Here is a 72,089-nt window from a genome sequence, read left to right as displayed (position 1 = left end):
CACACACACACACACACACACACACACACACACACACACACCTACCTTTTTTCACAAATAGATTTACAACCATAAGAAAAATCAGTGAGATAGAACCTTCCAACAATGAAAATTTAAGGCTTTCCTGTCTTAAATGTAGCCATCAGTATATGGCTATTCATTATTTTCATTAATTCAGGACAATACCAAGTGTCATCTTTGTAAGGAAACAGATTCCCAAGGTTAGCTGTGTTGAAACTTTAGTGAAGACCACAAAGTTCTTAAAATTAACATTTAAGGCCTTACTTTTTGGGTTGAGCTTATAGTATTTATAAAAGACTTGTTTCTCTATTCAAGATCACAAAGGCAAAAAGGAAAACCAAACATTAAGCCAGGAAAATATTATGCTAATATTTTTATCTATAAAATATATCTAACTTTCCTCTGAAGCCCCACTCTTGTTCGGTATTGAGGAGGTAGCAAACATAAAATCCCAGTTAACTTAGTCCAGTGCATTCAGCATTAAACACCATCTTCTGGTTCTTCCTCTTTGGGAATGTCTCTGTTTCATCAGATTTCCTGTTTTCTGGAATGTTCCTGTACACATCCTCAGACCACTCTAGAGATGTCTTGGTTTTCTGTTTTCCCTACTGTGAAGTCAGCAGTGTTGAACACAAATGTTTTTAAGTAAACATCTTCTCTAGGACATAACATATCAAGAAAAATGCCAGCAGACATCCTTGAATACCAAAGTTCTTAGAAGACATTTTTAGACATTGACATTGCTGGTACAAATAAGCCACAGTGGTGAGATTATACATGCTTACCATCCTGTTTGTATTTTACATGAGTGAAAGCAAGAGTGATTATGGCTATGGCTCTTGGCTATATAAGTTACCCCTTACTGTGCTTTTGTAGCAAAGACTTTACCCAATAGGGAATCTCACCATTATCTCCACTTCAGTCTTTCACTTTAAAAAAGGCCTGTTCTATTTATCCCATTGAAACTGCTTTTATGTTTTATAAACCTATATGATCTTTAGTCTGAATCCTAAGTAAAAGTAAAGACAATTGAGATTATTAAACTGAAAACTAATAACATATGTTAATCTCAAGTATAGCACAGCTATTTATAAGTCCATGTGACACAAATAAATGGTACGATTTACATTTTAATTAATAGGTAGATAAATTTAAAAAAAGGAAAACACTGATGAAAAGGGATGCTAATTACTTATAGTAGATGCTATACTATACTGAATAGTGAAACATTATGTAAGACTCCATAGCAGGAAATGTTTAGGATAGCTATCTTTTAAAATATAAGGTATATAAAGAAGGAAAAAAATTCACAAAGGATATTCAGACAAAAACTATCTTAGTTAATTGATCAGTGTCAACATAAATGTTAAGAAATCATGCTGAAAACAATTTCCCTTAAGAAAACGATAATAACACTTTAATCCTCTAGACCTCCTATCACAAAAGTCTTCCCCAGTTTGGCTGTAGAAATGGCTCATTGGGTAAGAGCACTTGCTGTGTATGCATGGGGACCTGAACTCAGATTCATAGCCCCTTATTAAAAATGAGGCATGATTATTTGCCTATAACCATTCTTGGAGGCTGAAAAGACCAGAGGAGTGCTAGAACTTACTGGACATAAGTGAAGTCTAGCCAAGAAATCACAAGTATCCATATCAGAGAATGACCTTGTCTCAAAGGAATAATGCATACACATATATACAAATAAAACTTATCTCAACTTAACCATGAGTGAAATAATCAAAGATATCAGATAATGGTATTCTACAAAGATGATTCAATTCTATGAAATATAGTCAGATTTCATCAAGAAATCAAAAGAAGTCAACTCTGAAGATTGATCACAGCCTTGATGAGATATGATCACTAAGTATAAAATCCTCTCTGAGATCCTAGAAGTGAAAGGGAACCAGATATGATGAAGGGTGTCTGAATAAACTACTGCCTTTGTTAACAACAATGTATCAATATGGCTTGACCAATAGAGATAAAAACCACTGGTCAAATTTTAATATAAGAGGGACTGTGTGCTGTCATAGAAAACATTAACATAGGAATTTCTTCTGTAAGTCTGAAGCTGTCTTTCTAAATCTAAAAGGTGGCATACCCTTTTCTCTGATATCTACCTACACATATTCCCTCTACTATTTCTTACTCTTATACCACAAAACAAAGCACACAAAACACACTCAATTTTCATTCTCAATATTAGTTTCCATTAGTAATCTGGAGATAAGTCTTCTACCAAAAACCACAAATGGATTTTTCTCTTGAATAATCTGAATAGAAAACTTAGACTAATGGCCATCTTGCTCCCTTTCCAGACAGAAAAATACCCACCCTTACCAATCACTAAGCCCAGTGGAAGTTCTGAACAAAAAGGGAAGAGTCTGTTTTGAAGATTTATTTACAGATCAGTTGTTTCTAACTGTCCCAGCTTCAGCGATTTTCCATAAAGGCTTAATCCCCTAACAGTCTAATCAATTGCAAATGACAACTTCATTAGATTCTAAAAGATTAGCATTTAGCAATTATACTTCCTTCATCCTTTCTACAAAGATTTACAGTATATTTTATCACTGTCAAGTCATTTAACTAATTAATTCATGTAGGGTCAGGACAAATGGCTCAAGGGTTAAGAGAACTTCTGTTCTTCCAGAGGACCACTGCCTGATTCTCAGTAGTGATGTCATAATGCCTATAACCACCTGTAACTCTGGCTCCAAAGAATCTGATAGCTTCTTAGGGCTTGCATTGGTACCTACATGTGTCATAGTTTCATACAAGTGAATAAAACTATAATTGTGTTAATGGACTAGGAAACTCAAATGGAATATATTTTTTGCTTTAGAGCAAGCTCTAGGTACACATAACAATTTACCAAGTAGATGAATTTCAACATTGGAGAGTATCATACTCTTTTAACATTGGTATTCATGATAAACACACAAACTCACAACAACATAATAAATTAGCAGCATAGTCTATACATGTAAAACAGAAAGAAAGAGATTTTAAAATTGAAAAAATTACTCGAGCTTTCTCATGGCAATGGGTATTAGATCTTTCAGCTTAGGAAAAGCAAGGAATTTACGTGAGTACAGAGACAAAGCTGTCACAATAAGAAGGACTAGCTAAGTATGGTGCAGAAGGTTGCATGAAGAGTGTGTACAGACTCAGTATAATTCTGTATGACGCGGTCTAGCTAAATGTTATTTTGTATCTCTACATAAACTTTCTCCAAGTTGAAATAGAAACATTAGTGATATGGTGAGTTTCTCTCCAAAACTATTGAGAATTTTGAAATCAACACACTTCTCTCAAAAAGTATTGTTTTGTTTTTTGAGATTATAAAATAATTACATCATTTCTACTATTTTCTTTTATCTTTCCTTTTCTGTTTCTTTTATTGAAGAGATATTCCTTATAGATATTCTCATACTATATCTTGATTATAATTTTTCCTCCCTCTACTCCTCCAAGGCTGTTCTTATCTCCCCACCACTTTGGGTCCCCTTCTATCTCAGAGGCATAATAACGAAACATGGTCAAAAGGAATATGCTAGGTAAATAACATAAAGATAAAACTATCCTGTGGAAGTTTAGCACAGAAACTCCACAGGAGGAAATGAGTCCCAATAACAGGCACAAGAGTCAAAGACTCACTTGATCTCATAGTAATGCATCCTATACATACAGTATGTTAAAATCTATAATATATGCATAAGAACTGTTGCAGACCCCTGAGGGCACTATGCTTGTTGCTGTAGTCACTGCGAGCATGTATGTACCTGGTTTATTTAATTCAGAGGTACTTGTTCTCCTATTGTCCCCTGTACCCTCTTGCTTTTACAATCTTTGCACCTCCTCTTCCATGGGACCCTCTATCCTCAGAGGAGAGTGAGTTGATGGAGACCTCCAATTTAGACTCTTTGTCGGCATGATGACTGATTCTGTTGCCATCTGCTGGTTGAGGAAACATCTATGATGGTGGCAGAATAAGGCACTGATACATAAATGTAGCAGAATATAATTAGGAATCATTCTATTAATTTTCTTCCTAGAACAGCAGTGTTTTATTTCACAGTAGACCTCTGAGCTATCTAATCTCTGGTTCTTTGTTACACAACCAGCGTTATTTATGAGTTCCTTCTTGTGGAGTGGGCCTTAATTAAAATCAGACATTGATCTCCTACTACCACAAATTTTATGCCACTAGTATCCTAGAATATATTATAGGTAAGATAGATTGTAGGTCAAAGATTTTGTGGCTACATTGGTCTTCATGTTTTATTTTGGTAGCCTGCAAAGTAACTTACATTATAAAAGACATTAGGATATAGGCAAAAGGGGTCTATGGAAGTACTAACTCAATTTATCTATGTTCAATGAGTTGTGTGGGCATTTTCCTCAGCAATGGCAGTTCTGCTCTCAGTTTGAGGAGAGAAACCTTTGTCTGAGCAATGGTCTGCATTTTCCTGGGACTTCTTTGGCCAACAACACAATAGTGCAAAACTGAGTCCTGTTACTGGAAGCTTCACCTGGCTAAAAGAGATGAACATTAGAGACTCCATAACCCCCTTTACTAGGAGTCCTCACTAGGATCAACTTTATAGATTGTAGAAAGTTTCCACTGAACTAGGTTTCCATACTACCTCCCAAATGCCCTTGACCAATTCTAGGTCTTTTCCCATTCACAATACCTGCAACTCATCTCTGCCCCCTTGATTACTCTCTCCAATACATACCCACCTAGAGTAACATAAAATCTATTTTGCCCTCAAGACAGAATCTCTGTGTCGTCCTTAGACTCACTTCTCCTGACCTAACCTATCTGAGTCTATAGATTATAGCTTGGTTATTAGTTACTCAATGGCTAATATACCTTTTTAAGTAAATACATACCATATCTACCTTTCTGGTTTTGCATTATCTCAACCAAAATAATAGTTTTCTAATTGTCTGCTCTTTTATGTAAATTTCATGATGCCATTTGTTTTTATAGCCGAATAATATTTAATTGTGTAAATGTATGACATTTTCTTCATCTATACTTCAGTTGAGGCAAATTTAGATTATTTCCAGTTTTTGGATATTATGAATAATGCCAGAGTGAGCAAGGGCAAGCACGTGTTCTTGTGGTAGGATGAAGTGTCACTTGGGTATATTCCTAACACTAGTGGAGCTGAGTCTTGGGAGAAATTGACTCCAATCTTTATGAGGACCTTACTTATTGGCTTCCATAGTAATTGCACAAATTTGCATTCCCACCGACAGTGAAGGTATCTTCCCCTTTGTCCTCATTCTTGCTAACATGAGCTGTACCTTATCCTAGTTTATCTTACCCATTTTGATACAATCTCAAAGTAGTTTTGATTTGCATTTTGTGATAAGTAAGGATGTTGTAATTTTTGTGTCTTAGCTCTTTAAGATTTGTCTCTAGAGAAATTGTTCTTTTTATCTGTTCTACATTTTTAACTGGATAATTTGTTTTTTGTGTTTTTTAAAATAAAAAGTTTCTTGGGTTATTTGTATATTTTTGATATTAGTTCTCTATCAGATAGGAGAATGATTAAAAAAAATAAAAGAAAGACAGTATCTTCAACAAATGGTGCTGGTCAAATTGGATGCTGCAAGGCAAAGAATGAAAATAAATACACATTTTTTTTCACCCTGCACAATACTCAGCTCTAAGTGGATCAAAGATATCAACATAAAATCAGATATACTGAATTTCATAGAATGCAAATTGGGAAATAGCATTGAATGAATTGGCCCAGAAAATGATTTTTGGAACATAAAGCTTATATTGGTGGTACTAAAATCAACTATTAATAAATGAGAACTCTTGAAACTGAAGAGCTTCTGTTAGGCAAAGAGCAATGTCAATAGGACAAAATGGCAGCCCATAGAGTGGGAAAAGACTTTCCCACTGTTCTCAAAACACACCTTAGAGCAGAACAAATAGGTTTAACTTTTAATCATGTACATTTGTTTGCTGTTGCAGAAGTTTGCATATAAAGTTAATTTCCTTGCTACAAAATAATACAATTTTTTTAATACAAAATGACCTTATCAAATCTGTTCCAATGAACCAACCTTTGGGACTCTACTAAGAAAGATAAAAGTATTTATCTTCATAATATTAAATGTAAGAATAAATTTAATATATAGAATTATACTTCACTTCAATACATAATACAAGCATGGGGTTTAATACATTATGGTATTCCCTATATAATTGTCAATCAAAAAATAATTTTAAAGGCCTATAAAATTACCTTCTAAACTGAAAATATTAGTAAAAAGAATATATCAATGTTATATATTAAGTTATATACATGTAAATTAACATAGTTAAAAGACCAACAACATATTCATAAACAGGGGTATCTAGAACAGTAGTTCTTTACCTGTGGGTCATAAAAACTTCAGGGTGACATATCAGATATTCTGCATATTAGATATTTATATTATGATTCACAGTGGTCTTGTTAATAATAGCAAACTACAATTGTAAGTAGGAATGATATAATTGTATGGTTGGGAGTCATTACAGTATGAGGAACTGTATTAAAGTGTCACAGCATTGGAAAGGTTAAGACCTACTGGTCTAAAGGGACAGATTCTATTTTGATAGAATCTATATGTTGTAAAAGAAAGTATGTAAGACTGGCTTTCACAATAGGGTCCAGGTAGCTCAAACGTATCTGGATATGTGCTGGAAATGCTGAAGAAATAGTTGAGCCCAAGTAGTTAAATGCCTCAGCATTATCAGCTTCAAAGTCAAGTCTGAACGTTCCCTGGAGACTCCATGATATTGAATCCATTTTGGAAGACCAAAAAAACCCTAGGAGTCTGATGTCACTGGAGTCCAACAACAGAAACAATAAAAGGTTACATTGCCTCAGAAAAATAAAACAAAGATGAAATGTACACAACATTTTCTCTTGGATGTCTTTATGTCTGTGCTGTCCTTTGGGCATTCCTATTCAATGTTACCATACATATCTCCTTAAGTAGTGTTTTTTGGAAATTCGCTAAAGACATGCCCTGAATGGTGTCTCCTATGTGACTCTAACTCTGGTCTAACAGAAACTAAGAGCAATATAGCAACATAAAAAGATTTTTATGAGAAGAACAGTAAGTTTCTGCCACTAAGTAGTTCTATTACATTGTTTAATTATAGCCTAGAAGTTTATTAAACAAAATAGGTTCTTAGCCATCAGTATTTCTCCTTTCTTGTTTCTTTCAGAGTTGAAGTGTAATTAATTTGTGTATTACACTACTTTACTTGGTTTAAGGGAAGATATTACTGTTCAACACTTGTTCAATATTTTTAGTCAAAACAAAATTAATTGAACTCTGAGCAACCAGAATGAGCCCGTGATGTAGTTCAGTTTGCTGCTATTTGTCTAGTAGGCTGATAAAGAAGGAAGGTATCATCTGTTCCCTTTTCAATGCCTACAATTTTTAGTGACTCTGTGCAATTTGGTTTGGTTATTTTTGGAGCTGGACAAAATCCATAATATATTTGAATCCAAATATATTTGAATTTTTGGACATGGGGACATATGTCACTAAACTCTCAGGAAACGATCCATTTCCCAAATGTGTAACAGGCGGGCAGCTACTAATCTGAAGTTAGAAGACAGACCTTTAATGTTTCTATACAAGTTCTACCGAGGCCTAAGACAGCCCTCCTTCTGATCCCATTAACTCTGACCCAGGAATTAGATTCATGAAGAGTGCTTCTCCCATATCCTAAAGCTAACTTTAATGTTTAATTCCACATCATGTAGGAATGAAATCATTTACAAAAATAGCTCCTAGTCAAAAGGTTTATAAAATACAAAACTAGGGAAAGAGGGAAGAAGAGGAAAAGAGAGACAGGAAGAGGGAGAAGGAGGGAAGAAGGAGAGGGGGAGGGAGAAGGAAGAGGGAGAGGTGAGGGTTGGGGATCTCCACCATTGAGAGAGAACACAATAACATGACTCACAGAATGGAATAACCAGGCCTCATAAGGGCTCACAGAGACTGAAGTGACAATTAGGGAGCCTGTATGGGTCTGACCTATGCTCTTTGCCCGTACTTTATGGTTTTAAGATTGGTAATCTTGTGGGACTGCCAACAGTGAAAGCAGGACTGTTTCGGACTCATTTGTTTACTTTTAAGACCTGTCCTGTAGATTGTTGTCTTTACACAGGTGAAGACAGGCACAAGATAAGGCAGGTAATCCTATCTTGACTGTGATTGGGCAGTAAAAAAGTAAGGTGGGGACAGAGATTCTGTAGGCGGGAGGAAAAAAAGGAGAGGAACCAAGATGGAGGCAGAGAAAGACAACCCAGATCTGTGTGGCCTTAAATGGCCACAGGTAGTTATGAATATGTCATAAGGGATGGATTTTTATAAAATAATTTGTCTTATCTAGGTGGACAATTTATATCATTATCAATTGGATGTCAGTTTATTGTGCAGACATTCTGTGGAGTTTGAGTTTACTGATATAAATCTGATTGCTGAATTATAAGCTTATTGAGTTTAGATTTTAACAGATTACTGCAAGTTTGACTATAACCATAGGGAGCAGATGCTGGGAATGTGAGCGGAATCTGCAGGAACAGAGTCATGAGATAGACAGTCTCTGTACGGAACTGGTTTGGGGACAATCTGCCTTGGGGACTAGATGATAGAGTTGCAAGGGGGTGGATGCTGCCTGGCTCTGAGAGTAGCTGGTAGCAGTGTGGAATGGAGACTAGCTTAGTGGGTGAGATGGTTTGCTGACTGAGATGAAAATACCCACAGATTCCTTGTGGCCAACCGGTGCCAGCACTAGCAAGGGATGGTGAATTCTTTTATTAATATTTACCTCAACAGTTTCCTCCTCCTGGGTTACCTCATCCAGCCTTGATACATAGACTATTTTAACTTGTTATTCCATGTTTGTTAGATATTCCTGGAAGGCTTGCCTTTTTCTGAAGGGAAATGGAGAAATGGATCTGAGGGAGAGGGAAGGTAGGAGGGGAGAGTTGGGAATAGAGGAGGGAGGGGAAATTGCTTTCAGGATGCATTATATGAGAGAAGGATAAATAAATAATAAATAAATAAATAATAAAATAAAATAAAAAAGTTAATAGACTCTCATTAGATACCCAGATGTCAAGTTAACCAGAAGGGAGATTTGGGTCTCTTGTGTTTGTTTACAAAATCAGTTTCACTAAATGATTATTTGTTGATTATCTTCCATATGTTCCATGATGTCTTAGATACTCTTAAGAAATAGAGGAAATAGAGGTAGAAGATAAGAACTACTCTTAACTATCCTGAAGGAGCTTGTAATCTTATTGAAGAGCTGTCTCTGGGAACACCTGGTAGTCAGAAAATCTCTTCACTTGCCATCCATTGTCATTTTCACTGAAACATAACCAGTGTGATTTTAATTTACTAAATGAACCAAGTGGGAGAACCCACATGCAGTTAGTCTTGCCCATAGTTCGAAGGGAGTATCTCAAGCAAGCAAACACACTTTAAAACTGAAGATGCTACTTCAGATGTGTGAAAAGGCTGTCTTAATTTGCTCCTTGACCTTGTCTGTCAACAAGGATAGCATTTTTTCATGGTGATGCATTATCCTCATGTCCCATTCTGATGATGTATTATACTTACACATCATTGAAGAAGCAATTTGCTTTGATGATGTACAGACACACAATATATCATGCCTGTGAAAGAGCAAGAGGGGGATCACCCTGGAGGTCTATTACTCAACATTCAAGTACTGATGCCATCCCCAGGAAAAAAATAAAACAATTAATTTAAATTATCAAGACATAAACCAGGCTAGAAGAAGAACTCCTGACCCTTCCCAAATGTAAAAGAAAAAAAGAACAAAATGCTTTAGCACTGTTGTAAAAGGGATGATGGGTGCAGCGGCTCAGAGCCTTCACTACGGTAGCTGACATACAAAGCTACAGTTAGCAACACGTACAGAAATCATACCCACACATGAGCCTACTCTCAGCACATATGCACAAAGGCATCCAGGCCAAATTCTAGACAACTAAGTAAAAGGAAATGGTTTTATCAATCAGTCTCAATATGCTTGTTAGAATGTGCACTGGCTGGTTCTGTGTCAATTTGCACAGGCTAGACTCATCAAAGAGGAAGATGCCTTAGTTAAAATGCTTCCAGCTATAAGGCATTTTCTCAATTACTAATCGATGGAGGAGTGCCCAGACCACTATGGGTGATACCTTATCGGGGCTGGTGCTCATGGGTTCTATAAGAAAACAGGATGAGTAAGCAATGGAAGGCAAGCCAGTCAGCAGAGCATTTCCATAAATTCTGCCTCAGCTCCTGCCTTCATGATCTTTCCTTTTTTGGGTCTCCATCCTGATTTCCTTCAGTGATAAACAGAAAAATGTAGTTGTAAGCAAAATAAACCTTTTCCTCACCAACTTGCTTTTCTTCATTCATGGTGCTTCATCACAACAATAGAAATCCTAAGTTAGACAGATTGTTGTGCTATAGTTTTAAAAATGAAGTGTTAGCCTTGAAGGGAAATGAATCTCACTGTGATTCCATCATTATCAAAATACATCTCAAGTATAATATCATTTAACAGCTTTTCAAAGTACATTATTATAAAAATAAGCCTGAAAAGTAAATGATTAAAATTCTTCCAAAATGAGATATATAAATAAAACACCCAGATGTTCTATAGTTCTTATTTTTAAAGGAAAATATGGCTAACATTAGTATTAACATGTAGTAATTTCAGATTAATAACCAACTATTGTTCAACACAAAAAAATGCAAGTTAACGAAATAAAATATCACAATTTGAAAGAAAAAAGGAATATTGAAAATTAATAAGGAGTTAAAGGTAGGATAGTTCTCTATTGATACATAGATAAATAGATAAGTAGATAGACACATAGATACACAGAGACATAGATACATAGATAGATAGATAGATAGATAGATAGATAGATAGATAGATGGTAGAGTGTTAGATATTCTTACATGGTCATTTCTTTGATTTCATTCCAACAAATTTTGGAAACAATCTATGAAAAGGAATACAGATGCTTTTGAATTAGGCCTGTGGGTAAAATGAACATGTTTTCTTGAGAAAACGTTTCTCATGACAGAACTATACTAAAATGGCATATTTAATAAGAATATCGAAGTCTAAATTGATAAACACATATAAATACATTCAATAACACCTTAAATTTTTTTCACTATGATAGAGGGGACTTGATTCTAACAATGGAAGGAAGAATCAATATAGACAAACCAATACATTTAATATATAATATTAATAGCCTCAATGACATTAGTTGACTGACCATCCTAAAGGCCTTTGACACGTCCAACAATATTTCATGAATTAAACACTAAATAAATTAGGAAAATATGAAATTAGTCACAACATAAACAATCTCATATATATGTATATGCATACACACACACACACACACAAACACAATATAGCAAATAGAGGAAAATTCAGAATATTACCAGTAAATTAGAAAAGATAATGTATTTATTTTCTCTCTATATTTTTTTATATAATTCCTAAAGTCTTAGCTATAACAGTAAAATCAAAGAAAGGTTTCAAATATAAAATAAAAAGGAATCACATTGTTTTGGTTTTATTTTTTGCTAATGATCTTATGCATAAGAAATTAACAACACTCCATTACAAAAACCTTAGCCTTGAAAAACATTTTCAACAAAGTGGCAGGTTAGGAAACTAAAGCACAAAAATCAATATGATTTATTATATTCCAGTAGTGGAAAATCAGAAACAACATCATTTATAATATTTACAAAAGTAACATCCTAGAATAAAATGAACTAAAATTTCTGAAAAAATACAATAATGAAAAATTTTAAACGTATAAAACAGAAACTGAAGAAAACAGAAAAACAGACTTCTAATCCTCAGGGATAGGTAGATTTAAATTTGTGAAATGATTAAATTTTCCAACTTTTCTAGGTTCCAATGAAATCAACAAGAAAACCCAAATAATTCTGTTCATAGAAATATATATAAAATTCTAAAATTCTTATGGAAACATAAAGCATCTTCAAATATCTCAACAGCTCTTAGCAAGATAACTAAGCTAATAGCATTATTATAATACTTGATGTGTCCTTATACTGCAAAGTTACAAAAAGAACATGGTTTTCAGGAGATGTCTAGGAAAGATTAAAGGCATGCAGTTAAATGTTTTAGAGGTGGCACAAACTTTACATAGCTGAGACAGGCAAACTCTGAATTGCAATGCCTTTGGAGACCTTATCCCACAATTCTGTCTTGTTACTGATATGCCTTTCCTTTCACTACTAATTACACAGTCTAATGATTCCTGGTCATTAATTAGTCCACATTGTTCGGCAAAATTTTGAGGATGCATGGTCCTGTAGCAATGCTGTGTTGACAAAGTGATTCTTTCATAATTTTGGATAATTTTATAAAATTCTTACCTTTTCAAGGAATTTTCTGCTCTCTGCAAAGCTGCAGACAGGACTCTGTAAATCTTATGTATCGTGTACTTATTTCAGTAGAATAAGAATGCAGGCTTCAGAAAGATTTATGATAAAGGAAAATATTATTTCTAGGTTAGCTGTGAGACCAGTATCTGATAACTAAAAGTCATACACTGGGAACGGACAATTTATTGTAGCACAGAGACAAATATATAAAATATAGACTAGTTTAATTATACAAAACTTCAAAACTAATGAGACACAAGGCAGATGATTTGCCTCTTGACAAAATCCTGCTAACATTTAACATAAGAATTGTTATTTTTAAGCTTTTCATGAACTTATGCAGCTAGCAATAGATAATAAATGTTTAGTTAGGTACTAGTCTCAATAGTAACACATGTAAAGATTTCTGCTGTGACTTCTTATCAGTTTGTCTTGAATTAGTGCCTTAAATTTGCTATGAGCTTAGGGGTGAAAAGAAGCTTGGAAGCCATGTGATAACTCTCCTAAGAAAGTATAAGAACTAAGAACAACAATGAAGGGAAGGGCCTTTTTTCTTCTTTCAGCAATAAAAGGGGTGAGGGCTTTTTCTTACTTGCAATAATAAAGATGTGGACCCAGCTCCGAAAAAAAGAAAAAAAATAGAGATGTGGAAGCTATTCTATGTAAAAATGTGATCAATTCTAATAAAGTATAAGAAGTAAGACTGACAATAAGTGGGAGGGCTTTTTCTTACTTTTAGAAATACAATGGAAGAAGCAAAAAGTGAGACAAGGGCTGCCTAAGAAGAAAAAAACTTCCAAGTCAATGTGTTGACAGGAAATATACAAAAACTGCCTGAATGACTTAATATTGTATTAAAATATCAAATGATCAATTAATTCTTTCTCTAGGACATTGGAGTGGCTCAGTAACTACACACTTATAAATTTAATACCGGTCCATAAAATACTGATGGAAGGGCAAGAATTTTGTAACCAGGTAAATATATGTTTGACATATTCTAATGAACTTTCTGAATGCAGAAAATTTTAAACATTTAATAAATATTAGATCTTACTTCAAATAATGCATTTTGTATACTACTAGTCCATAGCTCCATCATATGGTATTTAATTTTTAAAGGCTAAGGATTTTTATTTCAAGGGAAACAGGATCCCTCATCTCTTCATTGCTGTTTAGATAAGATTGGAAGGTTGACCAAAGTCACTGAAAAGAAACATAAATAATTGAAAGCAAAATCAGAAAATGAGAATTTAGATCATTTTTGTTCATGGACTTCATGAGTTTACCAAATAGAAATCCACCAAATATCTATGAAAAATATAGAATATGAAAATTTACTAAAGTATAAAATAAATTGTTATAGGTTTCACTCCTTGTCACTAATAAAGAACTATATTGCAGAAAATAAAATTTAAATTCTATTTTTAAATAATTAATAACTTAAAATGCTGTTGAATCCATGTAACCGAGTTTTAAAACTTTGTGCACTGTAAATATTTTGAAAGTAAGTCAAAACCACATTGAGATGAAAATTCAGATCTATTTATATGAGTATTAAAGACGGTTGATAAATATTTGTTAGCCTCATATGGAGAAAAGAAAACATTTTTCACTGTTTGAACTGATATAAAGCTATAAATCCAGCACAGAGAACAGTGTAAATTCTCCTAAAACCATAAAAGCAGAACAAGCTAATGACTCGCTAATTCTGTTCCTTGTTGTAGAACCAAGCAAAATAAAAATTTCTTAAAAATAGGAAAACAACAACAAAGACTCAATTTCTGTGCTCATTGAATTATTATCTACAAATCCAAGACATAAATACACCCTAAAGATATATCACATATAGGATAAATAAAATCCTAAACCTATATGCTGACATAGAATTATTTTTTGAATATTAATCTAAAATGTATACGTACATTATTTTATACACTTAATCTTATAAATGAGAGAAAAATTGAATCCTTTACAATACCACAGACAACATGGAGGGCATTAAAGACTAAGTGAGCTGAAATAATGCAGACAGGAAAAGAATATTATACAGTCTCAGACCGTGTGTATAGCTAGATGACAAAGTACTTGTACACCAAAATAAGGTCCTAGATTTGATATCAGAAATAGCAGAACAAGAATTACATAATCTCACTTATGCATGATACTTAGGACAGACCTCTTCATTCCAGTTCACTGAAATCAGGTAGTTAAGAAAGTAGAGATAATTGGAAGACGTTAATCAAAGCCCACAGTGTCAGTCACAGAAAATAAGAAAATAAGAGATATAAGGCATATCATGATTACTGTAGATTACAGCATTATTCTGCTCACAGATTAATCTTAATTGTTTTTATCATTGATTCCAAAACTCCTTTTAAAAATCTAACAAATAGCAATAAAACAAATAAGGAGAGGATACGAAAATGTAATATTTGAAATGCTTTTTTGGGAGAATCAATTTTGCTTCAGGAAAGAGAAAATATTTAGAGTTGTTTACCACAAACACACACAATTCATATCTGTTTATTATATTCTCAAAAGCTTGATAAGACTAAGCAAAAACTGTAACAATGAAAGAACTACTCTTCATGGTAGTATATACATGTTAGAACTTGCAATCTTTTGTTACTTAACAGAAACAGCTCATAGATGAGATGGGAAAGAGACAACTGTTTGGGAATTATCCAATATATGTTATTAATACAGAGAAGACAGAAATCAATTCAAACCCAAAAACATAAAAAAGGATTGGATGAAAGCTCAAGGGAAGTAGACTATAAATAATCCGTTTCAAAAGAAATTGTGTTCTCAGATGTGATGGTCTTTCTTGTCATTGAGATTCTTTCCAACAGTACTTCAATGTTTTATTGACTCTATATTTTCATATAAATCAGAGACAGTATAATTTAATCCCATGTGATGTTATTTAGAAGAGACGTTTTTTAAGAAACAGATAAAAGAATGACTTTTTTCTCTTTTTTTAAACTTAATTTAATTTTTTATTGGAAACACATTCTTATCTCATACAATAAATACCAAGCACAGTTTTCTGTCTCTTGACTTCTCCTTGCTCACCCATGCCTCCCCTCTCCCAAGATTAACTTCTCCTCTGATTCCTTTTCAGAAAACAACAGGCCTCCAAGAGATGACAGGCAAACAAGACAAAACAAGATAGAGTGAGACAAGGCTAGAGCCTTAATATGGAGACCAGACAAGGCAACCCAATGGGAGGAAAAGTGTCTTAGGGCAGGCAACTGAGTCATAGAAACACATACTTCTATAGTTAGGAGTTCAACAACAACAACAAAATTTCAATCTTAGAACCACAGCATATATGCAGAGGATGTGGTGCAAATTCATGCAGGCGCCTTGCACTTGCCATTTCAATTTTAATAAGCCCATAGGAGTCTTACTTAGTTGCTTCAGTGGAACATGTTTTCCTGGTGTCCTCAAGCCCTACCGTCTTTTCTCGTCCTCTTCTGTAGACTTCCCCAGTTTCCCCAGGGAGGGAACCTATTGAGACCTACACTGAGACTCTCTCTCTCTCTCTCTCTCTCTCTCTCTCTCTCTCTCTCTCTCTCTGCATGAAATCTGGCTTGGATCTCCGCATTCACTACCATCTGCCACTGGAGAAGGCTTCTCTGATGCTGACTGGATAAATGGATAAGGTACTGGTCTACGAGCATAACAGAATATATTAGGAATTATTTCATTTTGTTCTGTTTGTTTTGTTGGTTTGTTTTGATTTGCCAGTTGTGTTTACTTCTACACTAGGTCTCTAAGCTATGCAGTCTCCAGTTCCTGTCCATACAATCAATATTTGACATAATTGTCTTTTGTGTCAGGTCCTCAAGTTAAACCCAACATTGGTGAGCCACTCCCAAGGCTTTCACTGGTGGAACAGGCTTATATACAGTTAAGCTGTTGACAAATGAGTTCCTGCAAACCAGGCTGATGCTAGGATAGAACATTGCTCTCTGAAGGGGCCCCATTGCAGAGGACAACTTCCAGACAGCTTGTTGAATGTAGAGAGATTGAACTTGTGAAGGCTTGTAGCCTTCACCCCTACCCTCTAGTTTCTTTGGTATGAGAAGATACTCTGCAGAAAGAGAAAACTGGACACCAACCCAGTCCCAAAAACCTCTGCCTACTATCTGTCCAACCTACAAGATATGCTGGGGCAATTGTTGCAAAGAATTTTTCTAAGCTGATAATCATTACTCAAAAGCTTTGGTGGAAGTCCAAGCATCTTCAATGATTGTGATGAAGTCAAAAGAATCATAGCTCAGGATGAATCCATCTGAACATGATGTTTGATGCTAAATGGAAAATGAACATACTAGTCCTTCTTGAGCCAAGGAGAAAAGGAATCATTGGAGAAAGTATGGAATAAACATAGCTGTACCTGGAGTAAAGTAGTAGCTCAGGGTTTCCTGAAATCACCAAGTAAACGTTGCCTATCCTACTGCCCTGTAATTCTACTCTATCTTAAATTCCCCTCCTTACTTTTGTAGAATTAGGAAAAAAGGTTTATATATAATTGGGATTCTCTGATTTCCCTGTTGACAATTCAAGACCAACCAACTCAACTCATTACCTGGCAATGAAATAAGTCAGTTTGATCATTCAACTTGCAATAAAAAGAGGACCTTCTCTTTGTATATCAATATGATCATGCTGAGTGAAAATGTTCAAAGCTATTCATGCACACACCCTGCCTTCTGGAGACATAAACATAGAATGTATACAAGCCGATAAAACAAGATTTTTTTATCAGATTTGAAACTGTTTTTCAAAACAGTCCTGTATTAGAAGTTCAATGTTACGAGGATCGTTTGTATTCTGAAGATGTTCAGCACACAGCGTCTTCATTTAGCATTGTTATAATAAAATGCACTTTTATTCTATTTCATCAACAATTGTTGTTGCTCATCCAAAAGTCTCTATTCTTACTTGGGTATAACTTTTACATATGATAACATAGGATGCATCATAAAGTCAATCGCCAGTGTTTTGTCAATGATTGCAATTTTTCCTACTTGAAAAAATAAATGATTATAAAGAACTGAATTAAATGATCACATTTTTTCACATATTTATTAATGTTTAACAATTGGCATATGAATTCATTCTTAAATTTAATTCAATATTATGTCTAATAATTGAAACACTGAAATATTTTTTAATCTATGGAAATTTTAATAGTTTGCTTATCCCCCTAATAGGGAAACATTTACATGAAGTTAGCATATATATATATATGTATATATATTACAGTCAGTATTTTTAAAAAATATCATTGGCAATTGAGTCAATTATCAAAAAGATGTCTGCTTCAGTTTAGTTGTCAGAAAAAAAAACACATGCCAGATGACTTAGAGTTTGTTGTTGTCATTTCATTGTTTTTGAAGGTTACTAATTCATTGGAATTCAAGCCTCTTGTAAAACAGAAATAATACATGTAGAAATAATAGAATTACACATACCTAGATTACTTAAATTGATTTTAGCCATGACAATGTTAAAAGGATAAAGACAAATGGAAAACATTATATTCTCTAAGAAATGTGATGATAGAGAATTCAGAACCTGTGTACTGACTGCTGAAGAAGCATAGACTACACCCAGCATGCAAATAACTCTGGTATACACACTGATATAGTATATGACACCAGGGAATGTAAGTGACCTAAGAAAAGAGGAGATTAAAGTTCTGAATTAAAATATAGACACTACTCATCAATGTCATATATTTTAATAAACATTAGGGACTTTGACTTGCTGTTTTCAATTCAGGATGGGCTTTTGGGGACAGAACCACACCATAAGTCAAAGCACACATAGATACATTTTCCCAGCTTTTAGAATTCCTATGATTGGTAGCATTTCATGAAAGTTCATGGTGGACTCAGTATAGTATATGACATAGTCAAACAGTGTTAGTGGATGCATAATATTAAGTTTGTTTGTAACACTGAGAATATAAACTTTTTAAAAATATTATAATGGAAAAGCCCCATGTTTGTTCAACATTTTTTCCAATAAATCATTTACTTGTGAGATTTGAGCTTCATCAAAGTTAGATATATGTTTTAAGTCCTATACTAAATTGTGGAATGAAAATACAAGTTTCATTTCTTCTCTGAAACATATGGGATATTCCCTAATGGCATAACTTTAGTGGTGCCTATCCAGTTTCTTCATTTGTTTCTCCTAAGTAGTTTCTAACATCATTTTTGGTCTAGTCTTCCAGATTTATCCAGTAATTTTCTCAGAAACATATGTACCTATATATAAATGAATAGTCTGTGAAAAGTGATACAATGCACATAAAATATACCTGGAATGCAAAGACTATAAGAAAATCATTTGATAACATATTTATATAAATATGTAATTATTTCAAAAGAAAATTAACAAATGATAAAATAGACATTATTTAGTATTTTTCAAACCACTGAGAACGTGAACTGAGAACAGGACTCCCTTGGGGGAAATTAGAGGAAGGATTGAAAGAGCTGAAGGAGCTTGCAACCCATAAGAACAATACAACCAACCAGAGCTTCCAGGGACTAAACTGCCCAGGGCTCCAACTGCATATGTAGCAGAGAATAGCCTTGTTGGGGCACCAAAGGAAGGGTAAGCCCTTGGTCCTGCCAAGGTTGGATCCCCAGTGCAAGGGAATGTTGGGGGGGCGGGGTAAGGGGGATGTATGGGGGGAATAGCCATATGGGGGAGAGGGAGGGGAGAGAATGGGGGTTTATGAACAGGAAACCAGGAAAGGGAATTACATTTGAAATGTAAGTAAAGAAATACATGAAATAAATAAAATAAAAATAATTTTTAAAAAGACTACAAAAATACCCTGCATTTTTCTTCATTTCTATTTGAATCAGGGACTTCTGAGTCATGGATATTTTGACAAAGCCTATAATGCTTCAAGCAGATTGATGAATGAGTCTTTTGAAGTTAGAAGGCAGCAGTCTCAACTTCAGCCCCAGGAAAGCTGTGACCCTGCTAGTTTCTAACTTCTCTAAAAATCAAGTTTATTCTTGAGATCCTTGACCTCAGATACATTTATTGTTTTGCTTCACCCCCAGGACTTCTCTGAGGCAGAAAACTGCAACCCTTTTCAGAAATAAATAAATTATTACCCATAATAGTTCCATCTATGTGTTACTTTGCTGATATAACATAATGACACCCTGTTCTCTTTTGAACAGTATCTCCATGCATTAATTAAAGGAGATGGTTAACACAGGAATCCTGGAAACTCAGGCAAAAGCCAGTTTTTGTAGCCATTAGCGTTCTATGGGTTATCAAGATTTATTTCAAAGCTGATTAGAAGATCAGTTACTTTTGAATCATATAGTCATGGTTTGCTTTTTTGATTCTCAGTGTGGTAGATGATGCTAGCAACATTTTGACACAATTGGGCAGAATAACAAGAAAATGAAAAGCACAGAACAATGTCCATTTGGTTAAAATAATGTAGAAAGTCATAGAAAAATCTATACAAAATAACTTCAAAAATAAAAGAAAGTGATGCTAAGAAAATAAAAAGAAAAGAACCTGTATATACTGCTTGTAGCAATTCAAACAAGTGTGCCCACTAGAGAAGTCACAACAGAATTCCCTCTCCCCCAAAAGCTGAAACTATAACTACTTTATGGTACAGTTATGCCAGGCATGGGCACATGCTCACAGAACACTATGCCAACAAACTACTGAGGTACTTATATAATTGGGGTGGGTTTTGGATATAAATGCATATACATTTATATGATTCATAATAGTTAAGATATGGAGTCAAGCCCAATGTTCTTCAAAGGCATGAGGATAAAGAAAATGCAATACAATTTCGCAATAGAATTTTATTTTGCCATAAGTAAAAGAAATCACAATATTTCCAGGAAAGTAGTGCTATACATCATCCTGTTGAGCAAGGCAAGACAGACATATAAAGACAAATCCCCAAGCAAATCACCCTCCTGGGTTCATGCCTCTGTGTTTGTGTGACCCACTTAATGTAATTGGATTTGCTTCCACGAGAATAGGTAACAATTATTTTCTGGACTATGTATACTTAACTTATGCAGTGGCTACATTACTAAGGAAAATGTGAAAGAGTAAGAAAAGAAAGCAATGAGGTTGAAAAATTTTAGTCAATTACATAATTGTCTTAAACTGTTAGAGAAAAATAAGTAATGGAAATAAATAATAAAAGCAACATATTAAATTGACCAAATAACTTAATAAAATAACAAATATATTTTCTATTTCAGGAAGAATCTATAGGTAAATCTATTATATAGCCACAAATGTATATGGATACGCACACACACACACACACACACACACATGCGCGCACACACACACACACACGTGCGCGCACACACACACACACACACACACACACACACACACACAGGTACATGCATGTTTGTGTGAATGTGTATGTATTGTAGAACACAAAACAAGACATGCGAGGCCAGAAAGAGATAAAGGAAAGGAAAGGCTTATACAGATAGGATGAGGTGTTAGAATTATGTGACAAACCTTCAGAACAGGAAACTCACAGAGAATGAGAAACAGATGGGGGAGTGAATTAGGGGAGGGGGAAATGAGAAGATCATATAAAGCAGTGTATATGTGGAAATTTGCCCATAATTTTCTACTCTAGCTTAAAACTCAAAAAACAATGTGATATGCTTCAAAGAGAAACTAACTCAAGCACAGAGATGATATATCTTTAGAGCTGATTAGAATTAGGGCAAAAGTCTTCCTATGGGTTGAGATTCCCTAGGTATCATAACTCACTGATATGGTACCCATGGAGACAGAATGCATCTGTTGGTTCCACACTTTCAGACTTCTCATGCCTGAGGTCAACAGTAAACAGTAATTAGAGTAGTTTGGGAAATATGCACCTGGAGAGGTGAAAACACAGGAGTTGCCCTGGTGAAGAATGCCCATTAAGTCATCCCTCCCCTGGCTCCATGTTCAGAATCTTAATCACCTGAGCACATAGCCCTTGTGGAAACATTTCATCCATACTAAACGGATTCTTGCTGATTCTCAAAATCTATAACGTTGGATACAAATGATTTCAGAATTTAGGAATACTTCAGCTATGATGTCTCCACATGTATTGATTTTCATTGCTTACGCACTTGTTTTGAGTTCACCAGCCTTACCTAAATCTATGAAGACTGAGGGAAAAGATTATTAGTTTACTTTTTTATATATAGTAGGCAGGTTGGAGACCCTGAGATTTGACAGCTGGTAGTTTCTACCACACCTCTATGTAATCTTTGCTTTATTTGAGGGCACTAAAACAGTTCAGTAGTTAAAAATGCTTACTCTACAAAAATAAGAAGTATAGCTCAAATTCTATTACGCACATTAAAACTTAATGGAGAACTAGAGAAATGATTAATCTTTAAAAGCACTGGCTGATATAAACAGAGGTACCGTACCACCATGATGGTCCATAATCAACTGTAACTCATAATCATCTAAGCATCTGTGTGTGTGTGTGTGTGTGTGTGTGTGTGTGCATGTGCGTGTGTCTCAGTGTGTGTGTGTGTCTGTGTGTCTATGTGTGTGTATAGTTATTTTATGTGTATATGATTGCAGGATATATATCTAGCAAACACACAGAGCTAAGATAAATATTAAGAAGAAAACCTAGTGGTATCTTGCAGAAATTTGGAGGCAGATGTGTGATCACTGGTGTTTGAAGGGACAATCCAGCCAAAATTACAAGTTCTATGTTTAGCATGAAATCCACTCCAAAATAATACTTGAAGAAAGAGATGGTGAGAAACTCAGTGTGTAACTCTGACCTCTGCACTCACACAGAGTATATAGCACATGGAAACACACAACACACACACACACACACACACACACACAAAAACACACACACTTAGAGAGAGAGAGAGAGAGAGAGAGAGAGAGAGAGAGAGGAGACAGAGACAGAGAGAGACAGAGAGACAGAGACAGGGATAAAGACAGAGAAGTAGAAAGAGAAAAAAAAGATTAAAACCCACAGAAGCACACCGTGATTTTTGCATTGTTTATAATTAATCTTGTAAAATAAAAATCCTGCTCACTGCTGGCTCCAGGCTCTCATCAGCCACCATACTCTGGAGAGCTGGCCCCACCCTTCATCTGGGCAGCATAAGTAGAACTGTCCCTGATGTCAGGGGATCAGGTTCTTGTACATCTAGGACATGAGTCTGCGAAAGCTGGCCCTACACCTAGTCTATGTCCTGAGTGAAGGCTTGCCCCTCCTTACCTGTGGGGGTTTGGAGATCTTGCTCTAGGGTCAGAGGTATACAAGAGCTGTCCCTTCTCCTCCCATCTGCAGCACTCTCCTGCTGTGCATCCACTCTTTTCTGTCTTCAAGGATAATTGATTATTCTGATTAAAAGCTAGCAACTTGAGCTAGTAAGCAGGACAATATTTGTCTTCATTTTAATATACCACAAATATCCCTATGGCAAAATGCTTTCCTGCAGTCAATTCTAACAGTATTTGAATTCTTAAATAAAATTTCTTTCATCTTTGATGGATGGTTTTGTGTTACTCTTAAGTAAAGGCATGCTGCAGACATAGAATCAATGTATCTTTATCTCCATGTATCTGTCTAGCTTCTTCTTTATCTACATGGAATGCATGCACTGTCACATGTTCATGTTTTACATTATCACTGAAATTCCTTTGAGTTTTTTGGACTGTTGTTTCTTATGTTTTGTTTATTCATCACAATATTCTACCTGAGAAAAGAGAATATGTTGGAAGAACAATAATAACCATTTTTTTTCAGGCCCACATTGAAAACACTTGGGTGTACAAAAGAGGGGGGAGGAATTTTTTTAAACTTTTGGGCATTTCCTGCCGAGGATGGCATAGTATTTTTTGACTGACTCAAGCTGCTGATATGTTCATGTTAAACATTTCAACCAAAAGCGCAAAGAAAAAAAATACGGTAGCTCCCAAAAATGACATTGAGACCATTACTAGTACTCTGTAGGTTTTAAGGTAAATACTGTGGCAAGAGCAAGGCTGCTCACTGATTCTTCTCCATATATCTCTACTTAACAAGACCTGCATTGTTCATGAAGTTACCCATCAAACATGATTTCAGGGTCAACTATATATACATCTACATAGTGGAATTTTAAATTATATTAATTTATTCTAGGAGATTTTAATATTAATTTATATTTAGAAAAGATTAACAAGGCCCACTGATACTTGTGAAGTTCCCTGAGATATGGAAGTTTGCTTAATGCAGCTGCTTTGATTGTGTGAACAAAGATGAATTCCCTGATAAAACTAATGTCAATATCATGATGCAAAAAATAGGATAGAATAGAAAAATGGATGACTGAATTAAGAACTACAATCTTAATCCATCCTTCATCTCTTAGATTGAAGAAACTTGGTCCAATTTTGTCTGTGGAAATCTCAGTATCTCTAAGATAAACCAAGACACTCTGCTCAGAAATCAGTCATATTGTAATTTTACATACCATTATTGATTGAAAATATCATACTAGTGTTGGCGATGGTCTTAAATATTAAAACATCAGAAAAGTTGTGGATAGTTCCCAGATGTTGTACACATTTGTACTGACCCAGGTTCATGAAGCCATAACCTTACCTGATGTTAAATTATCCACTGGTGTGACAGCAGACAGATCTTTAAGAATTCAACCTTGCAACCAAATCAAGAATTTCAAGAAGATAGATTTATAACACTATTGTATGCCATAGAAAATATTGATGTATAGGCTGCACAGAAATGCAAGCTGCACACTTACCATCACCTGTGATTCCCTGTCCCCTGTCTTGTCTACGAGAATGTGACCTTGTCAACCCTCTTACATGTGCTCACTAATTGTCAAGTTTGCCTGTTATGGAAACTAGCTATTCATTCAAAAACCAAAACTGTGCATTAGGAAATATACATTAGCTGATCATGCTCAGGTATCATAACTTAAACTGTTAGTATTAGTTTTTACCTGTCAATAATAATACTAAAATTTCAGTTTTACATTTACATAAGCTTTATTGCTTGCTATAGAATTCCTTGAGATACATTTAAAACTCTCTTATTCACAAAAGTCCATTCATCAAACAGTTTTTGTGTATTATTGAGATAGTTGTCACCTTGGTCATCTCTTAATGGGAGTCTTACATGTCATATACCATGGAAAGGGTATTCTAGATAGATCCATCAAACTATGTATATCAAAGGACAAAGGGCATCAGGTACTGTTCTCCATGCTGTATCTGATATTACTCTCTCATCCATAGCAGGTACTTTATATTTATCAGTAATGGGTATAAACTCCCATTAACCTTTGATAAGAAAGAAAAACTAGTTCTCAATGAAAGAAAAAACTATGGCTTTCAGCCTCCCAGAATACAATTTTCTATGCAAATTTTTTCCCTTTAACAAGAAAATGGAAGAATGTAACCTCTGTGTGGTGGTTTAAATACGCTTGGCCCAAGGTGTGGCATTACTAGTGGGTGTGACTTTATTGGAATAGGTGTGGCCTTGTTGGAAAAAGTTTGTCATTGTGAGGGTAGACTTTGAGATACCTTCTTCCTAGACTAGAAGAAGCTAGTTTTCTCTTGTTTGCCTTTGGAATAATATGTAGAACTTTCAATTCCTCAAGTACCATGCCATCTGGATACTGTCATGCTTCATGCTTGATGATAATGGACTGAACATCTGAATCTGTAAGCCACCCCAAACTTAATGTTATCCTTTATAATAGTTGCCTTGATGCTGTGTCTCTTCACAACAATGGGAACCCTGAGGCAGTGCATGAATTTAAGAGTTCACTGATGTACCTTATACACATGACAATCAATTTTTATTTGAGTTGGTCATACTTTGTCACAATTCCTTAAATTTTTTTGACAACTCTTAAACACTGTGCTTTGAGTGTGACACTTTATCATTCTGTGACAGTAAACAAACAAGGTAGCTTGAAATAAGTGATACTTCTCTCATTATTCAGGGTCAATGACTCCTCGTGGATTCTGAAAGAAGCTATTTTATACCACATTTCTAGCATCTGAGGGTTGTAAGATATCTAGCTGTCCATTCTGTTACAGGAGCATCACTTCGATGTTTAGCATCACTTTGATGTCTGTCTTCATCATCCTGTGGCCAGCTTCTGTTTGTGTTTCCTTGTCCTCACATGCCCTTCTAAGCATAACATTGAATGGTCTCCATTTACCTTGGAAGAGGCTTCCTAAAAGGGTAGCAAGTTTTTATTTCAGTTTGAAGCTTTGTTACCTTATATCTGAGTTGCATCTGCAAAGACCTACTGCCAAAAAAAATATGGTTAAACTTCTAGGTCTCAAAGGTAGGTCATTAGCACATATGTGAGGGATAGGGACATGATTCAACAAACAACTAGATATACAACTGTGTTCCCAGCCAGCTTCACTTAATCTCTCTTCCAACTTAACCACTTCTAACCTACTTTCTCCTAGTAAAAACATTTAGCTAAGCTTAAAGCCATATGAAAATCCCACTCCACCATTCAGAGATTTCTCTAATGGTAAGTGATATAGATTCATTTTTATTGACATCACATTTCATATAATCGTTCAGAAATTGTAAGCCCCATAAGCAGCAAAATGTATTAAGAAATTGACTTAAATATATTTTATATTTTTCAGGTTTTAATAATTTGACTGATAATTCCTAATGATATGAAATACTGAAGCTATTTTTTAACTGAAGCATTTTTCCTAATTTTTACAATACGAAAAGGATCATTTGAGCACAGTCTGTCCTGTGACCCATAGTAATCCCCCTGCTTTATCCTCCCAACTGTTGCAGTGATTTACATTAACTCAAATTAAATCTATCAATATAAAATGAATTGACATTTTTAGCCAAACAATTTATCTGGTACCACATACTTCATTATCATTTAGTCTATTCAGTGACATTTCTAGAAAACGATCAATACTGTTCATAAAAAAATAATCATTTTTAAGGAGTATATATATATTCCTCACAATCTATTTTATCTCAGTAGATATCCCAATTGTTTAACTGATGATGAAATACAAAAGTAATTTCAATTTGTTATAAAATATAATCTGTAAAAATCCAGGAATGCTTTTTAAGTATATGTGGTATTTGCAGGTTGATATCATTATGCAGGTGAAGGCAGGTACAGGATAGAATGAGGCCTGTCATTGGATGAGAAGGAAGGATGAGCAGGAGAAAAGTTTTAGAGAGGAGAGGAGACCACAGTGAGGAGGAGAGGAGCAGAGAGAAGCAACATAGTGGCAGACATAAGCAGTCCATTTTTCATCTCTACATAGATATAGGTTGTTATAAATATTCTTAAGGGAGAGATGTGTAGAGGAATTTGTGTGTCTAGATAAGCAAACTATATCTTATCTAGGTGGGCAGTTTATATCCTTATTAATTGGTTTGTAAGTTAATTTTGTGGATGTATTGAATATTGAGCATTTAACATAAAAATCTGGTTGTTGAGTTCCAACTTGCTGAGTCATGACTTAACTGGGTTATTGGGAGTGTGAGCAGAGTCTGTGACAGGAAGCCTTCCTTGCTAGGGTATAGAATGCTTGGGGCTAGCATGGCATGGGACCACTCTAGCATGATCAGCAGAATGTGATGTGTGTATCAGGCATGGCAACAACCCGCCAAGGGGGACAACAGTGTGTGAAAGCGGCTGACAGAGAAACAGCAAGGGAGTGTGGATCTGCGAGTGCTGAGAACTCGTGGGAGCAGGTCATGCGCCTTCTTAAAATTATACCACAAGAGGTATTTAAAAATCCTTGTAAGGCTGAAGAAATGGGTCAGCAGTTAAGAGCACTGCTTGCTCTTCATTGGATCTAGATTCCATCCTTAGCGCCTACATGGAAGGTCACAATCATCTGTAACTTATGTTCCAGGAGACCCGACTTCCTCTTCTGGCCTTCAATGGAATCAGGCACACATGTTGGAAACATTTTCAGACAATATATACACATTTAGTTTAAAAGTCACAATCATTATGATTCTTCTTTAAAAATGCATAATTATGGGCTGGGGATTTAGCTCAGTGGTAGAGCGCTTACCTAGGAAGCGCAAGGCCCTGGGTTCGGTCCCCAGCTCCGAAAAAAAAAAAGCATAATTATTAAAAGCTTCTCAGGCACGAAGTATTGTTAGGAAGCTTATTGTTATTTGAATATGCAGACCCCAGCAAACACTAACAGCCTCTTAGGAATGAGATCTCTGTAATATTTTTATCCACACTTTTTAAAATATATTTTTAATTTATTGAACTTGTTCTTTGACAACTTTGTAGATGTATAAGTGCATTCAGATTACTGGAACCAAAACTGCCTTTGTCTTCCACAGCTCTTACAGCCCACACACCTCCTTCCCCATACTTCTTTCATTTTGCTTTCACATTTGCATGCTTTTTTGAGACTTCCTGAATTTAACCAGGATTCTTTGACCATAAGTTTAGAATTATCCATTGGAACCTGTTGCATCCATTCTTCACTGGGTATACAACTGGAGACAATATCTTTCTTTACTCCACAATCCATCAGTAACCAATGTTTCAGCATTGTCAGGTACTGTTCCAAAAAGCTCTGAGTTTTAACAGGCCCAGTCATATGCAGCACCAGGGTAGGCAGCCACTGCTGTGAGTTATGATTTTCTCACGAGATTTAAGAAACGAACATCTCACAGCCCTTCTTCCCATCTTGCGTTCTTTCTGTGCCTGCTTCCATGGTGACCTTTGAGACTTAAGATGATATCTTGGGGGTATTCTCAGCACATGAACAGCCATGCATCTCTGCATTCAACACTCTCCATTACAAGCAGAAGCTTGTCTGAAATGACATCTGTCTGGTGTTCACAAATCATGCTGCTGTATAGAATTTAAGTTATATAAAGCTGAAGTTTTAGAATGTATTGTTCTTGATTTAGCTGTTACCAGAATGTTCATTGGTTGTAGGGACACTGTTTGTTATTTGTATGACAATCAAAAATTTTAGATGTTTCCTGCTGTTTTTCTAGACAGGGTTTCTCTGTGTAGCCCTGGCTGTTTCGGAACTAGTGCTATAGACCAGGATAGCCTTGAACTCATCTACTTGCACCTGCCCCTGCCCCTGCCCTTCCCCTCCCCCTGCCTCTGCCTGAGTGCTAAGATTAAAGGTATGCACCACCACATCCACTTTAGATAATGAATAGTTATAAGCTTCATACATATAAGAAAATACTGCGAGTGGGATTCCCAACGGTGCTGATCCCTGCCCCGCAGCTCACTGCTCCCAAACCCCGTGGGAGAGAGAGCTCACCATCTGGATAGGTGGGCACTTCTGAGACTGCAGAGTGGAAGAGACCACCAATACTGCCCACCCCTGCCCACATCCCTGGCCCAAGAGGAAACTGTATACGGCCTCTGGGAACCGGAAGATAGGGACACTGGAACTCCAGGTAACCTGTGCTCCAGACACTGCCAGGACCTGAAGGGACCGGATCAACAGTTCTCGCACCCAAATCCTGTGGGAGGGAGAGCTAAACCTTCAGAGAGGCAGACACACCTGGGAAGCCAGAAGAGACTACACTCTGCAAACATTTCTGACTCCAGAGGAAAACACCTAATGCCATCTGGGACCCCGGTTCATGGGGGCTCCCGCAAAAGGCAGCACAGGCCCTCCTTGTTGCCACCCTCATGGAGTGCTCAAAAGCAACACGCCACGAGCAAACTTGATTCACGGGACCACAGGTAAGACCAAAATTTCCGCTCCAAGCAACCTGCCTGGTGAACTCAGGACACAGGCCCACAGGAACAGCTGAAGACCAGTAGACAGGAAAAAGTACATGCCCGAAAGCAGAACACTCTGTTCCCATAACTGGCTGAAAGAAAACAGGAAAACAGGTCTACAGCACTCCTGACACACAGGCCTATAGGACGGTCTACCCACTGTCAGAAAGAGCAGAACAAAGTAACCCCAGAGATAATCTGATGGCGAGAGGCAAGCACAGGAAACAAAGCAACAGAAACCAAGATTACATGGCATCTTCAGAGCCCAATTCTCCCACCAAAGCAAACACTGAATAACCAAACACACCAGAAAAGCAAGATCTAGATTTAAAATCATAATTGATCATGATGCTTGAGGATTTAAAGAAAGACATAAAGAATTCCCTTAGAGAAACACAGGAAAACATAAATAAACAAGTAGAAGCCTACAGAGAGGAATCACAAAAATCCCTGAAAGAATTCCAGGAAAACACAATCAAAAAGTTGAAGGAATTAAAAATGGAAATAGAAGCATTCAAGAAAGAACACATGGAAACAACCCTGGATATAGAAAACCAAAGAAGAGACAAGGAGCTGTAGATACGAGCTTCACCAACAGAATACAAAAGATAGAAGAGAGAATCTCAGGAGCAGAAGATTCCATAGAAATCATTGACACAACTGTCAAAGATAATGTAAAACGGAAAAAGCTACTGGTCCAAAACATACAGGAAATTCAGGACTCAATGAGAAGATCAAACCTAAGGATAATAGGTATAGAAGAGAGTAAAGAATCCCAGCTCAAAGGACCAGTAAATATCTTCAACAAAATCATAGAAGAAAACTTCCGTAACCTAAAGAAAGAGATGCCCATAAGCATAAAAGAAGCCTACAGAACTCCAAATAGATTGGACCAGAAAAGAAACTCCTCCTGTCACTTAATACTCAAAACACCAAATGCACAAAACAAAGAAAGAATATTAAAAGCAGTAAAGTAAAAAGGTCAAGTGACATATAAAGGCAGACCTATCAGAATCACACCAGACTTCTGGCCAGAGACTATGAAAGCCAGAAGACATCCTGAACAGATGTCATACAGACCCTAAGAGAACACAAATGCCAGCCCAGGTTAATGTATTCAGCAAAACTTTCAATTAACATAGATAGAGAAACCAAGATATTCCATGACAAAACCAAATTTACACAATATCTTTCTACAAATCCAGCGCTACAAAGGATAATAAATGGTAAAGCTCAACATAAGGAGGCAAGCTACACCCTAGAAAAAGCAAGAAACTAATCGTCTTGGCAACAAAACAAAGAGAAGAAAAGCACACAAACATAATCTCACATCCAAATACGAATATAACAGGAAGCAATAATTACTATTCCTTAATATCTCTTAACATCAATGGTCTCATCGCCCCAATAAAAAGACATAGATTAACAAACTAGATATACAATGAGGACCCTGCATTCTGATGCCTACAGGAAACATACCTCACAGACAAAGACAGACCCTACCTCAGAGTGAAAAGCTAGAAAACAACTTTCCAAGCAAATTTTCGGAAGAAGCAAGCTGGAGTAGCCATTCTAATGTCAAATAAAATTGATTTTCAACTAAAAGTCATCAAAAAGTTAAGGGAGGACACTTCATATTCATCAAAGGAAAAATCCACCAAAATGAACTCTCAATACTAAATATCTATGCTCCAAATACAAGGGCACCTACATACATAAAAGAAACCTTACTAAAGCTCAAAACACATATTGAACCTCATACAATAATAATAGGAGATCTCAACCCCGCACTCTCATCAAAGGACAGGTCATGGAAACAGATATTAAACAGAGACATAGACAGACTAAGAGAAGTCATGAACCAAATGAACTTACCAGATATTTATAGAACATACTATCCTAAAGCAAAAGAATATACATTCTTCTCAGCACCTCATGGTACTTTCTCCAAAATTGACCATATAATTGGTCATAAAACAGGCCTCAACAGATACAGAAAGATAGAAATAATCCCATGCGTCCTATCAGACCACCACGGCCTAAAGCAGGTCTTCAATAACAATAAGGGAAGAATGCCCACATATACATGGAAGTTGAACAATGCTCTACTCAATGATAACCTGGTCAAGGAGAAATAAAGAAAGAAAATAAAGACTTCTTAGAATTCAATGAAAATGAAGGTACAACATGCCCAAACTTATGGGACACAATGAAAGCTGTCCTAAGAGGAAAACTCATAGCTCTGAGTGCCTGCAGAAAGAAACAGGAGAGAGGATATGTCAACAGCTTGACAGTACACCTAAAAACTCTAGAACAAAAAGAAGCAAATACACCCAGGAGGAGTAGAAGGCAGAACATAATCAAATTCAGAGCTGAAATCAATCAAGAAGGAACAAAAAGGACCATAGAAAGAATCAACTGAAACAAAAGTTGGTTCTTTGAGAAAATCAACAAGATAGATAAACCCTTAGCCAGACTAATGAGAGGACACAGAGAGTGTGTACAAATTAACAAAATCAGAAATGAAAAGGGAGACATAACTACAGATTCAGAGGAAATTCAAAAAATCATCAGATCCTACTATAAAAGCCTATATTCAACAAAACTTGAAAATCTTCAGGAAATGGACAATTTCCTAGACAGATACCAGGTACGGAAGTTAAATCAGGAACAGATAAACCATTTAAACAACTCCATCACTCTTAACGAAATAGAAGCAGTCATTAAAGTTCATTAAAGAGCCCAGCTCCAGATGGGTTCAGTGCAGAATTCTATCAGACCTTCATAGAAGACCTCATACCAATATTATCCAAACTATTCCACAAAATTGAATCAGATGGAGCACTACTGAATTCCTCCTATGAAGCCACAATTACTCTTATACCTAAACCACACAAAGACCCAACAAAGAAAGAGAACTTCAGACCAATTTCCCTTACAAATATCGATGCAAAAATACTCAATAAAATTCTGGCAAACCAATTCCAAGTGCACATCAAAACAATCATCCACCGTGATCAAGAAGGTTTCATCCCAGGCATGCAGGGATGGTTTAATATACAGAAAACCATCAACGTGATTCATTATATAAACAAACTGAAAGAACAAAATTACATTACCATTTCATTAGATGCTGAGAAAGCATTTGACAAAATTCAACACCCCTTCATGATAAAAGTTCTGGAAAGAATAGGAATTCAAGGCCCATACCTAAACATAGTAAAAGCCATATACAGCAAACCAGTTGCTAACATTAAACTAAATGGAGAGAAACTTGAAGCAATCCCACTAAAATCAGGGACTAGACAAGGCTGCCTACTCTCTCCCTACTTATTCAATATAGTTGTTGAAGTTCTAGCCAGAGCAATCAGACAACAAAAGGAGATCAAGGGGATACAGATTGGAAAAGAAGAAGTCAAAATATCACTATTTGCAGATGATATGATAGTACATTTAAGTGATCCCAAAAGTTCCACAGGAGAACTACGAAAGCTGATAAAAACTTCAGCAAAGTAGCTGGGTATAAAATTGACCCATCCAGCAGGTCCAGTTATTTAGGGTTCTGAAGAGGCGCTACCTGAGGGTAAAGGAGGGGAGAGAAGAAGGAGACCAAGCAAGGTTCTGTTGTCAAGGTCTCATTTATTGAGAGGAATGTACAGCATTTAAAGCTCTGAAGCAGGAATTGAAGCAGGAACTGAAGCTTAGTGCGGGGGAGTACTGGGAAGTGCCCAAGGTAAATCTCTAAACTGCAAGATATTCCCCTTAGACAATGAGGCAACAGTTCTTTGAAAAGGTCAAGCCCTTCTCAGGAATCTGCTCAGGGCAGGGCTCTAGCTTTGCTTAGTTCGGATGTCTGGTCCTGACATCTCCACCTTTCCTTAACAGTGGAAGGAAGTTCTGTCTATATGGTATGCATCCACAACCAGCACCTGGTCGGTGAAGCCCTGTGTCTTAGTCTACACAGGTTACCCCCACGTCTGGCACTCTCACTTAGGTTTCATTATTTCTGCCAGGGTGGAAGTGTGGTCTGAGATAGATCAGACATGCCTCACAGAGTGCCCAGCTCGGCTATGGTGAGCCACTCTTGCAGTTAGGACTGCACCCCATTGGCTAGGAATGATCTTATGCTTTAACACACCGTTCTGGGCTATACGTGTGTGTTTAGGTTCCATTATTTCTGCCAGGGTGGAAGTAGTGGTCTGAGATAGATCAGACATGCCTCACAGAGTGCCCACCTTTGCCATGGTGAGCCACTCTTGCAGTTAGGACTGTACCCCAATGACTAGGAATGATCTTATGCTTTAACACACCGTTCTGGGCTATAGGTGTGTATTTAGGTTGCATTATTTCTGCCAGGGTGGAAGTAGTGGTCTGAGATAGATCAGACGTGCCTCACAGAGTGCCCACTTCAGCTATGGTGAGCCACTCTTGTAGTTAGGACGGCACCCCAATGACTAGGAACAATCTTCTGCTTTAACACACTGTTCTGGGCTGTACGTGTACGTTTTGTGAGAGTGGGCAACCCAGATCATGGACCTGTGCTAATCCCATCATAGGGTTACTTCACAGCGGTGAGGTGTGTGCCTGGTATGTGGCACCATAATATTCCTGTCATTGACGCTTCCACCAGCAGTTGATTTTCCAGCCTGAGTTATAGTCTGTGTTTAGGGTGGAGAAGTCGAGGCCAGCCGAGGGCGACCCAAGGAGAGTATCACATTCCCTGGTTCTCTCAGCCTCCTCGCAACGGAGGTGGTGGTAATGGGCCGAGACCTGCTTGGTAGCTGAATCTACCTGGGCCTTGATAAAATCCGTTAACTTTCTAAGCACCCATGGACCAAAGGAGACGAGTAGCAGGAGTCCTATAAAGGGACCCAGGATAATGGGTAGAAGAGTGGTGAGCAGGGGAGAGGCAGAAAACCAATTTTTATACCAGGCTTCACTCTTTTCTCCTTCTCTATGTCTCTTTTGCAGACTTTCTCTTACTTTTTTAGGCTGTTTTCTACTAATCCTGTCTTATCAGAATAAAAGCAACACTCCTCCTTGAGGGCCACACAAAGCCCTCCCTGTTGGAGAAAGAGAAGATCTAATCCTCTTCTATTTTGTAGAACAACCTCAGCCAAGGAAGTGACTGAATCTTTAAGATAGGTTATTCCTTGTTATAGCTCACTGATGTCACTCTCTATGGCGGCACTGAGCTGATGATAACTCTGTTTGGAGGTGATCAGGGAGGCAACCCCAATTCCTGTCCCCACAGCTGACAGGCCTAGGAGTACTGCAAGAGTCACAGCAGTCATGGGTTCTCTCTTTGTACACGTGGAGGTGCCTCTTTCCCAGAACTGCAGGAACTCAAGATTGGGCCAGGGAACTCATGCAGCGGTGGTGCAGTTGGCAGACACCACATCCGGCGCCATTAAGAATCACCCAGGTAATGTATATCGCTCCTGAGAGACACAGCCAGAATACAGCAAATACAGGGGCGAATGCCAGCAGCAAACCACTGAACTGAGAACGGGACCCCTGTTGAAGGAATCAGAGAAAGAACTCGAAGAGCTTGAAGGAGCTCGATACCCCTTATGAACAACAATGCCAATCAACCAGAGTTTCCAGGGACTAAGCCACTACCTAAAGACTATACATGGACTGACCCTGGACTCTGACCTCATAGGTAGCAATGAATATTCTAGTAAGATCACCAGTGGAAGGGGAAGCCCTTGGTCCTGCTAAGACTGAACCCCCAGTGAACGTGATTGTTGGGGGGAGGGCAGTAATGGAGGGAGGGTGGGGAGGGACACACCCATAAAGAAGGGGAGGGGGAGGGATTAGGGGGATGTTTGCCTGGAAACCGGGAAAGGGAATAACACTCGAAATGTAAATAAGAAACACTCAAGTTAATAAAAAAAAAAAAAAAAGAAAAAAAAAAAAGAATCACCCAGGTATAGTTGAAGATCTGGTGACACAATGTAGCAGGGGCAGACGTGATGATGCTTCCAGGGATCCAGAGGAAGGGGAACATGGTCAGCATGATTTGTAATTAAGCATAGTTAGACTTTTCCTCAGGGTTGTCCCCTGGGTGGGTTAAAGGCCTTAACAAGGCGCTCGGGTAGCCTACAGACACCCCCAGTCTTTGAATCATAAATGCAGGCTGATTCATGTCCCCAAATGAGGACCAGATCAGGGCCATATCATTGGGATGTTAATGGGTCCTTTCATAGGACTGGTGCATAATCATAAGAAGTATGGTATTGCCACAGGCAGTCTGTTGCAGTTTTTCCATCCTTGTCCATGACAAGATAGTTAAGGACAAAGAGTGCATGATTTATAAATTTTTGTGATTATCGGGGAGGGGGAATAATATTCCCCCAATTGACTGTAATTTATGGATCATATTTTTAAGGTTTTGGTGAGCTCTTTCAACTATATCCTGTTGCTGAGGATTATAAGGAATGCCCGTGACATGTTTAATTCCGAGTTGGGAACAAAACTCTTTAAAATTAGAGTTAGTATATCCAGGTCCATTATCTGTTTTAACAATCTTAGGTTGAGGTAAAACTGTGAGGCAAGCCAGAACATGACTTATAACATGTTTGGGGGCCTCCCCTGTCTGCGGGGATGTATAGATAAAGCTGCTAAGGGTATCAATGGTGACATGAATATATTTTAATTTACCAAAAGAGGGAAGATGGGTGACATCCATTTGCCAGAGCTCTCCAGGAACCAGCCTACGGGGGTTGACCCCTAGGTGGGGGTCAGGCAGTAGGGTCACGCAGCCTATGTAATTACGGACTATTTTGCGAGCCTGTTCACCGGTGATCTTATATTTAATCCTAAGGGTTTGTGCATTAAGGTGATGTAAGTCATGTGCTTTTTGGGCAAGTGTAAGGGGCATAGAGAAGGCCCCCTGGGCCAAGGACACGAGCGGGTGAGGTGATCAACAGCATCATTACCATCGAGCAAGGGGCCTGGCAATCCGGTATGTGCTCCGATGTGTCCCACAAAGAAGGGGCAAGAACGCCTCTAAATTACTTTTGTAAGGTGGCAAACAGGGGGGCCAAATACAGGGTACTGTTTCTAACAGGGGGATAGGTTAAAGGGTGCATCGGGCAGCGCACGAAATACTGTGAGGATAGCCTGAAGCTCTACCAGCTGAGCGGAATCTAAAGGAATAGAGAACTGTTGTATTTGACCATCAATGGAAAATATGGCTTGTCCATTAGAGGAGCCGTCTGTAAAGACAAGGTGGACCCCCGACATAGGGTGATCACGTGTTACCTTTGGAAAACTGTATCAACTTAGCTAAGGGATAATAATTATCTATCTTACCCTGAAAGGCAATGCAGCTAATTGTCCATTTCATCTACATGTTGACTGAGCCAAGAGACCTGGAAGGGGCTATAGGGTAAGATTAAAGCATCAGGGTCCCTTCCAAAGAGCTTATGGGACTGTTCTCTTCCAAGACATATGATTTCTGCCACCAGCAAGGGATATGTGGGAAGGACCCTAGTTGAGGAGGTGGGTAAAAGGTGGGTGAAGAGGATATTGCTGCCAAAAAACTGCTGTTGGGGAAAAGGGGTTAGGAAGGACATCATTGGAAAATGTCGAGAATATCAGTGAAAAATCACAAGGAGGAGCTTCCTGTTTCTCAAGATTATTTAACTTTATGGTCTGCTAGTTCCTGGGAGAAGCTTCCTGCTTCTCACGATTGTTCTCTAAGATTTTAATCTAACTTTATGGTCAGCTAGTTCCTGGGAGAGAGTTGTCAAACGGGCTGATGTAAATTACCCACCCATTCTATAGCCCTAGGAGAAGCTTCCTGGAACATACAATTCCAGGGCCTAACCAGTTTTTTTTTCTTCTGCTCTGAACCTTTGTCTAGTGGGGGAGGCAACCTTAAAACTTCTACCTTTCATTCCCCACTTCTTCTAGTGGCTAGTTCTAATCATAGAACTAAATTAAAACATGACATTGCTGACGTAACATCAAAATCTGAACAGCACTTACTCTTTCTCTAATGAAGGTAACTAGGTTATTTAACACACATGGACTTATAATCAGAAACAGAAGCAAAATTAAGAAGGGTCCCATAAGGGAAGATACCAGAGTAGTCATCCAAGAAGATCTACTAAACCAGCTCTTGGACCATCCCTGATGGTCTCTTCTCTCTGCCTTTTGTCTAACCTTTTTTTTTTTTTAAAGTTTATTCATAAAGTCTTTAATCACTCCTGAATGGTCTAGATAGAAGCAACATTCTTCTTTTAGTGTAGCACACAGACCTCCTTTTTTAAGGAATATTAGGTCTAATCTTCTTTTATTCTGAAGGACTATCTCTGAGAGGGGGTTTAGGGATTCTTGGAGGTCAGCTAAAAAGTCTTTTTTACTCTTTCTATATCTAAGTCAATGGCAGATCTAAATTCTCCATAATCCTTGTGTTGCAAGGCAACAGCAGATGTCCTTGTAGCTGCCCTTGCAGCACCTAGGATCTGCCTTAAGATGGCCCTAAGTAATTCTCAACTCTCTTTTATGTCTTACTAAGTCTTTAGCATCAGGATTCCAATCTGGACACTGTCTGAACCTTTTAGACTGCCTTTTAGAACTTCTAAACTTATACAGGTTGTGATCCCTGAGGCACAGTCCGAAGAAGTGTTAGGAGTACTAACATGCAATGTGACATCATTTGCAATAGAAATCAACCCTATCCTCACACCTATCCTGATGGAACCCAGGGCAAACATGAAATTCTTGTTTCTAAAGCACATTCCTCAAGTAAGCATTATAGATTTCCTGTAACAGCCACTAACAAGCATACCAAGTGAGATGGTGAGAAAACAAGAAGAGAGTCCAGAAAATAGAGGTCCGCCGGAAGAGGACAAAAGCATTCAGTCACACAGAAAGACAATCAAAAGATTAACAAACAAATAAAAATAAAAAAAGTGCGCACAAAAACAAAAAACAAGCGGCTGCCGCAAGATGCCACAAAACCGAACTGATTCAGAAGGGAGCTTCCATGAGCTCACCAAAGACTGATGAAGGGGAGTGGGTTCCACATCACTCCTTCCCAACCAGAATCTTCCCATTGTCAAAGTCACAAGTAACACAAAACAAAGACCTAAAACACACAAAGACCACTTTGGAAATACAGACGGCCGGAAAGGCGGGTCTTTTCTCCAATCCATGAGAATCACCGAATCCTCACTGGCACCCAGACAGGAATCTACCAGGCATCCCTGGGGTCCCTTTTCACCTCTTGGGACGTCTCCCCTGGTGAGTCCCTGGCACATCTACCGCTCACATTCGCATCTCTCCTGAGACACTAGCCTCCCTCTCAGCCCAAGATGGGAGCAACTGCAAAACCAGAACTCCAGAACTCAAAAGCAAATACAGACCCAGAGTAGCAAATACAGACCCAGAGTTTAGCTGGCACAAAACACAAAGACACAAAGACACAGACGCTATTTCCTGAATCAGAACCTCCTCGGATCCTTTTTCTTACAATAAGTCATTTCAACACTTTCCAACCTTGTCCCAACTATAGGAGCTAATTTCTGGTCCTTCAATAATAAACCAATGACAAGTTTCTGACACAAAGACAAAAAAATTTAACGAGATCCTTTTTCTTAACACTTATTCCTCTCTCCCTGAGTGAACGCTTGATCTCTCCTATGAAACAAGCTTCCTTAGACAATACCTTCCCCATGACAATGGGACAACAAATTATTTGGGGGCCCTGTCTTACCTCCCTCTCCAGCGACACACGAGGGATGTGGCCTGAAGAGTCCTCGGTTATTCTGTGGATCTCCTGTCTCCGTCGTCTGGTAGTTGGCCATGCTTCGGGTCTCTGATCAGGCGCCACTTGACCCGTCCAGCAGATCTAGTTATTCAGGGTGCCGAAGAGGCGCTACCTGAAGGTCAAGGTGGGGAGAGAAGAAGGAGACCAAGCAAGGTTCTGTTGTCAAGGTCTCATTTATTGAGAGAAATGTACAGCATTTAAAGCTCTGAAGCAGGAATTGAAACAGGAACTGAAGCTTAGTGCGGGGGAGTACTGGGAAGTGCCCAAAGACATAAGGTTAATCTCTAAACCTCAAGATATTCTCCTTAGACAATGAGGCAACAGTCTTCTGGGGACAAGTTCTTTGAAAAGGTCAAGCCCTTCTCAGGAATCTGCTCAGGGCAGGGCTCTAGCTTTGCTTAGTTTGACGTCCGGTCCCCGACATAAAATTAACTCAAATAAATCAGTAGCCTTCCTATACACAAAAGAGAAACAAGCTGAGAAAGAAATTAGGGAAACAACACCCTTAATATAGTACAAAATAATAAAAAAATACCTCGGTGTGACTTTAACCAAGCAAGTAAAAGATCTGTACAATAAGAACTTCAAGCATCTGAAGAAAGAAATTGAAGAAGACCTAGAAGGTGGAAAGATCTCCCATGCTCATGGATTTGCAGGATTAATATAGTAAAAATGGCCATTTTACAAAAGCGATCTACAGATTCAATGCAATCCCCATCAAAATACCAGTCCAATTCTTCAAAGAGTTAGATAGAACAATTTGCAAATTCATCTGGAATAAAAAAAAACCCAGGATAGCTAAAACTATCCTCAACAATAAAAGGACTTCTGGGGGAATCACTATTCCTGAACACACGCAGTATTACAGAGCAATAGTGATTAAAAACTACATGGTTTTGGGACATAGAAAGACAGATAGACCAGTGGAGTAGAATTGAAGACCCAAAAAAGAACTCACACACCTATGGTCACTTGATTTTTGACAAAGGAGCCAAGAACATCCAATGCAAAAACGATAGCATTTTCAACAAATGGTGCTGGTTCAATTGGAGGTCAACATGTAGAAGAATGCAGATCGATCCCTGCTTATTACCTTGTACAAAGCTTAAGTCCAAGTGGATCAAGGACCTCCACATCAAACCAGATACACTCAAACTAATAGAAGAAAAAGTGGGGAAGCATCTCGAACACATGGGCACTGGAGAAAATTTCCTGAACAAAACACCAATGGCTTATGTTCTAAGATCAAGAATCGACAAATGGGATCTCATGAAACTGTAAAGCTTCTGTAAGGCAAAGGACACTGTGGTTAGGACAAAACAGCAACCAACAGATTGGGAAAAGATCTTTACCAATCCTACAACAGATAGAGGCCTTATATCCAAAATACACAAAGAACTCAAGAAGTTAGACCACAGGGAGACAAATAACCCTATTAAAAAATGGTTTCAGAGCTAAACAAAGAATTCACAGGTGAGGAATGCGGAATGGCTGAGATCCACCTAAAGAAATATTCAACATCTTTAGTAATAAGGGAAATGCAAATCAAAACAACCCTGAGATTTCACCTCACACCAGTGAGAATGGCTAAGATCAAAACCTCAGGTGACAGCAAATGCTGGTGAGGATGTGGAGAAAGAAGAACACTCCTCCATTGTTGGTGGGATTGCAGACTGGTACAACCATTCTGGAAATCAGTCTGGAGGTTCCTCAGAAAATTGGACATTGAACTACCTGAGGACCCAACTATAACTCTCTTGGGCATATACCCAAAAGATGCCCCAACATATAACAAAGACACATTTTTCACTATGTTCATAGCAGCCTTATTTATAATAGCCAGAAGCTGGAAAGAACCCAGATGCCCTTCAACAGAGGAATGGATACAGAAAATGTGGTACATCTATATAATGGAATATTACTCAGCTATCAAAAACAATGACTTTATGAAATTCATAGGCAAATGGAGGGAACTGGAAAATATCATCCTGAGTGAGGTAACCCAATCACAGAAAAACACACGTGGTATGTACTCATTAAGAAGTGGCTATTAGCCCAAATGCTTGAATTGCCCTAGATGCACAGAACACATGAAACTCAAGACAGATGATCAAAATGCAAATGCTTCACTCCTTCTTCAAAAGGGGAATAAGAATACCCTTGGCAGGGTATAGGGAGGCGAATATTAAAATAGAGGCAGAAGGAACACCTATTCAGAGCCTGCCCCACATTTGGCCCTACATATACAGCCACCCAATTAGACAAGATGGATGAAGCAAAGAAGTGCAGGCCGACAGGAACTGGATATAGATCTCTCCTGAGAGACACAACCAGAATACAGCAAATACATATGTGAATGCCAGCAGCAAACCACTTAAGTGAGAACGGGACCCCAGTTGAAGGAATCAGAGTAAGGACTGGAAGAGCTTGATGGGACTTGAGACTCCATATGAACAAGAATGCCAAGCAACTAGAGCTTCCAGGGACTAAGCCACTACCCAAAGACTATACATGGACTGACCCTGGTCTCCAACCTCATAGGTAGCAATGAATAGCCTAGTAAGAGCACCCGTGGAAGGGGAAGCCCTTGGTCCTGCTAAGTCTGAACCCCCAGTGAATGTGATTGATGGGGAGAGGGCGGTAATGGGGGGAGGATGGGGAGGGGAACACCCATATAGAAGCTGAGGGTAGGTGTTAGGTGGATGTTGGCCCAGAAACCGGGAAAGGGAATAACAATTGAAATGTAAATAAGAAATACTCAAGTTAATAAAGAAAAAAAAAGAAAGAAAGGAAATACTGCAATGAAACCAGAGATAGTAAGACACCCCTACAATCCAAAGATTTCGAGAAGCTGAGACTGGAGAATCTCCATAAGTTCAAAAGTGTCCTGGACTACTTAGTGCTGTAAACTATCTTTAGCTATAGATAACACAGTATCTCTGAAAACAAGTGAATTTAAACTCTCATTCAAATATATTAATTTTGTAATTATTACTTTGTTACTAAAAAATCAAAATTGATATGTAATACAGGGTAGTATTGAGATTCAACTTACTTCTGAATTTGAATGAAATGCAATATTTTAGTATCTTATCTTGATGCTGGAATAATAATATTTATTTGAACTAATATTTACTCTAACATATATGTTAATGTTTTCACACATCAATGTAAGCTTAACATTGATAATTGTTTTTATGCACAATGTATTCCTCTAACTGCTAATTCAAAGAGCTTTCTCCAATACATCTCAAGTAGCCCAAGTACGTTCCTCTTATTTAAACTACTGACTTTCTATAAATATGTAATGTTACTATAGAATGTGCATTTGCATATATTTGTGTGTTTATGTTTACACATTTTCTTGAAATATATTCCAATTTTTCTGATTTCTGTACTTAGAATTTTCAATGTATTACAAGCAGTACAGTTTGATTCTTAAAGTCTCAACTTTGTACTTTACTGATGATTTGAATACAACTTATATGCCACTACTGGCCAAGCTTTACTTTAACAAAGACTCAATTACCCATTTCCTCCACATGGTGGTGATTGTTTTCCTTAAAGGACAATTTTCAATATTACATCCTCCCTGAGATTTGTGTTAATCTCCAAACTGGATGAGAATTGTCATCCCTTAAATGCTTCCAGTATTTAAGCTGCAGTCCACTTAAAACACTGTCTCCCTTACAACATCCAAATTATCATAGTAGAGTGACTCTGCATGGAAATCACATGCTTCTCAGGGCAACATGTCCTAGGTCATCTTTTTGTTCCCTGATGGCAACAGATTAGCTGATTCTGAGAGGATATTCAGTAAGTGTTTGTGAGTAGGAACAGGATAGAAGTGTTTGATACAAATCCTAAGCTCAACATGTCTCAGCATGTATGACCCAGGGATAGAGCTGCAGCTTATTTAGATAAACACCCATACAGAAGGGGACGGGGAAGGGCTCGGGGGATGTTGGCCCGGAAACCGGGAAGGGGAATAACAATCGAAATGTAAATAAGAAATTCTCAAGTTAATAAAGATGGAAAAAAATTTGTTTACTATTGAAAAAGTAGAATTCATATTAAGGATATGGCATGTAATTTCATAGAAATAATCTTTATAGATTAATATTAACAAATATTTATTAATAATATATGTTCATAATATAATTGATAGAATCTAATTAACATTAAATAATTATGAACTAATACAATGTAATTGCATTCTAATATAATTGATACTATATATGATAGATATTAAGAAATCTATAATACAATATATTATACAAATGAACAAGGTTCCTCCCAGGTGATGTCTACAGTATATCAGTACCATGGGAAACAGTACTATGGGAGAGTACATCTGTACTGACAGATACAGAACAATGGTACTGGAGGACATTTTGTCAATTCCAAGCAAATGTCTAGAATAATAAAGCACCAACATGTCTGAGTTGTTGAATTCTCATGAGAATTAAGTTTTTTAGATCATGTATTTATTTACTCCTCTATCATTCTCTGAAAAGCAATTCCTAAGTCTTAAAGCTAGAGATTTCATATAAAGTATTTCTTGTTGGTTTCTATCTTAGTAACAAAGAAATCAGCCAGGGTTTCAGATTTAGTTCCTTTGACTAACCTTAAGATGTAATGTGGGCATAAAACCTGCCATAAGTCTTCAGACCACAGATTTAGTCCTTTTATCTCTTTTACAGAAAACTCAACTTCTTAGTCACACAGATTATATTTTTCTTAAGTCAAAGATTATGGTGTTAGCAGTGAATCCTCAAAGAACCATAACTCTGACCCAAAAGCACTTCTCTACCATTTAACAGCCTATACTTCGAATTAATAAATGTTAACAATGACTTCATGATTAAGAAATTCAGACATCTTTGACATCCAAAGTCACACTGGAACACAGCCAATATTTAAACATATTTGTTTGGATGTCTGTAGTGAAAAGTCACCACCAATCAACCGTAATATCAACAAAATTGAATAACAGAAATTACACGCAAAAAATTGCTAAACTACATCTTTTCTTTCATATGGAGGTGCTCCGAATGACAGAAATAGTCAGGACATTTTGAGAAGTATGTTTGATGTAACCTTTGATAACATCATCATTTACTTTTTATTGTTGTATAAATATTTTGTGTTTTCTACAGATCAACTTGACGTCAATAGTATACTTATATTTAAAGTCATGATCTATAAAAATTTTATAAAATTTCATGGCTGCAAAATCAAATTATTAAATTTAATTAAGGTCAAAATGTATAAATTTAACTCATTCCTTTACTTCAATAAATTCTGCTTAGAGATAGACACAGATGCTTTTATTCAAGAAGAAAACGAGGAAGGCTGAGTTGATACCGTGATATACCCTTTTTTAGAATTAATTCATAATGAAAATAATGAACTTACAAAAACATTCTGGAAAAGTACTATTGCCTTCTCTTAATTTTGTTTTATTAGATATTACTTTTAATCTTATGACGTTAGTGTTAGCTGACTCTCTTACATCACTATTAAATTACATTACCTCTGAACATAAAGTGAAATTGACTTTCTGATTGCTTCTACATCTCTAAGTTTGAGTGCATGCACATACTTGTAGTGACAAGAAGTGACAGAAATGAGAATAATTCCAACATTCCCTGGGAGTCTTGGAAGTTATCAGTGTCAGGGAAATGGTGCTCATTATGTCTCAGTAGCTCTAAAACCCAATCAATTCTCTGTTAGTACTAAATTTGCCCTTGCATAGTACTCTACATAAACAACTCTAATACTAAATACTCTAAATACTCTACATAAACAACTCTAATACTAAATACTCTAAATACTCTACACCAGATAAACAAACTGTGTTCTATCCACATAGTGGAAGATGACCCCAATATATGGATTAAAATCCCCCACCCAGTAAACAAACCATACAGTGTATGGATTGCCAGTGCACTATGTTAAGTGAAGTCAATTTCGTGTCCTTATTCTTATTTATGAACAAATCTCTCTTGGTCAAATAGATTATATCAAAAATTATAATCCTATTAGAGAAATCATTTTTAATTACATAATACACACACACACACATATATATATACATATATATATATATATATATATATATATATATATATATATATATATATATATATATTCGTAAGCCAAAAGTAAAGACACAAAAAATGCAGACCCTTGGGAGATCCCCGAAACTGATTAACCAACCAAACAATGAGCACACACTGGAACTAGGCCCCAGCAAATATGAAGCAGATGAGCAGCTTGGACTTCATGTGAATCCCCAAAAGAATATTGGAGCAGAGACTGTCCCTGAGTCTATTTCCTGCCTGCCTTCCTGCCTGCCTGCCTGCTGGCCAGCCTATGAATCCCTAACCCTAAATGGACAGCATTGTCAGGCCTCAGTGGGAGATGTGCCAGTAGTGATTTGATTTATGGATGGGGGGGTAACACTCAGAGAGGGGGGGTCTCAAAAGAGAAGGGGAAGGGGGAATGGAGCATGAGTTGGTACTTAGAGGAGAGGAAGGACAGGTATCTGGTTGTAAAGGGAATAAATAAATAAATTTAAATTTAAAAAAACATAGATGAGTGTTGGCCAGGAACAAGAACTGGAGGAAGTTTTTGACTACAAGAGATACATGGTTATTTTTAGGTTATGCAAATTGTGCATACTCTGGTCATGTGTTGCCTGTGCCCTGGACTGCCTGCTGCCTAACCTTACTTGCCCTTGGGGGTTGGAGCTGGAATCAGTGACACAGACTCTGGGAGCAGGTGCAGTAAGCTTATCTGAACGCTGATGCAATCTCCTTTAATCCCCTCCCCTGGGGCCCTATTGGTCCCATGAAAACATCTCTTCCAAACAGCAGTTCCCAATTGACTGGCATTGTCTGCATCAGGAATCCTTGGTCTCTTAGCCAGTCCTCAATTAAGTCCTCCTACAGGAGATTCCTTGTGGCTGCACAGTCCCCAACATTTATGCAGAGGCAGATGCACACTTCCTCATTCAGTCATAAGGCTTCTGATAAATAAGCTGTAGTTGTATTTGTGTCATCATAGATGCCTGTAAAAGCCACAGTATAAAAACATATTTCACTTTGTATAGTAATCAGCCTAAATACCCAGTCTTTAAATGCTGTGAGAGTTGAATTGTGGAGGATGAGCAAAATTAGCTTAGCTTTTATACTGCATATCTTGGGAAGCTGCTGGAGGCCTAACACGAAGAGGCAAATGAAAAGAGAAGTTCTGAGAAGTCACTGCTTTGTTTGAAGCACACTGGATGAATCTCTCCATAGGTATATTTGTAATTAGAGCAGATGTGTGTTTTCATTTTCCTTAGATTACTGTTGCTAAGGAAATATGACTATTAAACCTATATATTTTCCATAAATCTCCCCTATAAGATTGAAAACTATGTTGACTGATGATATGTTGACTGCTGATCTAGCAGTTTATTTATATACTATTCACCATATATCTGTCTGTCCATTTGTCTGTTTTTCTGTCTTACTATTCTATTGCTGTCAGTAGACCTCATGACCAAGGCAGCTCCTATGAAAGAAAACATTTAGTTGGGGATTAGCTTACAGTTTTAGAGGGTTACATAGTGATTATTATGACAGGAAGTAGGTAGACAGAGGGGACAGGGGGGTAGAGCACTAATTAAAATCTTTAGACCCTGAGCTGCAAGCAACACACACACACACACACACACACACACACACACACACACACACACACACACACAAGGGGTTGGGGGGTGGAGGGCATGGATGTTGAAACCTCAGAGCTACCTCCAATGACACATCTCCTCAAACAAGGGAAAACCTGTTCCAACAAGGTCACACCTCTTAATATTTCCTGAATAATTCAACTCGCTGTTGACCAAGCATTCGAATACATAAGCCTATGGGGCTTTACTCATTCAGTGCACTGCACTCTCTCTCCTCGTTCTGACCATCCATCCTTAAGCATCTATCAGAGTTGATGCCATTTGGAGTTTAGCAAGCTAGCATTTTACTTACTTGATCCCAGAACCATTTCATTAAAATTATAAGAACTCTACTGTTGGTATGACCTGATTTACAAAGAAAATAGACACTGAATATTCATACTGAAGAAAATCATGGATTACATAAAATCTTCTACATGTTGACTGGTTGATCTACTACAACTGTATGTAACTAAATAGTCTTAATTTATGAGACTAAGTAATAAGTAATAACAATAATAATTCTTATAATATTTGCCTCATTTACTCAATAAAACAAAACTGTATTTTAAGAAAATACCATAGTAATGATGTCATATTCAAGTTCATAGTCCGGTAGACTCAGAAAGAGGTTTTACTGTGGTACCCATGATATATTCACATTTTCCTTTGTCAAGCTTTGCTCTATATTAATGTTCAAACCTTACCACTAAACTGGGGTAAATGAACAGTTTACCTAGCAGCTTCACCTGTGATATATTAAATAGGGTTCTCGTTCATTTTTTAGGGGTTTGAAACCTAACATCTCAGCTATTTTATTGATAATAATGGGCAACTGCAATCGTTGTCTATTACTACTTCCTATTGACATTGGGGCATTATAAGTGGGACTTCCTAGGGAAGCTGGAAGGCTGATCAAATTCAGGAAGAGAAGGCTGTTTCACTGCCCAGATGCTGTAGGATCATCTCGGCAAAGGAGTGCATACTACTTTGGAGCAGTCCATGAGGCTAGACCACCTGGGACTAACTGATTTCAAGGTGTCTGGGAGGCAGATTTGTTGTTCTTTCCCTTTATTGCATATTTCCTTTATTTAAATTTCAAATGTTATCTCCTCTCCAGGTTTCTCCTCTGGAAACACCACATCCTATCCCCCCACCTCCTGCCTCCATCAGAGTGTTTCCCCAACCACTCACCTACCTCCTACCACCTCCCCACCCTGGCATTCCCCTAAAGTGGGGCATCAAGCCTTCACAGGACCAAGGGTCTCTCCTCCCATTGATGGCCCAATAAGGCCCATCCTCTGCTACATATGCAGCTGGAGCCATGGGTCATTCCATGTGTACTCTTTGGTTGTTTAGTCCCTAGTAGCTTTGGGGGAACGGGGGTCTGGTTGGTTGATTGGTTGATATTGCTGTTCTTTTTATGGTGTTGCAGACTCCATCAGGTACTTCAGTCCTTTCTCTAACACTTCCATTGGAGACCCTGTTCTCAGTTCAATGGTTGGCTGCAAGCATCCACCTCTGTATTTGTAGGCTCTAGAAGAGCTTCTCAGAAGACATCTGTATCAGGCTCCTGTCAGCATGCACCTCTCGGCATCCACAATAGTGACTGGATTTGATGACTGCACGTGGGATGAATCCCCATGTGTGGCAGTCTATGGATGGCCTTTCCTTCAGTGTCTGTTCCATTCTTTGTCCCTCTATTTTGTTCCCCCTTCTAAGAAGGACTGAAGCATCCACATTTGTGTCTTTCTTCTTCTTGAGCTTCATGTGGTCTGTAAATTGTGTGTTGGTTATTCTGAGCTTTTGTGCTAATATCTACTCATCAGTGAGTGCATATCATGTGTTTTCTTTTGTTTTTGGGTTACCTCACTCAGGATGATATTTTCTGGTTCCATCCATTTCCCCATGAATTTCACGAAGTCATTGTTTTTAATAGCTGAGTAGTACTCCATTGTATAAATGTAAATTTTCAGTACCCATTCCTCTGTCGAAGGATATCTGGGTTCTTTCCAGCTTCTAGCTATAATAAATAAGTCTGCTATGAACATAGTGGAGCATGTGTCATTGTTATATATTGGGGCATCTTTTGGGTATATGCCAGGAGTGGTATAGCTGGGTCTTCAGGAGTACTATGTCCAATTTTATGAGTAATTGCCAAACTGATTTCCAGTGTGGTTGTCCCAGCTTGCAATCCCACCAATAATGGACGGCAAATTTTGAGTTGGCTAGTTGCTGGAGCAGTTTACACTTGATTTGAAAACTGTTGCAACTAGGGACTATGGAGAGAGGTGAAGTGAAGGAGTTTAAGGTTTATTTATTTTTTTTTATTTTGCGTCTACAATTGAAACACCCAGGCCCATGCTCCTGGCAGCTCGCAGAGGGGAATCTCAAGGCCAGGAGAGTGAGAGATCCCATTATGAGGAATAGGCAGTAGGCAGGAAATTTAGGCTATTGACTGACAGGACTACTTATCTAGAGTCTATTTGACCTGTGAGATGAATTTAAATTGATTCCCTGCAGCTTACAAGATTTTTTTTATTTATAAAATCAATAAATAAGTAAATGTTTAAGATATGTTACTACTAACAATGTTTGTAATCATACTGAAATATACATTGTAGAAAGAGCCATAGAGCCAACCTTTGATTCAGAGTAAAAGCTTGGGGACCCCAAAATAATTTGGGGTTAAAAGCACCAGCACTATTTCCTCTATTTAGAACACTGTGTGTATATAGGTTTTATAGATGATTTTAGCACAATAAGAAGCACTTTCAAATCTATACCTGAAGAAAACCAAGGAAATTTAAAACCATGAGCTTATGACTATGATAATATCAGCAGTGCTTTACCAGAGGTAGATGTATAGCTTAAAGTGATGGACTTTTTTAAGGATCTCAGAAACTGTGCCTACTACCAGAAGTTAAGCCAGCAGCCCCTTGCCTCTGAGACACATTGCTGGATTGCAATAGACACCAACGGGATTTCTATTTTCATATATTTTTGCTATTATTAGAATTTTAACTCATGACTAGAAAGGTAAGTGTCTTAGGAAGAGGTATTTCATCTGCTTCAGAGAAAGAAAAACATCAGGGAATATGTTTGCTTTTTTTCTTTAAGTGTTTCCTATGTGTTCCTTTAAGTGTTTCTTTAAGTATATTCCTATAACTTACAAAACAGCTGACACAGATAAAAAAAATTTGAGTAATATTCAAAGTGCTTTACTGTCTGCAAAAGAATGCATCAGATTTAAAGTGTAATGCTACATATTTTTCACTTAATTCAGCTCTGGGACACTTTGTGTTTTTTAATCTATCTTTCTTTCTTTCCTGAATATCATTTTTGAAAACTTAATTTTCTCTGCTATGCCTTCAGCAGTAAATGTTTATCATGGATGAGAAAGACTCTAAAATCTGGGTTTCGTTAGAAAACATATCCTCGAATTGAACAGGAGACTAAAACAAAACACTACAAAACCTCATAAAATAGATTGAGGAAGAGACAAAGAAGGTGAAGAAACTAAGGCTTAAAAAGACAATTGTTGAGTTGGGGATTTAGCTCAGTGGTTAAGCGCTTGCCTAGCAAGCACAAGGCCCTGGGTTCGGTCCCCAGTTCCTGAAAAAAAAAAAAAGACAATTGTTTGGTCCAACCTCCATAGCATTCTATGAGACTGTATGCAGATGCAAACTGGCATTTTCTGGGTGAAATGCATTTCTGCTCTTCTGTTTCCTACTATTAGTTATCAACAGTAGGAAATTCTTACCAATGTTTGAAATTTGTACTAAAGTTTCTTGCCGGTTTTTCTAAATTTTGAATGATTTTTTTTTTTACTTTAAAAAAGTTTTTAGATTGATAACATGGAATTTTTTCTGGCCTATCTCAACCTATTGTGTGATAATGTGATTGAAAAATTCAGTTTAAATAAAGTAGACAGTTAGCATTCAGCTTAAAAGCTTTCATAAAATATATCTGTCAAATTGTTGATTAAATCACATTCATATATTCAATGAAATTCATGTAGAGAACGGCCAAAGACTGATGTGTGTCACATATATAACATTTTGAAATTTATATAGGTTTCAAAGTAAATTTTTCTTCTTGGAACAAATTTGAATCAGTACGATTGCTTGCTTATTGATTTAATTTTTTTAACCTGCAATATGTCATGATTTCTATCTTAATTTGCCTTCTAAATTCAATATATGTATTCTGAGATTCCTTTCCTACACACGGGACAGCAGTATTCTGAGGCAACTGGATCCTTCACTTATTATTCATGAGTTCTTTGTCGCTGACTGCCCTATCTGACTCACTCTCATTCTTTTTCTCTCACTTCCTTTCCACATTTTCTTGTCCCTCACCCACCTCCTTCATTCTGTACCACCACACAATAATATTTGGCATGAAACATAGCCATGGACCAACATAAACATTTACCCCTTAAAACTGATTTTATTGTGTATTCTGCAATAATTATGGAAGACTGGTTAACCACCTGTTACAGGAATTATTGAACATCACTGGGAAAGGCCACATGAATAGGAGACAGACAGTTCAACTAGTCTTCTCATGTGAAGAGTTAAGAAATGTGAGGCTGGAATTATTCAATCCAAGTTTTGTTCGTCTTCGAATCTGTAGTTTTATTTTAAACCTTTTTCAAATTAATTTATTTCAGGACCCACAGCTGCTATCTTAGATAGGTCTGCTAAAACTTTTTAAAACATCATAAAGATAAATTTGGCAATAGCTACAAATAACATTTTGGCAGAACTAATTATTTTTTACACGAAATGTATGCATACATATGGAAAGTGTATCTTTTCCTACTCTTTTCCTTGTGTTAGATATCTTCCAGTAAATAGGAAAAAATGTGTACGATTCTTATCTAACACCTCTAAGTATTCAAGAAATTAAAGGAAAGTTCATTTACACTTAAGTTATAGGTGAGATGTTCACACTAATAAAAGTGTGTGCATTATTATTTCAACAGGGAACAAGCAAACACCAATTTTGATCCTGTGACTGGTAGTCTTATTTGTCAAATTGACATTTAAGGGCTAACTAAATCTGAATAAGATTTCCTCTGCATGTCCTTATTGATTTATTTACTCTTCTTCCATGAGATTTTAAAGTGGCTTTTTAAAACATACTGTCCTGTTCTCTTTTGTGACAAGCTAATTAAATTGCCAATGTTTTAAGAAGTATTGAGTTTTCCCCACACTGAGAGAAAACAGAATATTATAATTTAAATGTAGGGGGTTACCTGAACCTTAAAATGACTTGAAATAAAATTTAAATTTTTAAAGACTTTTAAAAATACATCAAAATATTTAAAAATTTAAAACATCTATCAAAGAGTACACATATGTCCAGCCGCATATGTAGCAGAGAATGGCAGTGTCTGGTATCAATAGGATGAGAAGACCTGGGTCCTGCGAAGGCTTGTTTCCCCAGTGTAGAGGAATGCCAGGGTGTTGAGGTGGAAGTGGGTGGTTGGGAGGGAGAGCAACCTCATAGAAGCAGATGGATGGAGGGGGTATGGAAGGCGGGGAAACCAGGAAAGGGGATAACATTTGAAATGTAAATACATAAACTATCCAATAAAAAAGGAGAAAAATATCTATTAAAGGTATTTTCAGGAAATCTTGAATATTTTTGAGAGAGATGTAATCTAAATGGATAATATTGATGTCCCAAATATAAATTGTGAACTGCTTGTCTCTTTGATTAAAGCAGAGGAAAAAAAAAAACCAACTATGGATCCTGTACCAGACTTTGAGTTCGGAGCTGTTTTGCAATGCTTTCTATGAATTCCCATCTTGTGGAAACTTTCCTGTTGAGGAGCTTTCGATTTAAGTTCTCCAATCACAAAGGAGTTGGGGAATAGCGTTCATGATTTCTGCTCTTTCAACAGTCAATGAGCTGTGCCTTTACCTCCTTTTTAAAATTGGCAGCACACTTCAAGATTGACAAGTAACGTCCCGGTGGTAAACAATATACAACTTCTTTTGGTAATTCCACAAGAATATTAGTGGTGGGCTCTGCTTCCTGGTGAGCAAAAGCAATGTAGCACATGATAAATATCTCCATTCTCAGTGTGGCTACTGGTAGTGGCAGTCTTTTCTGACAACAGCCTTTCATACGAAGGGTTAAGGATAGAAATTAATTTTAGGACTTTGGGTGATAATCAAACTTCAGGAAAATTTTGGCACTGTGATAGTGATCTAAGATTTTAGACGTAGCAAAGGATTATTTTCTTAGCACTATGTACTTGGCATTAAATAAGGGTAACGGTCAGGTCCTATAGAATGTAGCTTTAGATTGATTTTTCCACAGTTTTAGGATTACAACTCTCCAGAACTGTCGGTCACTTGCTAAAAGCTTCTGGGTGATGGGATGAGATAAATTTTCATGATCTAATTTTCCATTTCTTCCCATTAGAGCCACTTAGGAGACCATACAATAAGGCCCCCTAATGGAGATGAGTAAAAAAGAAGGGGGGCACAATGAATCCTCAGGGAGTAGAAACAAGATGAAGGGACATAGTTTATCAGTTGGATCTGTGACATCCATCTGTCTGGCAATCCATCCATCCATCTATCCATCCATCCATCCATCCATCCATCCATCTACCTATCATTCTATCTAAAAAGCAGTTTAGTTCTATCGTGGACTAACTCCAAAAATTGTCATTCAGCTACACTTAGTTAAAAGAAAATGTGTTATCTATCAGTGAACTAATGAGACTCAGAAAGTGCCTTCAGTGCATTAAGTACAGAATGGAAAATAAATCAGTATTACACAAAAAGAATATAAGGAACTCTTAATTGCAACAGTGAAAGTTATACGGGGAATGGTAAATCTTTAATATGTCAAAACTCAAAAGTAAAGATAAAGACAAATAATGGGAGCCACTAAAATCGCTTATGTCACAGTGTCATCGTGACTCTCAGCTTCGAAGACCTCTCCCTCTGCTTGAAGGAACACTCTTTAATCATCCTGGTACTCCTGAGAGCAAGACAGATATGCTAATTGGCTGTCTGGCCTAGTTTCCTACGAGTGAGAAATTACTTTATTAAATAAACTGTTTTTACAAAATCTATTTAAGTAGAATATCAACAGTCTATTATGTATTCAGGTAAGAATATCTTAGACTATGAAAGAGAATTCATATTATTTATTGAGGGCAGTCAGAAGGCAAGGTGACAGTGTTCCCTCCTGTATCACAAAATTCTACACTGACAAACACAACTTGGATCGAGGTTGGAGTTCTAGGTTAAACTGCATACTACATTCATAGGTTCAAGTCAATATTTAGTCATACAAGGTGATGCTTGAAAGCAAGCTTTATGTGAGAATTAGTGTATGTTTAGAACCATGATAAATACCTGTCACATAGCAGTCATTTAATAAGCATAAGATTTCACAATAGTGAGTTGTAAAGACAAAAGAAGATCAAAGATATTTGAAGTGAGTCAATAATGCTGCAAACCTTTATTTACTCAGAAAGAAGAGGAAAAGCTGGCTTTCAAGACTTACAACAAATTCTGTCCTCCTTTAAAATATCTATGTCTATCACAAATTGGTCAATGAGTATTACATAAAACATGAGGGACCTCAGATGATAGATAACACGTGACTGTGCATGAAGTGCTTACTGCCAAGCTAGACAACCTCAGTTCAAACCCTGCAACCCACAAGACGGAAGAAAAAGAACAGCTCCCACAGCTATCCTCTGACTACACTTATACTCATTTGCTATTACAAACATAAGTACATACACAGGCAAACACACACACACATACTTGTATACCCCATAAATTATTTATATATATATATATATTCAGATATATAAAATAGTATTATATATTCAGACACATGATAGTGTTTTATATCTTAATGTAACTTGTAAATATGCTATTTAATATTTATAAACATATATTGCATATATTATATATGATTATGAATAATTTAATCCTATTAAAATGGCAGTAGTATCCATTAGGAATTAGCTGGTTCTTGAGTGACGGGAGAGCATTTTGACTTGCTTAATTCAAAGTTTACTTTATTTCTCCTATAAGTCCATGTGCTTAGAACAGTATAGTCTCTCTTCTTTCTGCTGTCTCTCTCTATCTGGTTCACACACAGGTACACACACACACACACACACACACACACACACACACCCCACAAATGTTCTCTGCAATCAGTAGATGTACTTCCCTTGTCCATATGAACTAGAACCATTACATGGAAATCTCCCAAGGCTTCATGTGAGTTCATAAACAGAACTTTTAGTAAGACCTATTCCTAGAACCCAGCTGGTGTTCTATTGGCTGTGAGATAAGAGAGAAGGGATTTGGAAGATTACTGGCAGTTTTCAACTGCCACACTTTTTATTTCATATTTAACAACTGAGGCACAAGACATTAAATAAGAGTAACAATACAATGCAACCTAAAGATGGATGAAGAGGTGACTTGGAAGCTGAGAGGTCTGGTAATGAATTGCTTCTTCTAAAAGGTAGGGTCAACACAGATGAACCCCAAGGAGCAGCTCAAGCTATTTAGAATGACCAGCTGTTCTTACAACTGAATGTGAAGAAAGTAATTGGATCAATGGGGCCAAATTTTTGAAGTGTGACTTGTGAATTTGTGTTAATTATGGTGAAGGCTTGTCCATTCCTCATCTCTTTAATATGTATCTGGGGTCTTAAATCAGTTTGTACTCAAAGAAATCACATTCAGTCTTTCGTGCCTCCATATTTCAAGTTCATAAATCACATTTTGGCTCAGACTGTGAGCACTGGGGGAGAAAGCATAGCCAGCTGAGCTTTGGGAGCCAAAAGCAAGGTTGGAAGCCTTACATAATCCTTGTGTTATCTTACATGAATCTGGGCTATCTGAGAAACTGCACAAAGCTTCGATGGGTTCAATGATTGTGTTGCAGAACAAGCAAAAATCACACAAAACTTGTGCTCCGGCAACATGATAGATTTCAAAGAGCAAACACTTGCTAATTATTCGTGAATCCTATTTGAGATTCATATTTCCTTTTTCTATACATATGTGTATGATGTATACATGTATATGTATAAAGGTATGTATAAATGAGGGGCAGAAGCACCTTCCTCTATCACTCCCCCTTTTGTTTCTAAGACAACTCTGTCTCTGAAACTTACGCTTGCTATCCTTGTTAAGCTGTCTGTCCAGTAAACTCAGGAAGTCTATCTCTGTTGTTCCCCAATAAGGTAATAGACATTGTAGCCATATTCAGACATTTTGTATGGATACTGGAGAACTAATTTCAGATCATCATGTTAGAACAGCAAACACTTGATCCACCAATCCTTCTCCTCAGTTCAAGATTCATACATAGCATATTAAATGCTTGCATTATAAAGTAAAACCATGAAAATAAATATTTATAATCTCATCACAACACGATATAAATATCAAATGATTTTGTTCTTTTCTTATTTGAATATTTAACTGATTAAATTTGAACTAATAAAATTCTTTGGAAAAGTAAGTAAAATATCACTGAAAAATCTATAGCCTTACTCAATATTTTTCCACATTGAGAAAAAAACTTAAATATTCAATAGTTCTTGGCCTTCACATTGTGTTAAAAGTCTACACTTCAATTGTAGACAGTAAGAATTTAGTTTATTTAATGACACTTTTTTCTATTATCTATACTACTACAGTATACACTTTATCTATATTATATAATAATTTAATGTAATACAATGTACATTACTTATTATACATTAAAATCTTATAATTTGGTTTGATTTCAACATTGACTATCCTTCAATTTTAATATTTTATTTCATTGATGTTCTTCAAACTCTCTGGTACTTTTCTTTTTCATTTCCATTTTTAATATATTACCTCCTGTTGTTTAATGTTAAATTTTATATCTTGTAGTATTTTATGTACTCTAGTATTACAACTAATTTTATTACACATTGTTCTACATTTGATGATCAAAATTATCTCTCCATTTTTTACTACATCAATTATGTTTTCTGCTACTCATTAAACAACTAAAGAAGTATCTCTTTTCTTAACACATGGTACAGTATCCTCTTTTGAATTTTTTATTGGTTCTTTGTGAAATTCACATCATGCACCCCAATACCACTCACCTCCACCTCCCGTCCTGCCCTTTCTCTGCCCTTGCAACCTCACACCAGGAAAAAAAAAGACTTAGTGTGGAAGCTGTAGTATGTTACAATGTGCCCTGCATTATTAGCCATCGAAATTTTAGTTTCAGGTGATGCTTCCACACAGTATGGAAGAGATTATCCCTACACTCTCCCACACACTCGCCTGCCTGGCATAAGGTCATCTCTCTCTTGTCCATGCCTCTGCACAGCAGACAACAGGACCAGCTTTTCCATGGTCACACCCTAAGGACCGGCTTGCCCATGTACTTCCTACCAGGGTCAGCTCTACTATGCTGTCCATAGTACAAGGTTTCACAGATGGTGAGAGGCAGGACCACCTCTGCTCCTCTCTTAACCTGAGGGTCAAGACTCCTACCTGCTGCAGGTAGTGATGGGTGAGAAAGAAGCTGCTTTCTCTCCTTTATCCATGTCATTGCATGGGAGTCAAGTGGTAGGGCCTCATCTCCCAGGTGCACATCCTCTGGGGCCTACTTACCCGCAGCTCTCACAATGTTCAGGGCCTGTTCTTCTAAGCACAGCAGCTGGCAATGGGCAGAGTCAGTTATTCTGTTCTCATGTCCCCAGGGCTAGCTTTCCCATGATTCCCAGACGAAGGATGAGGCCTGTTTTGCACAGATCTTAGACAATATGTCTCTGGGTTAGAGCCCAGCCCTGAGACATTAACCTGGTCATTGGTGGTAACAGACCCCTAATGTTTCAAGGCCACATGCCCATACCGGGCCCCTGATGGCAGCACAGTTCAGGGCTTACTATGGTCTGAGGTGTCATCACTGGCTACTCACATCAGACTATTGCCTGCTACCCATTTCTGCCTTTGATCATTGTGCTCACACCCTTCTGTTTCTCTTTCTCTTCCATTTCTTCACCACATACAGCTCTTCTTGGTGGGACCAGGATCTCTGATTGTCAGGATTCATCTTAAGAGTGGTCTCAGGAATGCTATGACCTCCGCCCGTATCAGGGCACCAAGCAAGGGTCGTCTTGGACACAGTTCTTCTCTCTCCTACCAGGCCTGAGTGGCATGTGACTTGTGGTTACCTCAGGCTAGCTCCCTATTCAGGCCCAGGGAACCAATCTGATGGTCACCTAGACTACCTCCTCACCCAGCTAGCCTGAGTTGCTCCATGTGATAGACGTTGGTCTTCGGCTCACTCCCGCTTAGGGTCCTTGACCAAGATGGAGTTCTTCAAGTCTCTGGCTTTTTAAATCCTGGCAGCTACCAGGCCTGGGTCATGCAGGACTCATGGTCTTCTCAGGCTCTATTCTTTCAGATTACTCTTGGCTACTAATCATTCTGATGTCCATGGATGAGAACACTGAGCCTATCTCCTGTCTGCCACCTACTGATTCTCATGTAACACAGCAACCACACCTACAATGCTTCTAGAAGTGGGCATGGAGTAGAATAGTGTCTCTGTCTCCTCTTTAGGAGAATTTTAATAGGATCAAATCAAGGAAGTTACCTCCTATCACTGTTTCAAGTCATTGTCTAAATTATTTTGTTTTTGAAGAGAATGTAACTTGCCTTAAGAAATGGAGATATGTTTATCTGAGTTTATAACTGTTTTTTTAACTTTGTTCAATTTTGTGTATACAAGTGCTTTTCTAAGTGCTTTCGCTGACTCTGCATTCTGTGGCTTCCCATTTGATGAACATGTATTTCATGAATGTTACTTCCTCTAGTTTTAGCTCTACCAGTTACAAACCAGCTTATCTCTCATCTGCTGTTCTATCAGTGAACAAAACTCCCCTGATTGTATTCACTCCTTCATCCTGACAGTTCTGTTTATTTTAATTTATCCATAATTTTAGCACATTTTATTCCATGGCAATAAAACAAAATCATTCACTGTAATATACACAGACATGCACAAACACACACACACATTCACATACACACACACACACACACACACACTTGAAATTTAAGTGTGACTTGCATTTTGCACTGACTTGAATTCATCATTATCACAATAAAATAATTACTTGTAAGACTTCATAAAGACTTAATAGAAATGATTGAAATTTTTGGAGGTTATAGTCCTAAAGATTTATAAACAGAAGCATATCATATATTTATGTTCATGCCGAAGATACTTTATTTATTTGGTACTTACCCAGGCATTTTTTCTGTTATATAAGTCTTATTTCTGAGAATTCCCTGACAACTTCTTTGTTCCTCATAGCAACACTTGTATTTTCTCACCATTTTTCCTATTATTTAAATCTTTCTGCTACAATTCCCATGCTTAGTCTCCTATTCTGTCTTTACACAGCAAACTCATCCCCTCCTTAGGAATCAAACTCTTGATCATAGTTATGGATTCTGTGCCATGACGCTTTCCTTTATATCGAGTTAGATTTCTGGGTTCCTCAGCATCATGCCATTGCCTCTCTTCTTAAGAATTGTTAAATCTGTTTACATCAGTAGCTGGTCTTCCATCGATTTTCCCCACTGAGGAGAAATTTTGACCCAACTTTTTCACTTCCCACCTTGGGCGAGATACCGTTTCACAAGCTGAATCACTAACCTGTCTCTGGGATGGCACGAAGAACCCTGCCTGACTGAAAACACTGACCTCAGTGGGTGGAACTTTCATGTTTCTCAAAATGCTGCCCAGCAAATAACCTAGTTTGCGATTTCGCCTGAGGATAAACCTCGGACGCCTGTGACCCAAGCCTGGGATGCGGCTGGTGCTCAGTTAGCTGCTCTGCGCATTGCCAACCTTGTGCTCCACTTGCTCCATGCTTCCCTTTGCTTCCATTCTCCATCACCACAGTGTCTAGGAATCCAACAATCAAACCAATGCTGCAAGCCATCACGCTCACACATTCAGACATTGGCTTCTTCACACTGAATGTGTCCAGTCTCTAACACAAGCCCTTATATTCTTTATTCTGTTACAATTACTTTTTAACATTTTTTTCTGAGTTATTTGCCTATAATGATTTTTAATGTTGGGTATCTCCTTTCAAAAACTCTTGAGATACTAATATGTTGAATTGTGGAGTGTTTGCATATACATAATGATATGTATTGGTGATATAACCTTAGTCTAAGCCAAATTTATTTATATTTCATATGCTAAATAATTTTATACACTGTCTTTAGTAACTTTTTCATAAAGCTATGTTTTTGTACAGGATTTTTAAATTTATGTTGTCTCATTGACTTTCAAATACTTATAGATTGGAGTACTTCAGAATTAGGAATGCCTAAACATCACTATAAACATGGAAAGCAGTTCATTTTGAAGTGCATTTTCCTTGCTAAACATGGCAATTTGCTTAATCTATGTAATACATATATTTGGTAAGCTAAGACTTTCCTTTTGGTTTTTATATTAAGATGCAGATAGATAGAAGGCAACGATTACACTAAGTTTTGCAAAGGAGCTAGAAGTTAGCTTTAATGGGATGTGTAAGCCAATGTAAAGTAGAGAAAGTTAGAATATAGAACTAATTGAGCCAGAGAACCAGTTCCTTCCAGCATGAGAGTCTAAGGGATCACATAACAAGGAGGAGGACGTTCTTCTTTATTTTCCCCTACTTTAGTACTTCTTAGATATGAAGCTATTGGGGAAATTATTCTGCGAATGTGTCTTACCTGAAAAAAACTAGACAATACATTTCCAGGACATAATAAGCAGAATTTTTAGTACTTTAAGTGTATTATGTTCCCCCAAAAACGTAAGCTCAGACTAAGTATAATAGGAATACTTTCCACTTATTTCCCATGGAGCGTGAAATGTACATACAGGTGATAATTTCCAATATTCCTATCTCCCTCCGTATGACAACATACCAGGATGCAGTCATGTGGTAAGGAACCAGGTACATAAAACTGATGTGTTCCACAGTGTTCTTGCCTGTGGGGTAGGGGAGGCCCAAATTCAGCTCTGACAGCCAAAGCCTCCATCTAGTACTTTAATTCAGACTGCGTTGCTGCCTCAAGGCTGTCGAAGATGTCTTGCAGCACTACTCTGCATTCTGTAACCAAAATGAAAAGTGGGAGCAGGGTAGCGGTGGGGTCAGCTTTGAGGAAGACAGGACATGCCTACATCTGTGTAACCAGAGATGCTGCAGTAAATTCCTCAGTAGAATAGGAACAAGGCCTTGGTAGTCCCTGACAGCCTCTAGTTCTGTGGTTTAGGAGTCTAAGAAATACTGCGATACTGAAAAAAAGCTAACATTTCATTCATAAATTAATTTATTGAGTGGATTTTTTTCCTACATTCCCTTCGAAGAAATTAATTTTTCAAGGAAAAAACAAGCAAACCTTTTCTAATTATGAGATACTTAAAATTTCAAATTAACCGTTTTTTGTCTTGCCACAATACATAGGTTTATCTTGAGTCAGTAAATTAAAAAATATTACATTCTAAAATTTAAAAGGCGGAAAGAGGAGCTTGAAAACTATCATTTGCACTACAGAAATCATTTTTAAAAAACTATATTTAAGTTGTGAACAATTAAGAGAAAAACACCAAGCTTTCGAGAATGAATATCAATCTCCCAATACTAGACAAATTCATTTCAATTTCACTTAGATGTACTGGTCGCTATTGAGATAAGCATAACAATTGACATTTTTGAGGATATTAGGTTACCACGTGATTGACGTGTCTACTCACCTTGAAGAATGCAGTCAAATACTGAGAATCTTTCTGGTTGATTCGTCCCAAAGATAATGCCCTAAATAACTTGGTCTTAATTTCCTGTTCTACATTTTATTTGACTTGCCTCTCTGCATAACCCAAGTTTTGTTTTTCAAATATTTCTTCAGTTTTCTGAGCTACTCTTTTGTTTAAAAACTAAGCCCCGGGGTTGGGGATTTAGCTCAGTGGTTGAGCGCTTGCCTAGCAAGCACAAGGCCCTGGGTTTGGTCCCCAGCTCTGAAAAAAAAATCTGAGCCCCTAATTTACCATAACTACATACTCACCTGAGCAACTATATGAAAAAATCTGAGGCAAATGTGGTATAAAAATCTGGTTCACAGAACCTTGGTCAACTATAGTTCTATAAACAGACCATGTTGATCGACATTATTGCGTGAAGAAGATTCTTCCACCATGTTCAGAGAGTCATATTTATTTTGTGAATTATAACTCACTTCATTCAACTACAATAGACTCAAATACAACTGCAACTGATGCTTTTTGTTCTCGAATGATCAGGTATGAATAAGAACAAGAAAATGCCAGAACATGAAAAATCAAGACTCCAAAAAAAAAAAAAAGGTCATCTAAGTTTATCCTCTAAATGTGTGTGTAAACTACTGAGATAATAGGAAAACTCATATTTTATGGAAAAAATGTAGCTGAAAGAATCGCAAGGGTTATAAAGAGCCATGCTACAAGTGTGCAAACATCAAAATAATGGGAAGCACATACTTCTCCGAGAAGTTAGGATGAGTTTGGCATGTTATTTAAAATGGCATATATTATAAAATATTTCTTATCATATTGTATCCCAAAAACTTTCATTCCTTTGCAAATGGTCTAGAACATACAAATTTGGGAGAAGCGTGTGAATGAAAAAGAGGGATTTGATTTATCAGCATACCGAACACCTCTTGTTAATATTGTCATAAGTTTGTTTTTACTTATCCGGTAAATTTCCATCTCTGCTTCTACTTATAAAGAAGGCTGGGAAACTTCTGCAAGAGTTCATTATTTTCCAATCTCACTCATGGATTCCCAGTACATAATTGTTTTTGCTATGGCATTTAATTATCCTGCAAAGTTGAAATCAAGTAGACCCCTGGAGTTCCTAGAGAATAATTCACCTACGGAATTCAATGCACAACACTTCTGGGCAGCTTGTATATGACAGCCACTACTCAACTTCCACAGCTTGACCTTAGCTTATAAATATTTTTCACCTTTAGTTAAAAGTAAAGGAACTGAAAGGAAACAGATTTAGTCTGTGGGGGAGGGAGATGTCAGATTTACAGCTTCCTTCTTCACACCTAGCAACTTGTGAAGTTACCTTGATAGTTTGCTAAGCAGTGCCAGCTACTCATTAGTATTCTTAGCCATGTGTCCTTCTGTCTATAAGAAAATGAAGTTTTTCTTGGAAAGCACTGATGAAACAGATGTTTCTGCCTAGCCTTCTTTCAGGTAAAAACATGTCAGAGTTATGATTAGAGGTAGTTGGACATTCATCTCTCTGGGAAACTTTTCTCTCAGCAAATTATCCAGCTCTTTGCAAAAGATTTCAGAATTAGGGCTGAGGTATCACTTTCAGAGTCAGAATAGATCTCCAGTAGGGGGAAACCAGGGGAAAAAAAGACGGCATCAAAGGAGGAAATAGAGTTGTTGATCATCAGCACGCTGTACCAAGCTTCCTTTAAATATCCCATTACTCTTTTTGCAAGGGGTGCTCTCTCTGAGCATGTTCTTATGAAATGCCAAAGTTTGTTCAGCTGCAGTACAGGAGGAAGAAAATTCACATATATGTGGAACAATAGAAAGCATTGTAGTGACTTGTTTAAAATTTAACTCGTGGACTAGGGATATAGACCAGTTGATAAAGAACTTGCTACTCTAGACAGTGGATTTGATCTTGACCTCCAGAGTCTATGTTTAAACAACAAAACAGACATAATCATGCCTACTGTAAGTGTAGCATTGGAAAACACTAGAGAGACAGACTGACTGCAAAGGCTTTCTGACCAGTCACTAGAATACCGGGTCACTTACGGGTCAGCAATAGACTTGTGCCAATGCAGATTTTTACCATTTGCTTTTCCATGACATTATCCATTATATTGACATGAAATATCAATGTAAGGGATCATTTCTTAAGCCTTTGTGTTACTGGGTTAAGCAATAATCTAAGATATTAAGAGTTAAACACAAAGGAACCAGCATGATAGCTCAGAGGGAAATGTACTCGTGGCCCAGCCTCACAACCTGAGTTTGTTCCCTGAATTCACATCATAGAAATAGAGGGCACCAGACTGCAAGATGTCATCTGAAGTTCACATGCATGTACACACACACACATACACACACACACACACACACACACACAGAGAGAGAGAGAGAGAGAGAGAGAGAGAGAGAGAGAAACAGACACAAAGAGACAAAGAGACAGAAAGACTCAGAGAGAAACATAAACAGAAAGACTGTGAGACACAAAGAGAGTATAAGTAAGTGTTTAAGGAATTAAAGAGTCAACTGTCAAGCCTTAATTCAAGAATAAGACTTGTAGGAAATATGTATAGATTATGGCTTTACACATTTTACACATACTTATACATGAATATGTATACCCTATACCTTGATGAGGCTGGTAAAGTAGCTAAGTAATCACTTCCTGACAATTCTGATAGTCGATGAGTTTCATTCACAGAACCTGCATTGTTAAAAGAAATAATCAATTCTTTAGGCCCATGGTGAGCAACACTCAAACCTAAGCCAAACACAGAAAGCAAGAATGTATGAGGCAGACCCTGTTATAATATGACCTGCATCATTATACTAAATTTTCTTGTAAGTAGAAGGAGCTGTATGTATAATGATGGACCGATTTATGATGTAGTAAATATGTAAAAGAGTTAGTAGATTTATTACAATTATCAAGCTCTCTCTCTCTCTCTCTCTCTCTGTGTGTGTGTGTGTGTGTGTGTGTGTGTGTAATAATTTTAAGCCTTGCGTATTTACTGATCTGAGATTGATTCTTTATACACGCATTACATCGGACACAACAGACATGTAACATAGCGCAGGGAGACATCAGGGTAGCTCAGTGTCAACAGTAGAACAGGAGGATTTCAGCTCCTGTAACATTTCATCAGAGCATTGTTTATGTGTTTACATGTTACTGAATGTAATGGTAACTGGTTCATAAATCCATAAGTGTAAAATGACCCAGGATCCTTCAGAGATGCTGATGTCAAATGCAGGGGAAACTTTGGATAAGGGTGGGCAACTGTCACAGGCCATGATCAGGCCAAAAGAATCAGATTCAACAGTGATAAGAGGAATAAGCCAGGCACTTAACATTCTAGACACGTGTATGTACTTTAGCTCTTGTCTTTAAAAAAAGATATACTATATGCATATGTGTATGTATATATGTATTATCTATCTCTATCTGATGAATGGATGGAGAGAGAGAGAGAGAGAGAGAGAGAGAGAGAGAGGGACAGATGCTCTGAAGTCTTTCAATGATTTGTTAGTTATAGAATGTCTACCTTCTTCCTATAACCCCAGTGAGTAAAACCTAAGGGAATGCAGCCTCCTCTAACATCAGCACCCTCTTTCACACTTCTCAAATCCATAGCTATCTATAAACACAGCTTTCTAAACTTCCCAGGTATAGTTCAAAGAGCAGGTGCTGCCCTTTGCTATCTGACTCCAAATCTGTTCGGAGACACAGAGAGGAAGCAGATGGAGGAAGAGGGGCAGACCTTGTAGTCATTTTCTTCAAAGACACACCATTCTGAAGTAATATTTTTTCATTTTTAATTGAAAGTAGATGTTTAATACAACATATTTTGATTATGGATTCTTGTCCCCGCCAGTGGGGACCCAGTTATTTGTGGGGGTCGAGGGGGACCCATACCTGCGGGAGAACGGGCAAGAAAGAGGAGCGAGACCAAGCAGTGTCCTTGTCAAGGTCTGTTTATTGAGAGGAATGTACAGCATTTAAAGCTCTGAAGCAGGAATTGATGCAGGAACTGAAGCTTAGGGCTGGGGTGAGTATTGGGAAGTGCCCAAGGACATAAGGTGAATGTCTAAACCGCAAGATATTCTCCTTAGACAAGGAGGCAACGGTCTTCCGGGGACATGTTCTTTCTCTGAAAAGGTCAAGTCCTTCTCAGGAATCTGGCTAGTCCAGCAGTCTGGTCCCTGACAGATTCTCCTCCTCTAACTCCATCCAGTTCCTCCCAACTTCCCTATTCACCAAAATTCACACCCTTTATTGCTCTCTCTCCTTGCAATTCAAATGAACATCTTAAAAACAAACCAGAATAGAAAAAAAAAAAAGAAAAGAAAAAGACAAAGAAGAACTCAAGAAGCACATTGAAATTCAGAGGCACAAACACACACACACACACACACACACACACACACACACGTACCATACAGAAAGAATTCCCATAAAACACAAATCCATATATATATATACATATATATATATATGTGTGTGTGTGTATGCAAATTACCTTTAAGAAATCAAAGTAATAGATACCAAACAAAATCAAAAACAAAAAACAAACTTCCCCTACAAAGCATTATGAAAAAGAAAAGAAGCCTCCCGAAAATGCCATTGTGATATTTTGTGTTGGCATTTCCTGCTGGAACTAGTGTCTGGCCATAAAGAGTTGTTTGGGAGACTTTCTTGGAAAAAACTAAATTTTCATTTGTGGGCAGGTATCGACTGAGACAGCTTCTGTGTTAGGGATGGGGCTTGTTTCTATTTCTCCTCTTAACTCTGTGCCCACCAGGCACAGACCTGTGCAAGTTCTGTGAATACTTCATGGTCTCCATGAGTTCATTATATGCCTCGGTCCTGATATAGTTTACCTATGCCAAAGAGTTTCTGCAGCAACATGTTCTTTCTTTAGTTTCAATTCAAGTTAAGGATGTTGAATCTTGAGACTTTATTTAGAATAGTATAAATGATACAATATGGCTTTTGTTAACCACAATAGCCAACCAACCAACCAAAAAAAGAAACCCAAAAAACCAAAAAACCAAAAATCTAAACCAAACCACCACCACCACCACCAACAACAACAACAAAAATAAGAAAGAACTTTAGGTTTAAACATAACATATTACTCCTGATACCATGTGCCACCATGTGCCATTTTATATTCTTGACTAGACTGGAAGCATTTCATCAGAATCAATTTATTTCATTAGTCTGACAACAGATGAGTCCATCTAGAATTCATCTAAACTATACGTCAGGTTTATACTGTTGCTACCAGGGAGAGTCAAAACAAAAACCAACAAACCGAAACAACAACAGCATCAATGAAAACTCAGACTCACAATAGTATCAATGTTTCAATAAATGCCCTTGACATTCATAATTCTGTTTATAGACTTACCAACAAAGGTTTCTTTCAATATTTCAATATTTTTCTCAAATCAAAAATTAACGTGTTCATCATTTTAAAAAACAGAACAAAACTTAGGGCTCTTGTGGAATGGTGTGTGTGTATGTGTATGTGTGTGTGTGTGTGTGTGTGTGTGTGTGTGTGTGAACACTCAGTTTTGAACGTTTAGTTTATTCTTAAAACTGTATAAAAAGGAAAAAAACATATTCACTTACATTGTAATTTTGTTTCTGTGACTTCAATAAATGTTGCCACATTCCTCTACACAAGCATTAAACATCATTTGTAACTGACTTATGAAATGATTGTACCCACGTACAAAATAAAACAAAAGAAACAAAACAACAAAACAAAGGTCTGAAATTATACAAGGAATTTATAGACCTCCAAGTATTTGACTAACACAGAAAACATCAAAATGTATGGGGATTTTCTGCAAGGAATAAGGGCGTCAGAGATACATAAGTTTTATTGAAAGGGAACTTAAATGTGGAATATCTAAGTTCTATAAGCTGTCATAACAGGTTCAGTCCTGTTAAAGAGACAGTTGTCCTATATTAATTCAACAACCACTCATCATGGCACCCACTAAGAATTCCCTCTTCTTATGGTGTACTTCAAATAGTGGCCATTTGGAAGTTCTCATTATCTCTTCAGGTATAGACTCGGTCCTTGGAAAGCTGCTATCTTTGGCAAATAAAGGAAGGAAAGAGGTGGGCACCGCACAAAAGACAGTAGTTATATGACTTTAATAGTAGCAGGTTTAAAGGTTATGATAAGCTTTTCACATAGGAGGCTTACCATATATTGAAATTACTTCATTTCTTTTCTGGTCTTATGCAAATTCTTCACAAAGAGCTAATGGGTGAGGATTGTATCATATGGTATAAAAATAAAGACAAATGACCAATGAAAACTATGAGAGGCAATAGTACAGTGCAGAGGACACAGGGCCAATAAATGACTTTTATAACTTTAAGAAAAGTGCTCTGTATGACTCATTGAAAAGCATTATGTTCGCTGGCGAGGATGCAGAGAAAGAGGAACACTCCTCCATTGTTGGTGGGATTGCAGACTGGTACAACCATTCTGGAAATCAGTCTGGAGGTTCCTCAGAAAATTGGACATTGAACTGCCTGAGGATCCAGCTATACCTCTCTTGGGCATATACCCAAAAGATGCCCCAACATATAAAAGAGACACGTGCTCCACTATGTTCATCGCAGCCTTATTTATAATAGCCAGAAGCTGGAAAGAATCCAGATGCCCTTCAACAGAGGAATGGATACAGAAAATGTGGTACATCTACACAATGGAATATTACTCAGCTATCAAAAACAACGACCTTATGAAATTCGTAGGCAAATGGTTGGAACTGGAAAATATCATTCTGAGTGAGCTAACCCAATCACAGAAAGACATACATGGTATGCACTCATTGATAAGTGGCTATTAGCCCAAATGCTTGAATTACCCTAGATGCCTAGAACAAATGAAACTCAAGACGGATGATCAAAATGGGAATGCTTCACTCCTTCTTTAAAAGGGGAACAAGAATACCCTTGGCAGGGAAGAGAGAGGCAAAGATTAAAACAGAGACTGAAGGAACACCCATTCAGAGCCTGCCCCACATGTGGCCCATACATATACAGCCTCCCAATTAGACAAGATGGATGAAGCAAAGAAGTGCAGCCTGACAGGAGCCGGATGTAGATTGCTCCTGAGAGACACAGCCAGAATACAGCAAATACAGAGGCGAATGCCAGCAGCAAACCACTGAACTGAGAATAGAACCCCCGTTGAAGGAATCAGAGAAAGAACTGGAAGAGCTTGAAGGGGCTCGAGACCCCATACGTACAACAATGCCAAGCAACCAGAGCTTCCAGGGACTAAGCCACTACCTAAAGACTATACATGGACTGACCCTGGACTCTGACCTCATAGGTAGCAATGAATATCCTAGTAAGAGCACCAGTGGAAGGGGAAGCTCTGGGTCCTGCTAAGACTGAACCCCTAGTAAACTAGACTGTTGGGGGGAGGGCGGCAATGGGGGGAGGGTTGGGAGGGGAATACCCATAAGGAAGGGGAGGGGGGAGGGGGATGTTTGCCCGGAAACCAGGAAAGGGAATAACACTCGAAATGTAATAAGAAATACTCAAGTTAATAAAAAAAAAAAAAGAAAAGCATTATCTTCTCAGATGTTCTCAGAAATTTTTTATCAGGTAGAGAAAAAACACAGAGGAGAATCAAGAAAAAAGGATATTGTGCTAAAAATATTTAAAATTGACATAATCCAATATTTGCATCAGTGTTTTCCAATGTTTAATAAACATAATGAGTTCCATTGCACCACTTCGAGGAGTTCTTTACATTACAAGATAAATTACCATCTAGCTAGGACCTGGAACATTCCCTAACCAACAATATGATTAATTATGTTATCAATTTAACATAGTATTTAATATTTTTAAATGACAATATTGTTTTTAGCATCACAATTAAAAAGCCTTTCAAAATATCACAAAGAAATCATTAGTCTCCTAGAGTACATTTTCGTATAATTGATGGTAAGTGTGTAATGATGTAGTAAGCTGGCAATTAGGCATAATTTGCTTATGTAAATGAGCTGAAAAAAGGGGATCAATATTCAATCTACACCTATTTGAAAAACAATTAGCTTAATTGATGGGGGAGAAATAACCCAACAATGGCTAATCATGGCAGGATGACCTGAAATACTCAAGCAAATTAGTACAATTAATTATACATGAATGATTTGATTATATAAATCATTTTTTAAACCTAAAAATTTCTACAACTAGTCATTCATAAAAAGTAATAGAGAAGGGTGGTTTTGTAATATGAAAGTTAAAGTATACCTTAGAGAATCAATATCAAGCAATCACACAATCTGTCGGCATAGTGCCATCCCAAAATAGACTTTAACGAATATAAACAAAATTAATACCATAATTGTGTTAAATGTGATATAATTGTTGAACAAAGGATTATTTGTCAAAGAAAACACTATTTTGTATAATTACTATTTTTCAACTCCTAATTACTATATATAAATTCCTTTTTTGTTATTGTTGTTTTTATTTATTTATTTTTTTTGTTGATTGATTGGTTGTTAGTTGGTGGGATGGTTGGTTATTTTCTTGTTTGTTTGGGGATTTTTGGGGGGCATTGTGTTTTCTTGACAGGGTTTGTCTGTGTAGTTCTGGGTGTGCAACCTTTGTAGACCAGGCTGGTGTTCAAATTAGATATCCACCTGCCTCTTCCTCTCAAATGCTGGGATTACATCTGTGTGCTCTTGCACAACACTGCAAGAATTCTTTCTAGAGGCGTAATATGTATTTTCTTCACAGGAGGAAGTAAGCAGTCAGAAAGCTTGTAATACTGGTGATGTCCTGTAATTTGTTTGCAACAGAGATAAACATTCATCCCATTCTTACATAATTTCATATTCAGATACCCATGTAATTGATAGGACTGGAAGAGGGGTAAAGCTTTGGAATACTATGGCATTAATGTGCTTATTTTCTACATTAAATAAATATAAGGCCTAGATTAGTTCTCCTCATCATGTCTGTCTCTTGTCTAAGTACATATGATATCATATTTTATATCTTTTGGACTCCAAGCAACATGCTTGAATTTAAATGCATTAGGGGCAATGACACAAACAAAAGAGAATATTTGTGGCTGATGTCAATGTCAGATGTTACTTTATGAGTCCGTAAGAAACATGAAATATTTTTCTAATTCATAAGGTAATATTTTGAGAAAAACATATCCACACATACGAAAATGTAGGCATTACCCAAACCAAACTATGACTGCTTACTGGTACTCAATGACATATTTCAAGAATGTTATCTAAATATATTTCCTACAAACAGTGAGTTAAAAAATAACACATCAGTTTTCCTAGAAGCTCGAATTCACATTACTTGAATTTCATAATAATCAACTCCTATAGTTTCTTTCCACTTTAATTCCTTGTCAATTACTTTAATCCAATCCTTCAGAAGCCTCTACAAACAAGCAATTTGAATGTTACATTTTTTTTTACTCTTCCATTTTTGTTCACACACTATATAGCTTCATCTTCATTGAGTAGGCTCTGTGGGCTGTAGTGACACAGACAATGTCATTAATATGCTGTAGGCATGCTGCACAGATTCCCTCACATTAGAGAAAAGCATTAAGCATGACTCTTCAGAATGCCCTAGTGCATATCTTAACAGCTCCAATAATGCTCTTGGCTATATTACATTTTTGTTCTGAATGGGAGCCCCTCAGAGAGGAGGTAAAAAGTTATCTGCTCACAGAAAGTCCTGATGTGTTTCCTGTCACGGAAGTTTTACACTTGAAAACAGAACACGGCTTTGCAGGGAATATGCTGACCTTCTCTGGAGAATGAACAAGTGTGAACACAAATAACAGAAAGTGGTGTTGGACTCCAAGCTCTGCCACTGGCAACAACTCACTGCAGGCCCTTTTATCACAATCTACTGAGCCCATAAAACTAGTAGTTAAAGGCTTTCTTGTTCACCAGACAGAGAGTAATTTTTGCCTAAGAGGTTAGCTGGGGAAAAGGTGTCCCACATAAGTGGTATGGGAAGAATTCCAGTGGTTAAGAATTGGCAGTCCTCCTGTTGTTTTTAACAAGTCACTGCTTGTATGCATATACATAGCAAATATATAGCAATTGTTTTTATATTCTGGCACATTGCTTATTAAATGTGATATGAATAGGTTGAGGGATACAGAAGTTGGAGGAAGGAAAGAAAAGGCATTGAATTGACACAACAGTTTACTCATCTATGAAATCCTCAAATAAACAAAAGAAGCAGATACATGATGCAGGTATAGACTTGTACATACATATGAAATGCCATGCCTGGTCACAGATGAAAGGCTGAGAAAATAGC

General features: G+C 37.3%; 1 long non-coding RNA gene and 1 pseudogene across 1 annotated transcript; both read right to left on the bottom strand.

Moving 5' to 3' along the window:
• Positions 1 to 25,410: 25,410 nt before the first annotated feature.
• Positions 25,411 to 45,470, bottom strand: LOC147995007 (uncharacterized). The gene is made up of 3 exons (XR_015686109.1): positions 45,341 to 45,470; positions 39,097 to 39,262; positions 25,411 to 25,811 (listed from the first exon to the last, which is right to left on the bottom strand). It is a non-coding gene; the product is annotated as an uncharacterized LOC147995007 (long non-coding RNA).
• Positions 45,471 to 58,345: 12,875 nt separating this feature from the next.
• LOC120102718 (small nucleolar RNA SNORA17) lies at positions 58,346 to 58,462 on the bottom strand (annotated as a pseudogene).
• Between the last annotated feature and the right edge of the window lie 13,627 nt (positions 58,463 to 72,089).

Source organism: Rattus norvegicus, chromosome 4 (genome assembly GCF_021556685.1).
Source record: "Rattus norvegicus strain SHRSP/BbbUtx chromosome 4, alternate assembly SHRSP_T2T, whole genome shotgun sequence".
Lineage (NCBI taxonomy): Eukaryota > Metazoa > Chordata > Mammalia > Rodentia > Muridae > Rattus > Rattus norvegicus.
Note: the sequence above shows the minus strand (reverse complement) of the source record. Positions and strands in the feature narration are given on the sequence as shown.